Genomic DNA, 70,656 nt, shown 5'->3' with positions numbered 1-70,656 from the left:
TCCAATTATAACACAGATCCCATGGGTAAGATCAGATTTAGGACTTTCCATGTGGTTCCCAGAACTGGACTGCAGCAACAATCAAGTATTGTTGGATACTTTATATTTGTCTGGTACCCTCAAAAGAAGCACCTAGGAGAAACCTGCTTCCTTACATCTATAGCTCAAACTAGGGAGAATGACTTATTTGCAATATTGCCTCTTCCAAACCATGAACATTCTTTATTCCTGAATTTATTTAGGTCTTTTATCAGTTAGGAGTTTCTGTGAGGAGTCAGAAACCAGAACAGTCATTTGAACAGGGAAATTTTAATAGAAAAATGCGTGACCCAGTACAACCAGGAAAAAGGTGGATATCTATTTAAAAGGGTCGAGGATGACTCTAAGGGGTACCAAAAGAGCAAAAGTAGCGACTCCCTCTGGATCGTGGGAGATAGTGGGATAGTGACTAAGTGAAGATACTTGGGAATGTCAAAGGGTCCCCTTCCCCACCACCAAGGCTGAGATTCAGCCCTCCCTGGAGGAGGTGAGGGGGTGTGGCTGCCATGGGAACCTGCAGGAGTGGCCACCTCTGTGTGGAGGAGGAAGTTATCGGAGGGCAGGGGCTGAGCTGCTGACCCAGCAGGATGGGACTTCTGTGATCCATCAGCCAGTCACTCATTCCCAAGCTCAGAGAGAACATTATCAATATTTCACCAGATCTGTTTTCAGGGGCTGTGGGCCACATGTAGGGAAAATCGTGATGCAGCTCTCTGACAAAAACCCAACCCTTTGTTATCGGTGGGATATGATTTATGGTCAGAGGAAAATGCAGTTACCAAAGGAATCTCTGATCCTGTGTTGAAAGGGAAGAATTTTGTTGCTGCCGCCAGCAGCCCTCGCCCCCAAGGCACTGGCGCTTCCAGGTCCCTCCAGCCTCCCCGCAACCGGGTCTAGAACCGGTGCTTCTCCACAACCACAGTGGGGGGTCTGCACATCATGCGTGGATCCAGATGCGGCAAGACGGAGTCTTTTCTGACTCGTTTTCAGAGGGGCAGGGGCAGAGGCTGTTCTGTGTCAAGGCAGAGATGTGGCAGCAGAGAGAGAAACGAGAGTGGGTGAAGGAACAAGGAGACTTGAGACATTGTCCATTTGGCAAGAAAGGGGAGAGTAAAAAGACAATAAGGCCTCAGGGGCTGTAAACTATTTATGATTCTAGATCGATATCAAAAAAGCCCTCTCAGAAACTAGTTTTGAAGAGGAAATTGGTGAACTTAACTGCTTCAGGACAGGATATGGTGGATAAAATAATCTTGTGGCACCTTTTCCAAATGGAGGCAAGTGCCACCGTATTGGATTAAGAAAAGAGATCTGAGGCCAAGGGCACATAAGTGAGCTTGCAGGAAGTTGGAATGGGCTACTTGAGGTTGCCTTGGCACCTCAAACCCCCTGCTCTGCCTCCAATATCTGCTGAACCTTACCCCAGCTCCACACTCAGGCCCTGGCCCCTAGCTACTGGCCTCCATGTTCTCTTCAGAATTGTCCTCCTCCAGCAGCTGGCTGAGGGAAAAGTCTGAGGATGTTGGAGCCAAGATGGCCATGAAGCGTTCCTGGGCAACATCACCTGGTAGCTTGAGGAGACCCCAAACAAGTGTGACACAGGGCCCAGGGGACTGTCACTGGAGAAAGAAGAGGCTTCCCATAAAGTAATAGAGGGGGCTCTTCCTGAGCTAAGAACCCTGCAAGAGATCTTAATTTAATGTTACCTGGACACCATTTTGCAAAGAGGAAGAAGCTTCCTTGAATTCTCTGAAATTCCAAACAGTAGTGTGAGTGTGTGTGTTTTGTCTCTGTGTATGCATGCGTGTATATCTCTGTGAGTGTTTGTGTGTGTGTGTGTGTTCAGATACAGATCCCTTGAGAAAAGGATGAAAAGAGGTCGAGTCGGATTTTTAAGATGAACCTGTATGAGTAGCCAGGGCATCATGGAAAGCTCTATTTTAAAAGAGCTGTTCCTTTAAATTACATGTTTTGGATAACCCTCTTTTTTTTTCTTTTTTTTTTTTTTGTTTGGAAGAAAAACTTTTCTGTTCTTGGAGTTGACATTTTTTCCTAGTGGTCCTTAGGCTAAGGAAACAGCACGGTGCAGTGGCAAGTCAAGGGGCTGGGGGCTTGTTTCTTCTCTATCTTGCCTTTGCCAGGGCTGCCCCTTGCCACCAGCTCTGTCTATACATATAAATGGAAGATGCATATAAATGGAAGTTGCACTGGGCCCTGGCTGGGAGGTGCGTGCAACGCTCCGGGTTCCTTTTCTCTTGGTATGTGGGTGTCTGAGGTTGGGGAACAGGACTGAAACTTGATGGAGTCCTGGGGAACAGGAGTTGGGGAACAGGAGTGGCTAGCAAATGAGAAAGCTGCAGAGAAGGGTAGGGTGTGGCGTCCGGCCCATAGATACACCTTGGGCAGGCGGCATGCTCCTCTCTCCACTGTTGGAAGAGCTGGAAACAGCCTCCTGAATCCTCTAGGAGACCAAGGTGATTTCAGTCGCACATATTTCTATGACACGGATGTCCAAACAGGAAACCAAAGGGAACTGGCTTTTCAGTTCTTGTTTTTTTAAGGCAGTAAGCAGGTGGCTGGGGATGGACAAGACCAACATTACTGCTGTCATTCCAAAGGTCTGCAGCCTAAGAAATCCACCAGGCACTAAGGGAACCCGATAGAAAACGACGTGCACTATTTAGAAAGCGATGTGTCCGCACTGCACATGGACTCTGGGCCTGGGTTTAGAAGTCGACACAGGACCTTAGCTGACACTTCTATACCTGTCAGGAGTTGCTGATGTGAACCAGGTGGCCTGCTGCAAGCAGGATTCGATTACCCAGATGGCAACTGTTTCTTAATTCAAAGCTTTAACGTGGCCTTTTTTTTTTCTATTATGAAAAATGAGAGGGGGAGAAAATACATGGAGTCTGAGCACTTCTGGCTGATGAGATTAGAGGCATGATAGGGCAGTGGATCCCGGGCCTCTGCCACCTCCCTGCAGCTCTGGCCTGCAGCACAGTGCCTGGCGGACCCAGCTGCTTTATTCCAGGAACAGGAGTGATGGTCCCTAAGCGCTGTCTCCTCCTGGGTCTGCTCTCGGGAGGCTGTAAGAACGCTCCCTCCCTCGTTCATGATTGCATTAGCAGATGGTATCTTTTTGGGTTTTGTTCTGTTCTGTTTTGTTTTAAGTAAAAAAGAAAACTCAGACAAGGAAATTGCATTTGGAGACAATGCCTTCTTTTTTCTAAGGAGGAGACTGTGCCGTATTGGTCCCCGCAGTTCAGAATGCGGTTATTCGGGCTTCTTATTCTGACCGTGAAAATGGCCTTGCTGGGCTGGTGCCACCATGCGTTAGTGGGCTCATTTGCCTGGTCCCCACCTGCGGTCCGGGGATAACCAGATCAGACAGGTGGAGAGCTGACTGACCCCCACCCACCCCACCCCTGCGCTCGTCACTCTGCACTCTGCTTACGGCCACGGGCTGGCTGTGCGTCAGCAGACAGGCCTGCTGTTGGGTAAAGGAGGTTGGTGGGGGAAGAGCAAAGCCAGCACCAAGTAGATGCTATGCTCAGAATCTGGGCCCCTCCTCCTCTAGACGCATTTTTGTGGATGCCTTCCACCTTCTTTAGGTCTTGTTTCTCCCAGACTGAGGAGGAATATGAAATCAGGGCAATTCCTGAGCGCTTTGAACAGTTACTATGTGGCAAGCAATGTTTTAATTATTCAAGTGTATCATGTCACTTGATGGTGGTGGCAGCCTGGTGATATAGTTACTGATAAAAAGATTCCAAAGTTTCATGTGAATAAGGAAAATGCTGTTGCTTGAAAGAGGTATCTGATTGGGGTCCTGTTGTCCCTCTCTATCATCATTGCCAAGTCCCCCCCCCCTCCCTCTTCCCCCACCTCCTCCCCAACCTTCTGCTATGTCCACTACCAGACGCTAAATATCAAATGGACAGGGTTTCCCCCAAAATATAAAGAGCTGAGATTTGTTTATACAGGAGCATCTTTTACTTGAACTATGTGGACAATTGAAGCTAAAGTTTTCACTAATTTGGTCTTTTACACTGTTCTCTTTATCCTCTCTTGTCCCAGGCTTTACATGTGGAATTGGGCGCCAGGTGACTTAACTTTTCTTTAGTCTGGGGAATTGCCTCAAGGACCGATCTATGATGGAAATGGAAGCCAACCAAGTCCTCAGCCTATGTGGAGTTTAGGTTTACAAAAACTGTTAGGAAAACAGAGTGAGATGCCCGCACCTTCCCCGCGAACTGAGCTATCTTCCAGGATCAGGTCGTCGTGCGCTAACAGATTGTTAAAATTATGTCCAAATCCCAGTTTTTCATCATATCCAACAATTTTAAAGCCTCTGTTTGGGGGAAGCAGTGGATAATGGGAATGATAATGGGAATGAAGCATGCATGTGTATGCACAAAAAAGGAAGAAAATAAAATTAGTGTGCCATCTCAAAGATATATGGGGAGGTATCGATGCCTTGGGAATCTGAATTCAATAATCTAATCAGAAGAGCTTTGATAAATGGCCTGATTGTGAAGGCTTATCCCAGCACTTTGAGACTGCCAGAGAAATCTTTCCAAAGCACAAAACTGATCATGCCACTTCCCTGCTCCAAACCCGGCACTGTCTACCCATGGCCCACAGGATAAAGTCCAGGCCCTTAGACTGGCATCCAAGTGCTCCCCAATCTGGACCCTGCTCACCTCTTCAGGCTGCTCTCCCCCTGCTCTCTCCCTCACTACCCACGCTCTAGCCATTTTAAACGACTGGCCTCCAACACACAAAGTTGATGTCCCGAAGGGTTTGCCTACGCTGCTGCGTTTGCTTACAATCACCCTCCCACATCCAACCCCTGCACCCCAGCACATACCACTCCGCTTCATCAACTCCTACCCATCTTCAAGAGCCAGCCAGAGAAGCCTTCCACCTCTGCAGACAGACCTGACCACTTCTTCCTTCATGCCCCCATGAGAGCTACGTGATTCCCCTACACAGTTACTGTACCTCTCACCATGGTACTAATATCTCTGCGTGTCTTTCTTTTATGCCAGTTGGTGAACTATTTGAGGGCAGAGAATGTGTCTTGGTCATCTTTAGACGCAAGCACCAGGCACAGTGCTAGGCTCAAAGTAGATGCCCAATAAGGGCTATTCGGGTTGGGTTTTTTTTTTTTTTTTTTTTGGCATGAACTAGCTCTTTCCTCCATTAAACAGTGTAAACAATGTGGCATGCCAGAGGCAGGGGCTGGAGAGGAGTCTTGGTGAGATGGGAGCAAAGACAGGAAACCTTCCTTAGGGGCTTATCTGTAGGAGTCCACACGTGGAGGTCACCCATCAACCAAAATGGCAGCCTCTAGAGTAAAACCTAAGCTCTTAAAAATGAATTGAGCTGGTTACTATTTTTGTACCTGACCTACTTTTTGGTTACTTTCTACTGCTGTAGAAAAACTCTGGGAGTCTTTGTAAATGAACCAAACCACTTTTCGATGGTTTTGTCTTCTTTCCTTTTCACTCTACTGTGAGGAAAATCTGCACGGTCCCTGAAACCCAGCTCTTGTGCCAAAGCATCTATGGAAGAGGGTTGTTCTCCGTAGAACCATCTTCCACAAATGTTTTTCCATGGAAGATTTAAAGGCCAGGAATAGCAAATCGATCCACCCCAATGGTAGCGCTCATTTCCTTAGTGCTCATGACTGTATTCTCCTGAGAACAAGACGGGTCACATAGCAGTTCTCTCCTGCTGCCTCTTCTGGGGCGGGCTTGCCCACACTGGGCTGTGAGCCTGCCGGACTCCACGTCCCTGCTGTCGGACTGCAGATGAGTCTCAGGCAATAGAATATTTTCCGCTCTAGATCCTTTCGCTGTTGCCATTTTTGCTTGCAATGCCCCAGTGGCCTTTGATTTTGTCAGGATATTGTGACATTCGATAGGGTCTGAATTGGAATGAGGGGATAGATGGGTGTGGGGAGTGGATGGAGGAGAAGAGCACATCCCGGCTCCGAATTTCAGGATTCTGTGTCAAAGCCATGGCAAACAGCTAGCATCTGACTTACAAAGACTGCTTCAGAAGAACGACTGATGTAAGGGGCAGTCTTAGGAAAGGGAGGCTGAGGGGGAGACTGAGGAGTTGACGCTGTGCGGTTGATCATAACCCCCGGGACAAGCACCAAGGAAATGCTGACTTTTCTGAATTTCCAGAAGCAAAACTTGAGGGCTTCAAAAATCATTAACAGAAGAAAATCTGTTCAAGAGAGTACTAAAGAGGGGCGCCTGGGTGGCTCAGTTGGTTGGGCGACTGCCTTTGGCTCGGGTCATGCTCCTGGAGTCCCTGGATCGAGCCCCGCATCGGGCTCCCTGCTCGGCGGGGAGCCTGCTTCTCCCTCTGACCCTCCACCCTCTCATGTGCTCTCTGTCTCTCTCATTCTCTCTGTCTCAGATAAATAAATAAAATCTTTAAAAAAAAAAAAAAGAGAGTACTAAAGAGCCTTAAAAGGAAATGAAGAGATGAGCAGAAAACGGAGGCTGGGAGGAAAAGTTGCGGGGGTGGGGGTGGGGTCAGATTTCTTTAACTGACAGATTGCGGATGGTGGTGGTGTGTCCAGAACCGTGCTTTTTTTTTTTTTTTTTTTTTAAGATTTATTTATTTATTTGAGAGAGCGAGAAAGTACATGAGAGGGGGGAGGATTAGAGGGAGAAGCAGGCTCCTCGCCGAGCAGGGAGCCCGATGTGGGACTCGATCCAGGGGCTCCAGGATCATGACCTGAGCCGAAGGCAGTCGCTCAACCAACTGAGCCACCCAGGCGCCCCAGAACCGTGCTTTAAAAGCAGGAGGTAATCTGTCTGCTGCTGGACAGGGGAAAGTGGATTTGCAATGGTGGGATAGACACGGTCTAGGAGGAACTTTGGGACAGTGAGAAGGGTTGGCTTTAGTGCAGTGACCGACAGTGGTAGCTAGGTGGTTTTCTGGGGGACCTAGGACATAGTGAACGATAAAGATACACGCTTACGATTGTGTCCACAACGGCTCTGGCGCAAGCTGGGCCAAAGAACCTTGTCCTTCCAGATCCCTGGCTCATTGATCTCCCCCAATTTTTGCTCCCTATGGAAAATGCTAACTTGGTGTAGGCTCCAACTCATGTTCTAAAGCCCTTAATTGCAATGGTGTGTTTATTCAATTCAGCAAGTGCTTGTTCAAAGCGCTAGCATTCTTGGCTCAAAATACTGACTTGCATCATATTTTTCATACATCTGCTGACGGTTCACAATGGCTGGGCCAAGCCTCCATGGTTCTGTCAAATCCTGCTCGAGGCCATGCACACTTGGCAGCCTTGGGTCTGTGAATGCTGAGTCTGGGCCAATCAGTTTAATGTGTCCTGAGCTAGGAGCTTAAAAAGACCCGATAGGACAAGAGGCAGATAGAATAGAGAGGCAGAACTTGCCCCGCCCTCTCTTGTGGAAGTATTCTTTATTCCCTGCATGGCTCTGGGAGTTTGAAAAGGTACATAAAACTCAGCCGATCTCCTGGGACTCTCCAGCATCAATTGCTCCCTGGGCCTCGGGTTCTTCATTAAAAAATGAGGAGAGTGTTCGATCCCTAAGGTTCCATTCAGAACCCTCTCCCAAGAGGAAGAGGAAAAGGGCCTTTCCCCCTTTAGTCACCTATGTTTTAAGGTACCTCTCTCAAATCTGAGACATCTGTCCCACCATGCCATCCCTTTGTCTTGATTCCAAAGGCCCATCCAGAGCTCCGTATTACAACCAGGCAGGTATTCTTTCCATCACTCTTTCTCATTAGGCATTTGCCACTCTTGCTTCCTTTTTCCTTTCACCTCTTAAAATTAGCCATCAACTCCTGGCAATAACCTTTACTCCTAAAAACACCCCTGCAGACTGCCCAGAAGTGCCTAGACCATAGCACTTGGGGGGTGTTGTTGAGAGAAAGCATCAACTTTAGAGGGGTAATAGTGAAGCCCTTCCTTATATTCTGAAATTTTTTCGTTGAATTATGTTTCTTTCAACAAGACTGCAATGGAAAATGACACACTATCAAATACCCTGAAAATGGATTGGGATTTGCCTCTGGCGGTGGGATGGGGTGGGTCAGAATGGGGTGGGGGGGGGGGTAGAGGGAGTGTGTGTTGATCTACGTAGGGCATTTCTACAAAATAATGGCTCTCTGCCTTAGACGCTGTGCAGCAGACCATAGAAGAGAAGCAATTGATCTTCCCCCACTAGAACTTCCTTGGTGCTACGCTCAGAGACCAAACTTCAGAAGTAGGAGAATGGCTCCCATTCTGCAATTTTGAGCCAGACTCCCCCAGACACTAACTGAATGGCTTTGTGAGAAGGAAGTCCCTGGGGCTCCAGTTTCCCACTCTGTAAAATGCAGCTAAAACCCTTTACCCTCCAGACTTGTGAGGATCCAAGGGGCTTTTATTGGGAAAAGTGCTTTGCAAAGGCAAGGCAACATACAGATTTTAGTTAACATTTCTCATGTTTTTATGCCCTTTTCCCCCATGCTGGAATACAGCTAGAACTTTGAGGTCCTCCTGGAAGGACCTTCAGCAATCTTCCAGCGGCCAAATAAACAGCTCTAGAGACAAAGGGAAATGCGTTGGTCTTTCGAGGTTATATTCTTCAATGAAAAAAAAAAGATAATTTTACTTAGGAAGGGAGAAAAAGGAGATCAGCTGGCAGGAAAAATCTACATTGTTCAGACTTTTCCCTTCTACATTTTGTTGCTGTTCTTGCTGCACTTTTTCCATTCAGACCAGGGCCCAAGGGATGATTAATCTTAAACAACTTAAGAGATGTTTAGCAAGCAAAGGCTTTCTAGGGGTTAGCAGTCATGGAGGCTATAAGGGCTCGTGAATGAACCATTTTCTAGACCCCTGAAGCAGAGCCCTGATAACACTCTGTAACTGTCTTTGGATTAGCAGTATAGGGAACTCTGTTCTGGACTTGAGGGCTCTTTCCCCAGCAGTCTTGAATTTGAATCCAGGTTACAAATTCCTCTGCTTTTCATGGTCTGGAATGATGTCACCAAGCCTGAAGATCGCTAGAAGAGGCGCCAGGCTTTAACAATGCATTCTTGGGCAAGAGGAAGAGACTCCTGTAAGAAACAGTATCTTTTAAGAAGTAATAAAAATTACCCTATTGTTGGAACTGATAATACAGTCGCTAGTTTTTCCTTTTTCCCTTCCTTCCTCCCCTATTTCTTTCAAGCTTCGTATCTTTATTTGTTCATGTTAAATTAATACCTAGGGTTCACAGGGTCAGCTTTAACTTGATTAGGAAGTTAGTATATTCCTTGTTTCTTCTAGGAATTCCCAGAGACGCATACTTTCTCCTGCAAATCTTGTGCTTTCCCAGAGTATATCTGACTTCCTGAAAGTATTGTTAATAATAATACTTTGCTTTCTAAATGCTGGAGGCCTTCAACCACAGCAGCTGCTACTAAGAAGCTCTAATGGGAGGGAAGTCCCACAGCACAGCCAGGCCCGGGCTCTCTGGAGGTTCCTGGGCTTATCATCACACACCAGGCCCAGAGTCCCTCACGGCATCCAAGGCCGCACAAGCAGGGGCGCTGCCCCTGCCGGGTGGGAGGCACGAAGAGCCTCCAGACAGGTCCTCGGACATCTCCCCATCAAGTCAGCCCCTTTTGCTAAAGACAGGCATTCCTTTAGGCTTGTTTCTTCCCTAAAAAGCGACTCCCCAAACCCGGCAAGCGGGTTTCTTTCACACAGTAGCGTGAATAAATTCATTGGAAGCCCTTTGAGTGGTCACTGGGGTCCTGAAGAGAAGTAGGGGGAGGGCGCTTGGGACCTTTTGCAAGGCCAGCCTAGACCCATTCTTCCTGGGGCCGAGCGGGAAGTGGATCACGCGGGTCCCACAGCAGAGGAGGCATCTGGGAGGGCACCGAGAGACTGGGGAGGCCATCTGCAGGTGGGCGCGGGGCTGGGACGGCGCAGGGAGGCGGAGTCCCTCAGGCGGGCGCGGGCTGCAATCACACCCTACCCCCCACCCCCACCCCGGCGCGTCCCTGTCTCAGAGGAGCTCCCCGATAGATACACTGGAAAGGCCCCTCCGCGGTTTCTGCCCCCGGTCGGCGGAGATTCGGGGAGCCCAGTTCCGAATGCGTGCCAGCACCCGCTGCGGACCTCGCGTGTCCTACAAAGCAGGCCGGTCACGCAGGGCGGCGGAGGAGGGGCGCGGGAGCCGCACGGCCGCAGAGTCCCCGCGGCCCACCCAGCCGGCGCGCCCCGTAGTGGCGCGGCCGCGGCCTCCCGGGACTTGGGCACGCGCGCCCCGAGCCGCGGCGCCCTCCTGCCTGGAGCTCCGACTGGCCGCCGCCGGCCAGCCCGGGCCCTGGGGCGGGGCTTGGGGCGGGGGCGGAGCCAGGCCCGCGGCCGGTGTCAGGTTGCTCCGGTAACGGTGACGTGCCGCGGCGTGGGCGGGGCAAGCACGCAGGTTGCATATTTTAGGAAGTGAGGAGGAGGCGCGGGCTTGAGCTGCGGCGGGGTCTGGGGCGCGGAGCAGCGGCGGGAGGAGGCGGACACGTGGCAGCAGCAGCAGCGGTAGCAGCCCAGCGGCGGCATCGGCTCGAGCCGCCGGCCGGTCTCCCTCCCTCCCGCCCCGCGGCAGCCCTAGCTCCCTCCTCTCCGCTCCCCCGGCCGCGCTAGTTCGGCCGGGAGCTGCTCTCCTCTTTCCTGATTCTTGAGCGACAGGACCCGGCGCCGCGCACAGACCTCCGCCACCATGGGGAAAGGGGTGAGTGTGCGGCGAGCCGGCGCGGGGCGCGGGGCGCGGGGCGCCGGGCGGGACGAGGAGGAGGAAGTCGGGAGGGCTTACCGCGGCCAGCGGGAGGCGGCGGAGGAGGAAGCGGCGCGGCGTGGAACGGGCAGGCTGGGCGGCCAGGCTTAAAAGACGACGCACTCTGGAAGTGCAGGGAGCGCAGCAGTGGGGGCCGGGAGGGCGGGCGGCAGCGCGGGGCGGGCCGCGGACCTCCGAGCCCAGCGCGCTGCGGGCCGGGGCTCCTGGAGGCGGCGCTCGGGAGCCGCGGGGCCGGGAGGAGGAGGAGGGCGGACGCCGCGGGGCGGCCCCGGGAAGGAGCGGGCCGCCGCGGCATCCCCGAAGCCGGCTCCCCTCCCCTCCCTCCGCCCGCCCTCACCTCCCATCTCTCGCCTTCCCTTTTCCTTCCGCCCTCCGTGCCCAGAGGAAAGGCGTGCTCCTCCCCTTCCCCTGGGGCGCGCCGCCGGGGCCCCTCCCGGGCTGCCTTGCCACCGCGGCCGGGGTCCCGGCGCCGGCGGGGGCTTCCGACGCGGGGGCGGCCCTGAGGGGGTGAGGCTCCCACTCGCAGGCGCTGGGGCTTAGCCAGTTCCCCGCAGAGGCGGCCGCCCTCCCCTAAAGAGAGAGAGAGAGAGAAAAAAAACAACGGGCTTCCCTTCACTGCGGAGCCGGTCGTGCTGGCTGGTGCCAGAAAGGGTGTGTCTTCACCGCCCTAAGATGGCCTTTAAGGTATACTTTCGAGAGCTTTAATGGGACGCTTTCCCTAAACACTGGATGCGCCCTGGGGCGGCTGGAGTGGTCATTTCCCTGGTGGGGAGGGGTGTTTTTGTTTTTTGTTTTTTTTGAGGGATGAGCCTGGAAGGAGGACCGGCTGGCTCACCAGGGCCTCTGGGTACAATAAACCCGAAAAAGGCCTGCAGGCGGCGGGCAGGACGCGGTGGCAGGAGCGCCGAGCCGCGGGAGAGAGCAGTTTCCGAAGGAATGGGGGGCGGGGTGGTCTCCGGGGTAGGGGAGGAGAGTGCACGGAGCGCTGGGAATGCCCGTAGGCACAGCAGAAGACCGAGTCTCAGACCCCAACGGAGCCAAAGCCAAGTCGAGAAAAGTTTATACGGGATAACCTCCCCCCAAAGTATCAATTCATGGGAGAGAATGACCAGGTCGTGAGAACACGGGGTAGGAGAGCAGCCGCTGAGTTATCTCCGGGGCTTGCACGGTGCGGGCATCTAGTAGGTCTTTGGAGGTTTTCAGGGCTCCGCAGTGTGGCGTGAGTGCTGGGGGAAGAGGCAGGGAGCGTCCTTTGGGGATTCTTAACTTTGGATTTTGAGGGCGGTAATTAGAAAGCCTTGGACCTGGTAGGGAGAGTAGGGAGAAGTGGCATGCACGACTGGTATCTTTTAAAAGCACAGAATGTGGAGGGCTGACCCAGGTTCCAGAGCCGAAGGCAAAGAGCTGAGTATACTCCTCACGATATAAAAGTGGGTTAGTGGCCTGGGCTTGTACCACTATCAAACCCTGGGTCATTCCCATAAAGAAGCCCTTTAAGTGCACCCCTTTGGTTCTCCTCCCTCAAAAGAGAAGAAAGTTGATACCCTGAGCTGGACATTCCTGCTTTTGGGAGGGGGGGTGTAGTGATCGGGAATATGTACCCGAGGCCTAGGAAGGTGAAGTGACTTGTTCAAGGTCAAATGGTTGGTTAGTGACACACCAGCCATGCCTGATTCCTGAACAGCCTGTGGTCTCCCCAGCCTGAACACTCACTCACTTGACATTGCCTTACATGCAGAACTCCAGCATTATTCTTCAGATGAAAGTGGGGTATTTGTGATTTAAAAAAAATCACATTAAAAATTAATGGATCCCAGAGATGTTTGAGTAACTGAGTTCTATCCACGTATCTGTATGTGTCTTTCATAACTGAACCCATGCACAACAGTGGTGAAGATCACACACCTGGGTTGTGAAGGTTCAACCAGGATGTCTTAGGGTTCTTAATAAAAAGCCAGTGGCTGGCAAACACAAAATTGAATTGCAGCTGGTTCACAGGATGATAAGCTGCTTATCTGCTGGGTGGCAGTTAGCGTTTTGGGGGGGGGGGACACTGGTAAATTGAACATTAAGGGGGGAGATGTGTGTTGGTGGTGATTCTCCTGGAGTAAAGTTACCCCTTTTGTCCCCAGTGACTTACTGTGATAGTCCAACGTTCAGAAGGATATTTTATGCTGAAATGTTGGGATTTTTCCACATGGGGATTAAAATGTGGGTGGAGTGGTGACTAAAGCCCTGCTGATAATTGGTTAACCAGGAAGCCTGTGCTCGCAGCTAATTTTTAAGGTCATTGTTAATTTCTTCCCTGCTTCTTCCCACTGCTTGGGGGCCTAGGTTTTGATGATATTTCAGGTGATTTTCTTTCTCCTTAAAAATCTAGTTTCCTAAGCTTTTGGTAAGAAAACGAAAGAACAGCTCCTGCTGAATCATTCCTGGATGAAATAGGATTTTGTCCCTTTTTTTCATATTGGGTGTTGTTGCCAGTGACTTGGCTTACAGCCACAGCCAGGCCGGCCACCCACAACTAGCTCACCAAAGGTACACAAAAAAGCTTGCTCTTTTTCTCAAGTTTACAGGAGCTGGGGGGAGGGGGGAAATGTCACCAGGTCCTTCCGTGCGCTTCCCCATTGTTTGAATATTAACTTAAGTTACCTAGAAAATAAATCCTGGCTTACGGGTGGTGATTTCAAGAGGAGCAGGGGAAGAAGACTCAGGTGAAGGTTGCACAAGGGATACGCATGTCAGCAGAAATCCTGGTCGTTCGGTAACATTATCAGCTGCCCTTTTGGAGCTCAACTTGAAAGTGTGACTAAATCTCCTCTGGCTGCTATAAAACTAGTACTTTAGACTGAAAACATCGGAAGGCAGGGTTCTCAGAGTGGAAAGTTGCCAGGGCCTGGCCAGGAGCGAGTGAAGCTGTTACAGGAGGAACTGTTGACCTGCACTGGGGCCAGACCAGAGGCCCGGGATTGCATCACACCCTTTTTGTCTCTGAAGTGTTCAGTGTGTGAGTGTGACAGTTCCCTTGCTCAGGGTTCTTTCTGTACCCTCTTCTGAGGGTGTATCCTCTTTTGGTAACTTACTGTTTGTTAATTTGTAGTGTTCTCCGCCAGTAAGTTTGTAACACTCTAGTGACTCACCTTTGGGTGGGAGGGTAGGGAAGGCGGGGGAGGTCTGCATCATAAATCTGAGAGGGCTGAGAGGAGGCTAACCCTTGCAACCCTCCCTCCCCCACCCCCACCCCCCAGGGGGATTTTTTAAAAATTTGGTAAATGTTCATCCAGGTGAGCGCTAAAACCGAAAACATACAGCTCTCTGGAAGTGTTACCCCGAAGTTGCATTTAAAAAGAAAAGGTGAACTCAGAATTATAAAGCACAATAGACTTGGTACCCAAACATGCTCCATCCCATCCTTGTTTCCTGATTATTTTAGCAACAAGTTAACAGTTAAATGACTTTCTGTTCAAATCAGGCTGTGTTGTCTTAAAGATATCCAAACTTAAGAATGAGAAAAAGGCTTTAACTATTTGAAGGATTTTGTATGCAACAGTAAGTAAAATTAGTTTGTTCATTTAAAAACAAAAAGGTAAAAAAAAAAAAAAAAAATTGTTTCAAGCCCTGAAGCTTCAGGTTCTCAGCTGGCTCTTAGGTAGACTACGGGCCCCGAGGACCAAATGAAGTCCTCTCTGTTCTGTCCAAAGTGAGTGCGGTGCAAGCAAACACCACAGCTGTGGTCAGGCTGACCAAGGATTTGGTGCTGAGGGAAGATCCGATCTTTATCAACTATAGGTTTCCTGTTCATCAGTTAGTCCTAAGCCCTTCAAAACCAGAGAAGAATTTTTCTTTCACCTGAGAAACATATTAAGGATTGAAAATAATAGGAACTACTATTAATTACCCTCCAAAGGAAAGCCAAGTGGAAGTATCCCCCTTGACATTGCTGACCTCCTAATTTAATGGCATCTTAGAGTTTTCGTCTGCTTTCACTTTTCAAGCAAGGGACTTGACTTTTAAGTCTTTGTACAAGTCTTACCGAAAAAAAAAAAAAAAAAAGGAGTTGGGGGGGTTGCTTTTCAGCGCTGTGTGATGGGAGGGAGTGTGAACATTCGTGCCGCCGTGTCTTCTAGCTGCCCAGGGCTCTCTGCCAGCCAGCAGGCCAGAAGAAGAAACGCGAGTGTCAGATCAGATGGGCTCACGGTAATCAGAGTGGCTGCGTTTGGACAGCATGACGCTGGGCAGAATGTCTCCCCATGCCTGCCAGAGCTGTCCAGTTCTGGGTTGCTCTGAAAATACATGGCCAGTGAGCAATAATGGGAAGTAAAGAGAATTCGAAAGCCCATTGGCTTTTTTCTTTTTCTTTTTTTTTTTTTTACCTTCTCCTTCGTATCTATATTTTTGGAAAAGGAAACGTAACCAAGTCAGGTTTGAACTTTCTCACATTGCTATGAATTGAGTGTATGAGAGGAAGTGTATTCTTTGGCTGGAATCTCAGAGAGACCGTTCTTTGCATATGACTCACCTCATTAGTTGTGCTGAAATCTGTTGTCAGGAATCCACAAGAAGTTCTTCACATTTATTTGACTGATGTTTGGTTAGCAAATTCTATTGGTGAGAATAGAGCCCCCATCCACCCACCTACCCACCCACCCACCCTGCAGTTTTTCTCTCGGGTTTCATTTGCATTCGGAGCCGTGGGAATTGGGATCAGTACACCTCATTCCTTAGTTCCTTTGTGACTCTACAATGAATCGTATCTGAACAGTAATTATCTCTGTATCTGGTTTTATCCAAACTCTACTTAGTAACAACTGTTAGGTATTTTCTGGTAGTGATCCAAAGAGGTGATTCTTGGTGGCTCGTGCTTTGTCTTTGGGGCTTGTACTGTTTGGGGGCCCGATAGTGAAGAGTGTCAGGTGTGGGGACCAGTGGGTCTTGGTGTCAGATTTATCTTTCCAGGCTGTCATCGTGGCCAGGGCCCCCGGGCACTTTGGGCGCTATCCTTTTGTGTTTTTCTTTTATCTTTCACATGATGTTTCCATGGGGCCATATTTGTTTTATTGTTTCAGTTCAAGTGACCTGTGTCTGGGGCCTTGGGCTGCCTTTGTCCTCTTCAGCCTGCCAGCTGGTTTACTTCGTACCCTACGCCTCGGGGTACCAACTGAGGAGCCATGAGAACTGGGAATTTATTCAGTTCCCTTGCAACACTGGTGCCAGTTAGGAATCCTTCGTTTCTCAGACTGAGGACATCTTTTGAGTAGCACTAGCCAGAGGGTGGTCTGGTAAAACCAGAAGAAAAGGGGTGAGGGGGGCAATGGATGGAAGGAGCAGGCAGAAAGTTTTAACTCTTCATAACCCGGGTGCCTAATGATAGGGGTAGCGTTAACCCCAGTGAAAAAACAGGCTTGGGTTTTGTTTTGAATCACTGGAAAAACAAAGAATGTTTTCAAAAGAGGTAGTAAATCTAAAGTATATTGATTGTGTAGACATTCTAGAATTTTTTGTGTACCCTGCAGGTAGGGTGGGCTGGCAGGCTCCTTAAGAATTTCCTTACCAGCAGATTGAGTGGAAGGTTAAGCCTAGTTTGTTTGGGGCTGAGGGAGCCTGCTGGCTAGAGCTGGAGCTGGTCTTTCTGCGCCGCCTCCCCCCGCCTGCTGGCTGGGTGGGCTACAGCCCAAGTATGGAGGTGGTGAGCTGGCCTCACAAAGGGGCCCATCGCTCTGGCTTTGCTACATGACCACCTCCAGCCTGCTGCACGTTCAGGTGAGTGACAAGGAATATGCAGACATGGTGGTCCCGTGGGTCAGCTCCTCTGCAGAAGAAAGCGATTCGTTCCTTAACTGCCCTAAATGCTGCTCCAGGCCGCAGAGTGCTGCGGTATTAAGACAGCGCGTGTCCTCCCTCAACCTCAGCTGTCTTGGGGCCCTCAGATCCCTGGCTAGAAAATTCCTCGCACGTAAACTAAACCACTTAGTCATTTAGGCGCAACTGGAGGCTGTAATGAACTGGGCTTGATCATTTCTGGTATTTTCTGTTAAGTTTTACCTGATGAGATGAATACTCCAGATGGGTTGTTTTTTTAAGGTTGAAAGGAGTTTTCATAGTAAGTGAGGAATGGCAGTAATTTATATGTTAATTAAAACCCAGTTATAGTAATAACCGTGGCGCAGTGCTTTGCAGAGTACCTTTACATACACAGTTGTGTTTGAGAATGATTTAATAATGCGTGATCCCAGGAAGATGGGAAAAGCCCCTCTCCCCCCTTTTTCCCCCCATTTGAAGGAAGGTATAGCCTCCTTCTGGCCCCTCTTGCTAGTCCCAAACCTTTTGCTTGTGTGTGGGTTTTAAGAACGGCGCGGGGTTTTAGGTGTTTTGTTTTCAGACTTGACGGCAGCCCCTTGATGAATCAGACAATCAGAATGCCTTCTTAGACTCTTCCGGTCGTCACACCAAATGCTTTTGCCATCGTAGGGACAGGCAGCCGCGGCTGACTGTTCAGGGTCCCGCAGCCAGCCAGGATGGCTGGGGGCTTACCTGAAGCACATCAGCATTCCCGTCCGAAGGGCATGGACATCAGAGCTTCCCAGTACCCCAGAGGCTTCTTCAGCAGTTCTAGAAGTCTGAACCGTGCCGAGCTCCCCGCTGCCTCTAGGGCCATCTGTTACTGTGGTGGGAATGGGTCCCCCCTTTAGGTGGTTAATTACTGACAGAGAGGAAGGGGCACGGTCCGGGGGTTGGTCCATGTTTTTAAATGAGTGAACCTCATTACTTGTGTTAACCTTGGTTTCTCCTGTCAAGAGTTTTCTCTCCCCATCTCTCTGGGCACCTTTCCCTCTGCCCAGATCCAACGGTGGCAAAACTCCTTACTTAGGGTGTCTTTGAGAGGATGGAATCCCTGGGAAGCACAGGATGAAGTAATGACCCATTTTCAGCTGTGTCACACTGGGCAAGCCCCTGCCCTCCTTGTGACCTCCCACTTCCTAAATTAGCAATGGAAAAAAAAAAAAACACACAAACCAGAACCGAACTTACTTCATCATTTTCACCAGTCAGTGTCCCATTAGTGAAGGGCCTCACGGGAACCTTGAGCTCAGAGACCTCGGGGTGTCCGAGGGGCGCCACTGCAGGGAGCATGGTGAGTGTGGGAGAAGGGATCCAAGTTTTCTAACTGAAGAAGTAGGAATGTGTGCCCAGTGCTCAGAGGAATGGGAAGGTTCCTGTAGTCAATTGGGGAAACCATGTTTCTCTTGTTTTTCCAAATGTTTTAAAAAAAAATAATAAAGAAAATGCTGTCTCACCCATCTTAAAACGGATGATCTGTAGTGCTATTACTACATTATCTTGTATTGTAACTCTCCCTTACTCACTTCTAAGGGAAACCATGTTTCTCTTGTTTTTCCCAAATGTGTGCCCAGTGCCTGTCCCTCCCTACACTCCCTCAACCCCGAACACACACACACACACACACACACACAATTTTTTTCTGCTTCGAATTTTTGATGATCGAGACCTATAGGGACTTAAGGAATATTTAGTTCCTGTCACAGTAAGTGAATATTAAGTCACAGTTTTACTTGTAGGGAAGAAGTGAATTGTAAAAGCCATCTGGTCTTCTGGACAAACATTGCCTTTTGAAAAAATTAAAATCTTGAAGGAGAAAAAATTCCACATGTTAATACTTCCCATGTCTCTTTCACAAATGTCCTCATATAAAACTATGCCTTACGTACCATGAATTGATGAGGAAAGGAGGGTGGGGGCTATAAGGAAATCAAACTCCCAGCCAACTTAACCACTGATAACTGTGAGGCTGGAGGCAAGATACTTTTCTGTAAATGGGGATACAACTTTGGAACCTGTCCAGGGCCTAGCTCTCTTATCATTCTCTCCCCCTTTTTTGGAGTGAAAAATACCGAAAGTCTGAGAATAAAGCATATAGGTGGTGAGGCAGAGATTTTTAAATCTGATTTTCATATCTTTAAATTAAACTTGCATTAATGATACCTTGCTTAAAAGAGAAATTGTGAACTGTATTTTAAAAAAATCAATACAAACTGACCACATAGTCTTCTAGAGATCCCCTAGTCAGTGCCTTTAAAATGATTTTTAAGTGATGTGCTTTCCCATTAAAGATGTGAAAGAAATCCCACTTCAGACTGTGGTTCTTGTCTGGTGGAAGCCCTGTCCTTCCTTTTTGTTTTATTTGTGTGTTTGCTTTCAGTGTGTGATTATTTTCCATTTTAACACTAGCACCAAGGGCTCTATGCAAAGAGGCACTTAGAAATGTGGTTGCTCCACAGTGGAGAGAATTTCAAGAATGTGGACTATCTTTAGACCTGCTTCATTCTTAACAGATAAGATAGAAACAAAAGAACTCCACTCTGTTGGGAGAAGTTAGTCAAGGAACACTGCAGAAGTAACCACAGGAGTTGAACAACATGAATAATATAAATGTCTCTGCTTGTGGGCAACACCAGCTCATTTGGGGCAGGATTTCTCTTTAGAGTCTTAAGAGGGTGTTTTCAAATTCAACTGAATATTGTATTTATTTGCAACCATCTTAGCTGTGACTGAAATACACCCATCTCCTTTTTTTTTTAAATCTGATTTTTAGCACAGTAAAATTTTGATCTGGACACAGGTTCTCAACTGCTTTAATAACCTGGCAGTGTACTTCTGAAAGTTAGAAGTGAGTAAGGGAGAGCTACAATACAAGATAATGTAGTAATAGCACTACAGATCATCCGTTTTAAGAAAAATGCTACTCTCCTTCCCCTGACCCTCTCAGGTGGTAGTGGTTGTGGGAGGCAGTTTGTGGGGCGGTGGGGGTGTCTGGAGTAGAGGCTTCTTCGCCACCGACCAAGCTCTGGAGCACCAAGTTCAGGCTTTGTGTAGATAAGTGCAAGCATTTTCAACAGTGGAGGGGGGTGGGGCATGCGGAACAATCTAAATTTAAACTATAGAATCAACATTTTCTCTAAAAATTGTTCCAGTTTTCAAGAGGTGTAGGTGGATCCTGTGAATTGTGTGATAATGCACATGCTTTTCCTACACTCTGCTTATGTCAAAACATTTCCAGTGACTTTTCCTTTGAGGGGTTTATTTTCAGGCTGTAGACTGGGGAGAGGACTTTTTTTTTGTCTTTTATTTAAATGATTTTAAGTATTCTTAGGCTAGCTGTTTTTATATAAGAAAAGATGAAACAGGTCACTGTTCTTATGTAAGCCCTAAAAATACTTAAATTTGATCCTTAATGGCTTCTTTGCAAAGCTAAGAATTTAAACATAATAATAGAAGTAATTTGCACCTAAGGGTTTTGTGTAATTGGTTCTCCCAGAAAACGCTACATGGAGGTAGGCACAACTATTCTCTCCACGCCAGCGAAGAAGAAGTTGAAGCTTTAAGAGTCCGTGACTTACCCAAGGACACATAGCTGACAAGTGGTAGAGTGCAAGGGGTCTAACTCAGACTTGTCTGGTTCAAAATGCAAAGGCATCCGCGCTCTGCTCTCAGTTACTGATGTAAAGATGATTTCATTCTCTCCGTGGGGAAGATGGAAGGTGGCGGTATAGAGATTTTGACAGCACAACCCTTTCCCTATTCACCCCAAATGGAAGTGACTAGTGGGACCCTTCTGTGGTTGCCGTGACTTCTCCCCTGGTCTCAATGCCTTCGGGTGCACATGGCGTGTCTTGGGCTCATGATAGTTGCAATAGTCGTTGCTTTTGTTTAGTTTGTGGTGTATGCACATGCATTCCCATGCATGTCCACGATTGCTGTCCTGTTGACTATTCGAAATGTTGCCTATCCTAAAAACTGCTAACATCCCCTGCTCCAGAATCTCCTGTGTGTTCATAATACACAACCTCACCTCTCCCACATTCTCCTGTAGGTTGGACGTGATAAATATGAACCTGCAGCCGTTTCAGAGCATGGCGACAAAAAGAAGGCCAAGAAAGAGCGGGATATGGATGAACTGAAGAAAGAAGTTTCTATGGTAGGTATTAGGAGGCAGGTTGCTTTCTGTTCTCCTTATAAGTTAATTGTATCCTATCTGTTGGGTGTTGGAGTCTCCCCTCCCCACCCCCAGTCCTTCAGTCAGAGACCTGCTTTATTTTAAAAGTAAAACAGTCATTGTGGTTGTTTTTACAGACCTTACCAAACCCTAGAGATCAGTCTGGAAAATTTTCATTTTCCAGGCTGTTGGCAGGTTGGGAAAGTTATCCCCTGCCCCACCGCCCGGCATAATAACCAAAGGTCCGTAGAAGGAACTGTGGTTGATATCAGGGGCCTTCACTTTTCTCTGCTTCTGGATTATACCAAATACAAGGGGAGCCTCGAGCCCCTCCAGCTGTGGAGGCTTCCACAGACACGGCCTACCTAGAACCTGCTGGTCATCAGAGAAGGCAAACAAGGTTTTGCTCGAGCTCTGAGCCTGCTGGGCTTTCCTGAAGTCCCGGCAGGCGGCAAGGGGCCTCATCCCACAGCTTTCACCAACCTCCGGGGAGGGACTCTCTCAGCACAGGGCTGGGTGGTTGCTGAGCCAGCTACCGCCTTCTGCACGGAAGGAAAGCCTGTTTGCTGAGCCTAGTTAGTACTAGCGACGAGGGACATTATGCTTTCTCCTCATCTTGTTTCATGGTACAGTGTTTAATTCTTCTCTGTTTGTTTCCCTTAGGATGACCATAAACTTAGCCTTGACGAACTTCATCGCAAATATGGAACAGACTTGAGTCGAGTATGTTGTCATTTCACACCTGTACAGAATCCAAATCCTGTTTCCCTAGGGCATCTCCCCCGTGGCGCAGACCTCAGAGGAAGAGAACGATGACAGGCACCGTCTGAGTAGACGGTGTCGCATGTGAACCTTGGGCTTTTGGGTGCTTCTTTAGTATTTTGTTGGCCCCTGACACTTTGAAAGTAGACGTTATTTTCCCCATTTTATAATAGGTGAGATCCAATAAGGGAAGCACGAGGATTTAAAATGGAATGGCTCCATAGCCATGCTCATTCCCTTACTTTTCGATTATAAATCTTTGTCTTTTATTCTTCTACGTTCATGAAATGGAGTTGAATATTTCAGTGAGTTGAATCTTCAACATTTCAGTTTTTGCACTTTTGCCATCCAGCTCCATTGCTCCAGAACCTTGATTAGTCTAGCATTTATTTGACACTTGTTTTTTTACACCACTTGAAGAAATCTTTCCGTAAAGCATGTGTTGTGTATTCTTGTTACCTGGAGGATTTGGGTATTAAATTTGCCACACGAACAATATAAAAGTAAACCGTCGGGTGAGGGTGCAGTTTGTTACTTCTGTGCAAAAAGTGAAAACTCTGGGGACTGACGTGAGTGCCAGCCAACATGTAGCCATTATTTCAATAAATGCTCAAGAAGTGGTAAGCAGCGTTGCTGGTATGGATGCCCTGGGCTCCGAGGGGAGGCCTGAGTCAGACGGAGCTGACACTCCCCGTTGGGCGGCCTGAGCACATGCTCTCCCTTGTAGTAATACCTAGAAGAGGGTTGTCTTGAGAATGCACGTAGCTCCTGTAAAGCACCGGACTCTCCCTGGCGAGCAGAGAGTCCTCAGATGGTGGGTGTCAGGTACTCTGCCCTGGGGTTACATCAGGAACTTGAGGGGGGTCCAAACCGGGTCCTCATTTCCCCTTCACTGCCTGGCTTTCTTCTCCCTGTTCCTCATACTCCCTAGGTAACTCAAATATTTAAAATAACGTGAATACGAACTACATATTAACGGATACTTTGGGCAAAAATTGGTTTTGTCTCTCCCCCCCGCACCCCCTCGGGTATTTTGATAATATGAAAGTAATCACATTTTTCCCTTGTGATGGGAGCCTTGTATCTACTGTGTGCCATCCATGTATCTTGGTTTTAAGGCCCATTTAGAGAAGCACCAGGCTTTAGTACAGTGGATTTTTTTCCCTAATTCTTTGAAGTTGGCAGGTTCCTGGGGGTGGGCTGGAATGTGCACCTATGGGAACCCTCTCAGCCAGACTGTCCTTTGAGTTACCATCCACAGGATAGACTTGTATACTGAAAACTTGGCTATTAAACCATTCACAGGTTGGATTCCTGCAGAGAAGTTTTTCTTCCTTTTTTGATGTTTATAGAGGGTTTCTTTCTTCTCCTCCCTGACAGATTCAATATGCAAAAGAACTCAAAGCTCTTAATTTGCAAAACTGAATCGATGAGTTAACATTGCTATCTTTTTGGTAAAAATGCAATGTGGCCTGAGTCCCTTACCTAAACTTAGACTGGATTCAGATCTGTCCATGCATCGATTTAAAACGAATTTCAGTCTGGTGTGGGCTCCTCAGAAAGTTTGGGCAGCTATGTGCCCAGACCAGGAGAGGGTCCTCATCAGAACGTGCCAGGTTTTATAGGCTCGCTAGCTTGGGGCATTTTGTTTCCGCCTAAACCCGTTAATGGGGCCTTCCAGCTATCAGGTGGGTATATTCGCTTGTATGTTCTGGGGGCAGTATGTCTTACTTACATTCCTTTGCTTCTCAGGGCTTAACAACTGCTCGAGCTGCTGAGATCCTGGCTCGAGATGGCCCCAATGCTCTCACCCCGCCTCCCACCACTCCCGAATGGGTCAAGTTCTGTCGGCAACTGTTTGGGGGTTTCTCGATGTTACTGTGGATTGGAGCGATTCTTTGTTTCTTAGCTTACGGCATCCAGGCTGCCACGGAAGAGGAACCTCAAAATGATAACGTGAGTTCTGTAGCTCCTAATTTAGATTACTAAGTATGTGTAAGGTATCCCGCTGGTCTTTGCCACCCACTTGTTTTCCACTGGTTACCACTGGTTAGCTGATGGTTTTATTTTTTTTTTTTTTAAGATTTATTCATGAGAGAGAGAGAGGCAGAAGGAGAAGCAGTCTCCCCAAGGAGCAGGGAGCCCAATGTGGGGCTCAATCCCAGGACCCCAGGATCATGACCTGAACCAAAGCCAGACGCTTAACCAAATGAGCCACCCAGGAGCCCTAGTTGATGGTTTTAAACAGGAGGGAAAGGGGCACCTGGGTGGCTCAGTTGGTTGAGCGTCCAGCTCTTGATTTCCGCTCGGGTCATGATCTCAAGGTCTTGAGATCGAGCCCTGCCTTGGGCTCCATGCTCAACCAGGAGTCTGCTTGGGATTCTCTCTCTCCCTCTCTCAAATAAGTCTTTAAAAGTAAACATGAGGGAAAGCAGTGTTAGCAGCTGTTGCCTTCAAGGCCCCATCCATCTTCCTTCTTCGTTTTGGGTTTCTCTCTCCATCTCCCACCTTCTAGATGCTCTTCCAAGCTGGATGTCCACCCAGCATGTCGCGGTGAACAGGCAGCTCTGCAGGTCCTGGCCCGGGGCCGGCCGCCACCCAGACGGCAGAGCACAGCTTCTCATGTTGGCCCATAAGGCACATCCAGAAATGTCTGGTAGCCACTCTTCAGAAGTCACAAGTTGTTTTGAAAATATCTTTGTTTTAATAAAGTGGGAGAAACTGATTGATGTGGAACACTTCCAAAAGTCTATCAAGGTGTAGTGACCAAGTGTCTCTGGGACCCCATTTGTGACCCTCCTGTACACAGTCTCTCGGAAGATAAATACGAAGACGCGAGTTCTGTATTTATTTCTGAAGCCTTGGCCTGTTAAAACTTTGGTTTTTGTTCAGTCAAAAATTAACTGAATGTTCCCAACTCCTTACTGCGAGCCTGCGGCTCTAACTTGTTTGTTCCTTCCAGCTGTATCTTGGGGTGGTACTGTCAGCTGTTGTCATCATAACTGGTTGTTTCTCCTACTATCAAGAAGCTAAAAGTTCCAAGATCATGGAATCCTTCAAAAACATGGTTCCCCAGGTACCTATTGCTTTGCCTTTCTCCATTGAGAGCTCCGGGGATGTGAGCTAGTGTGAAGCTAAGGTTTCCGAGTGGATGGGAACAAGAGGGCCACCTCACAGTAACTCCCAACAAGCTTTTGTTAACTTGTGTAAATAGATTAATAATCTCCTTGTCATGCCCTCGGGTAATTCACATTAGAGATCCCTTTGGAATTTGGTCTTCTCGTTTGAACACTACCCGGTCCTTGTTGGCAGCTGCTTTTCTCTGATTGAATGGTGTATAAACTGTTTTCTGCTCCTCAAGCAAGCCCTTGTGATTCGAAATGGTGAAAAACTGAGCATCAATGCAGAGGAAGTTGTGGTCGGGGATCTGGTGGAAGTGAAAGGAGGAGACCGAATCCCTGCTGACCTCAGGATCATCTCTGCCAATGGCTGCAAGGTGGGTTCAGTGGGTCCCCCCACCCCCACCGCCGGGGCTCAGGTGGAGAGCGCAGGGCGGCCCGGTGTGCGCTCACACAGCCCTTTTGCTTGTCTCATGGACAGGTGGACAACTCCTCACTCACTGGTGAATCAGAGCCCCAGACTAGGTCTCCAGACTTCACAAATGAAAACCCCCTGGAAACGAGGAACATTGCGTTCTTTTCAACCAACTGTGTGGAAGGTAGACCATTTTAACATGCTGTTTATCTTGGGCATTAACAACAACAAAACCAGAGACTTACCATTTCTGTCCTGGTTTTATTGGCTCCTTATCTGCCTACTGTAGTCCAGCACAGCAGCTGCCGTTCACTCGCTGGCAGGAAGGCTCTGGAAGCCTGGGGGCGGGCTGTCGGTCTGTCCTCTCCTCCCACCTCCAGCACACCTCTTCTGTTGGCCGTGCCCACCTGGCCATGGCCTCTGGAGCTGCTGTCCTGCTCCTGGATAGAAAGCCCTTCACCAGAGTCTCCGTGGTGTAAAACCGTGTTTACCCCACCAAAGAGCTGGCCCTTGAAAACGTGTAGTATGGTCTCGTTTTGAGCCATGCCAGGTAACTGCAAAATCTGTGACTTCTCTGATGAGACGTGGTGCGACCCCCCCCTTAAGGTACGGCTCGTGGCATTGTCGTGTACACCGGGGACCGAACGGTGATGGGAAGAATCGCCACGCTTGCTTCTGGGCTGGAAGGAGGCCAGACTCCCATCGCTGCCGAAATTGAGCATTTTATCCATATCATCACGGGTGTGGCCGTGTTCCTGGGGGTGTCCTTCTTCATCCTGTCTCTGATCCTGGAGTACACCTGGCTCGAGGCCGTCATCTTTCTTATCGGCATCATTGTCGCCAACGTGCCGGAAGGCCTGCTGGCCACTGTCACGGTTAGTGACTGGGGGACTGGGGGACGACAGTGCTCGCTCTTAGATCAGCCTGCACGTGTGACTCCGCCCCCCCGCCCACCCTCCCAGCCTCCCACGCCCCCACCCCCCAGCCCCCCAGCGGCCGCCCCGGACTCAGGGTTGATCGCACGCGCTTGTGTGCGGTTTCTGTTCCAAGCCGTGTGGTAGGGTTAGGGAGCGAGGAGGCTTGGCGTGTTTTTTTTTTTTTTACGTGGAAGATAGAAACCCCAAAGCCTAAAGAGGCCTAAATCTTGATCTGATCTTATCACATGCTCCACAGTAGTGTAACAAAGGAGAAGAATTGGAGGGGGGTGCTGAGCAGGAGAACTACAATATGGTAAATCCTGGCTGTTTTCACTTTTCTTAATCTTTTGCTTTATGGGAGGAGGGAAGGCCCTCTGTACATGTTCCCATCAGGGTTCAGACTTCAGAGGATGGCCAGAGAGGTTTAATTTTAGACCAGCATCTTCCACATTAGGATGGAGCTGGAGTCTGTATAGAACCCCATCCTGGCTGAGATTGAAATAATCTGGTTCCCAATGGTTTTTAGGTATGTCTGACCCTTACTGCCAAACGCATGGCAAGGAAAAACTGCTTAGTGAAGAACTTAGAAGCCGTGGAGACCTTGGGGTCCACGTCCACCATCTGCTCGGATAAAACTGGAACTCTGACTCAGAACCGGATGACAGTGGCCCACATGTGGTTCGACAATCAAATCCATGAAGCCGACACAACGGAGAATCAGAGTGGTGAGGCCCGGGCCCACCCTACACTGTAGCCTTACCTGCTCATGGGGCTTCCTTTTTTTTTTTTTTAAAGCTGGTTTTGGTTTTTGTTTTTATCATCTGGTGAGGAGTTAAGGGAATGGGTTTTAGATTTCTCTCGATTTTGCCCTCAGACCTGATTAGTTTCATTAGTCAGGAAATGAGATGTATTGTTTCACTTTTCATGGGACATTAATATAAAGGAAATGCATTATTTTCCTATCTTTTTTTTTCTTGCCTCCGTCAGGTGTCTCATTTGACAAGAGTTCAGCCACCTGGCTCTCTCTGTCCAGAATTGCGGGTCTCTGTAATAGGGCGGTGTTTCAGGCGAACCAGGAAAACCTACCTATCCTTAAGGTATGCTCAGGAGTTCCTGTTAGCTGTTAGGCCGTCATGTGGGGTTCTAAGTACCCCACAAGAACCACCACCCGAGCGTTCTCTTTGAAGACCATGTGCCCTCTGCGTCCTGTTAGGGAACCACTCCCTGTAGGACACCCTCCGTGTGACGTGTTGCCTAGGGATCCCAAAGCACTTAGGGTTACCCTGTGGTCTGCATAGGTTCGAGAAGAGGGACTCTACAGTAAAAACTGACCAGAGGTGGGAAGCAATCTTTACCGTGAGAAACCGAATGCATAAAACCTGCTTTTGCCACTCTGAGTGTATGATAACCCGCTAACCTAGCAGACAGTGAGGGCTGCTTTTGTGACTCGATAATCGTATTTGCATATTAGGATACAGTAGATTCCAGTAAATCCCTTAAGCCATTTATTTTCTTAAAATAGCTCAGCTATTTCTCTTATCTTATTTGTTCTCCGCTTCCTTACTAATGATGCAAAAATAAGCTCAGCCTCATGGAATTCATGTGAAATGTGAAATGACTGAGGTTTCACTGTGCTGCCCGGTGGAGACAGTCTCGGAAAGGTCATAGCCGCACGGGGTTGTTTAGGATGCAGAAGACGTGTGTGAGGAGGCCCTCTGGGCTCGCTTGTTCTCAGCAAGGCTGCTGGGGGTGGTTCTGGGTAGAAACTGGGCCATCAAAGAGAAAGAAGGCTTACTTAGATGGAACTGAGGGGGCTTCTCCTATGAAGATGGGACCCCTGTATCCTTTGAAGGAGGTGTTCTTGGCATTGAATTAATGTTGATTGGAGGAGGATGTTGTTTATCCTGGGATAAAACCTGAGATGCCTGCTTTCATGTATTTCCTTACCTCAAAGTGGAAATCTTCTAGGCTTTCAGCATAGGACTCAATAGGTATCAGATCTTTCCCCATTGAAAAGTACCAGAAAGGGAGCATGGGCTGTATTTCTGAGTATTTCAGGGGGTGGGGCCGTGTCAATGGCATTATTACTGCCCTTCCCCACCCCCCCAAAGGCATGCAGCTCTATTCTGCTTTAATAACTGGTCTTTGTTTAAAATGATCCCACTAATTTCACATTTCTTCCCAAACCTAGCCATCTTTCTTATTAAACAGGGCTACTGGATTTGCGAGCATTAATTTTCTATCTGTCTGTGCAGTCCTAAAGCAGTCAGAGTTCTCAGGTGCTCATATAAAAGTTGGCTACGGCTGAAAATGTTCTTAGTGTGTCCCAGTATATCACACCAAAGAGAAGTATGTGTTACCTCAAGTGTGAGCTTTAACTTAAAACGTTAGCTGATTATATGACTGTTGGAGCTAATAATAGTTTTCAGTTCACATCACTCAGGCCCAGATAATTTTGCACAATTATGTTTAAAGCCCTCTATTTTGCCCTTGACACAGTTTGCCCCCAGTCCTGGGAACCGAGAGATTTTCTTTTAAATTGTAGGTGCTGTAAATATTTGGATTCTTACTTGGTATTTTCAGATTCGTAACCAAAAATACATCCTTGGGAATAATGTTGGCTTTGAGACTTTGCAACAGGGGAAGATTTAAAAAAAGTAGGTTAGAAGAGTGTGTTGTGCTCCTCCCAAGGGTGGGTGACCCCTTCAGGCGCCCCTCTTCTACCAAAAGCTGGAATTAGGGTGGGGAAGGAGGGCAGACAGGAGGAGGCGGCTGGGGTGTGTGTCTGAGCAGAGGGAGGCCAGTCGCTGCACGGTGCTGCTTCCCCTGGCCTGCCCTGTCCTCCACTTCTGACCAGGTCGGAGGACATCCGGGTGACTTTCCTGGTGCTCAGTGGTGCCCGGGGGAAGCGTTTCAGGCTGACCCACAGATGTTGTCTCTGCTTTGCAGCGGGCAGTTGCAGGCGACGCCTCGGAGTCCGCGCTCTTGAAATGTATCGAGGTGTGTTGTGGCTCAGTGAAGGAGATGAGAGAGCGATACGCCAAGATCGTGGAGATCCCCTTCAACTCCACCAACAAGTACCAGGTGGCCTAGTGGTGGCGAGGGGCAGGCAGGGAGGAATGGAAGCCAGAAGGAGAGCTCTTTTCCCATTTGAAATGTTACAAGCTTAAGTGCTTTCAAAAAATGAATTCTCCCAACTTTATGCAAGCTCTTAGATTTTGCCCTGGACTAGGTATAGAAAATCCTAAGTCGTTTGAGTGTTGGGGCCCTCTGGAATTCTTACTTCCGGTTTGGAGTGGGGGTGCGGCGACGGGGCGAGGTGTCCACGCATGTGCCCATCCCTTTGTTCCCAGTTTGCCTTCAGGAAAGGTTTACGTATGAACACGTGCCAGGGATTTAGAACGACATCACTGTGCTGGTTTTTTGGGTAGCATTCAAAGTATGCTGCAAGCCGTGGGACACCAGAGTTCAGAAATAGGAGACCTTGGTGGTTGTCTTGACACATACTAAGTAGTGAGCGAGCTGTGCTCCCCACTCCGACCGCCACACGCAGCCACCGGCGTTCATGTCCACCGTCCTTTACAGCTGTCCATCCACAAGAACCTCAACACGTCTGAGCCCCGACACCTGTTGGTGATGAAGGGTGCCCCAGAAAGGATCTTGGACCGCTGCAGCTCCATCCTCCTGCACGGCAAGGAGCAGCCCCTGGATGAGGAGCTGAAGGATGCCTTTCAGAACGCCTACCTGGAGCTGGGCGGCCTTGGAGAGCGAGTGCTAGGTACGTGGACAGCCAGCAGCACGGCTGTCAGTCTGGTACACATCTGCACAGTGTTCTGACCTCCCTGAAGCCTTTCCAGAGGATTCCTCCTCCTCCTTGATCTGTTCCCCTATTTTGAAAATAGGAAGGGCTGGAGAGATGTTTGGTGTGTTGGGGCCTCTGAGCAACAAAATCCTATTGGTTTGCTTCTGATTCGTACTTAGACCTTTGGTCTCATGCTGGTCAGTTCTGTTTGCCTGGAAAAAAAAAAATAGGGAAGAGCTTTATTATCAAACCTTTGTTGCTAGGACTATGACCTACAAACTTAATGAAATTAAAATTAATTCCCAGAGTAAAACCATTTCCTGACTGGCACAACAGTTGTGAATTTACACCGGAGGTTATGCGTCAGCTCACAAATGACATTGGCAGTAAACTTGCCATCTAGGGAGCTACCTGTCCTTGGTATGTCAGCCAGGGCAGATGAGAAGTACGTGATGCTCACTGTATAACGTAATTGAGAAAGCAGCCTTGGCTCTATTTTGGAGGCGGAAAGATAAAAAGCCATCATTGGTGTAATTCTTCCTGTTCCGCTTAGCTGAGTAACTCAGAACTGATTGCCCGGGCCCATGCTCTGGTTCATACCCGCTCCCTCATCTGATTTGAGGTGACTCTCTCATGTCTCTCTCGACTGAAAAATCAACGGTCAAGTGTCGTTTCCCCATGTCTCCGGGCCCAAAGTAGAAGCATTCTCTCTTCCATGAACCCACAAGCCACCTCCTGCCACTTTAAGGAACATTGTAACCTTCATACCACCTTGCAACAACCCCTGGAATGTCATGATCCTGTAGTAATGATACTATGTGATAAGCGCCTTGGGCAGAACGTGTCTGCTTTGTACTTACCCTCAAAATAGCTTGCAGGCTGGCCCTCACTGGTGGGCAGTCATGTATTTTGGTTAGATGAAGAGTGAGCAGAGATGGGGGCTCAATTTTTCTAAGGAAAGAAGCAGAGACAAATAATTATGTGATTTGCCAACTCTAAGCACCTGAGTGGGCAGGTCGCGAACCCTGAAGCCCCAGTGCTTAGAAGTCCTGTCCTCATTCTGTCTTCTCCATGCTGGACGGGGCGCTTCCTTTAAGGCTTGGTGATGGACTCTTGTCATCTGCATGGTTTTTCTGACCCCATAGCATCCGTACATGTTAAATAAAACCTCATGGTTTTAAAACTAGACCTTGAAACAATATTCCAAACTCAACCTGGAGCCAGAGGGAGGCCGTCTGAATGACCAGTGGCTTCTTTCCTGGGCCACCTCCATCGGTGAGGTCCTCACAGACCACCCCCCACCACCACCCCCCCTCGCAGGTTTCTGCCACCTCTTTCTGCCTGACGAAGAGTTTCCTGAAGGGTTCCAGTTTGACACGGATGAGGTGAATTTCCCTGTTGAAAACCTCTGCTTTGTGGGGCTTATCTCCATGATTGACCCTCCGCGGGCCGCCGTCCCTGATGCCGTGGGCAAGTGTCGCAGCGCTGGTATTAAGGTAGGTGTGCAGTGTGCCTCGGGGCACCCTGCTTAGTCACGTGGCCCCATGGGAGTCACGTGGGGTGCTTAGTCACGTGGCCCCACGGCAGCCACATGGGGCCAGCTCAGTTTTCTCACCAGGAGGATGAGTTTCTTATCTCCAAAGCTTTGGTTACCACCAGAAAAGGCCAAATGGTATTAAGATGTTGGTGTACACAGCAGATGAGAGATTCAAAAGAAAAAACAGATTTGGGGGGAAAGAAATGGAAGCTTAAAAATCACTGAAAAGAGCAAAAAGACTTGGTGTAAGGTTTTACATTTGAAATACATTCTCAGTTGATCTACTTCATGCTAGGAATAGCTGGTCTTCTCTGTTTTCAGTTAACTGGGTTTTTAATGAATGTTTGGTGTCCTCTGTATCTGTCTTTTTAAGTCACGGAACATTTTTCAAGTGCACTGATAACGGGGCGGTTTGTTTAGCCTGCCTTGGTGCTGGCTGTCAGATTTGTTTCCACTCTCTCGTGCTCGTTGGTAATACCACCCCGAAAAGCTTTGTAAAAATGATTCCCCAGACACTTTGACTATATTCTTAAGTGTGGTCTTCTGAATATAATCATCAGGTCAGAAAAGCAGTAACAAGGTTTTGAATTCTTTTTACATATTTATGCTCTCTCCCAAATTGGGCCACTTTGGGGATGCTGACCAGCCGTGTGTGGCACCTTTGCCCTGTAGTCCGATCAGCATCACATTTTTACCTTTTTTTTTTGCCGGTTTTAGTAAATTTGAGTTTTCTTACATGACTGTGTAAAAGGAAAAACAGACGTTACGTATCTTATATGATCATATGCCAAGATAAGATCTGGATGTTGCTTTGTGTTTTCCATAAACAGGTGTATGTTTGTATTTTTGGTTAATGTTTATGAGTTTTAGGTTTGCATTCCCGTCCTTTTGATAGTCCAAGATGAAGCATCCTTAATATTTATTCTTGCCTACTTAGGCAGCTGCATTCAGTATTGCCCTGTTTCTTATTGCAGGTCATCATGGTCACTGGAGACCATCCAATCACAGCCAAAGCCATTGCCAAAGGTGTGGGCATCATCTCAGAAGGCAACGAGACTGTGGAAGACATCGCTGCCCGCCTCAACATCCCAGTGAGCCAGGTGAACCCCAGGTAAGGCAGGAAGCTCAGCCTGGTCTACCTTAAATGTACAAATGGTGGTTGTTGGGAATCATCAGCTTGGTTGCATGATGGTTTGCTTCTAGGCTTGCTCTGAATAGGGAAGGCCCCTACAGTTCCAGAAGGCAATCTGGTCCTTCCAGGAGAGGCTTTCAGTGAGAGCAAGTCATTATAGCTAACACTTAGGTGGTGCTTACATATTCTCAGCACTTAAGCGGTAACCTATGAAGACAGGTGTTAGTCCCACTTTGCAGAGCAGGGAAGCTGAAGCTTCATCATACGGTATACTCTGCACTCGAGCCTCTGATTTCATGGTATTAATCACAGAGCATATGACCTAGCACCAAGTCTGTTTCCAGGGCCACACTTAACTTGTCCAGGTAGTTCAGGCCAGAAAGGAATTTGGGCAGTAAAGTACAGAAGGTAACAGAGACAAAGCAGTATCGTGCTGGTGTGTTGTTAAAGTATGGGGCCCCCTCACCCAGCTTGGGGCTATGAGAGGGTTTGATCTACTGTCTAGAACTTGGTTATACCATTTCAGTGTGTCCTCTGTAAAGATCGGGAAAGGAAGGTGAAGGCAGGCTGCCCCGCAGGTGGTTGTGCGTCTTGAACCAGATCTAATATGTATGAACATGCTTTGTAACCTGTGGACCCCTGCCCAGATAACAGCTCTTACGTGATGGGGAAGATCCCCTCTGGCCGTGGGCTGCTGTACAAAGCGTTCTGCATAGTTGAACATCCCCTCCCCCCTTGGTGAGGAGCATCACGCAGGGGAAGCAATGGGGGATCTTTCTTCCCACCCTGATCCTAGAGATGCCAAGGCCTGCGTGGTACATGGAAGCGACCTGAAGGACATGACCGCTGAGCAGCTGGATGACATTCTGAAGTACCACACGGAGATCGTGTTTGCCAGGACCTCTCCTCAGCAGAAGCTTATCATCGTGGAAGGCTGCCAGAGACAGGTTAGCGGGCAGCCAGGGCTGGCTCTTTCGGGCACTGCTGACCTCTGTGGTCGCAGCTCCAGGGCCGGTACCACAGCCCGACATCTCTTAGACTCACTGCCCGTGTGCTGGTAAAAAGCTCTAGGCATGGCTCCAGAGAAAAGGGGAACCGGATAACGGCTCAGCAGAGCTACACACTGGACCACACGCATCTTCACCGTGGCCCAGAGTCTGAGGCTCCACACTTGGCTTGGAATAGCAGTCCAGGCTCCTCATGTCTACACGGGGGATGTGAGTAGCCAGGAGACTCTCATCCCATACCTCGAAAAGACCTTAAAGGAATCGGTTTTCCAGAGGTACACTCACCGAAGTCCTGGCTTTGAGGAGCTCTTGTTAGTAAGGGGAGGGGATACATTTGTCATCACTCCTCAATCTGTGGTCAGCTTGTGGCTGGGTGGCTTCTTGGCTGAGCCAGTTCTGCGCCCGCTGAGAGTCTAGGAAAGGGGCAGGGTCTGTAGCGAGGAGAGGCAAGTTGAGGCGTGTGCCCCGTGTGCCTCCTGCCCTGGACCGTGTGGCTCTTAACAGACCCACTCCCTTCTTCTGGCAGGGGGCTATCGTAGCTGTAACTGGCGATGGTGTGAACGACTCTCCAGCCTTGAAGAAGGCAGACATTGGGGTTGCTATGGGGATTGCTGGCTCCGACGTGTCTAAGCAAGCTGCAGACATGATTCTTCTGGATGACAACTTTGCGTCAATTGTAACTGGAGTAGAAGAAGGTGAGCGAGCACTATGTTTAAAGTGTTCACCAGAAACTCATCCCGGTACTGCCCATCTCTTTAAGCTCTATAGTAAAAAGCCAAAACAGAACCAACCTCTTGCTTTTCCCAGGTCGTCTGATCTTTGATAACTTGAAGAAATCCATTGCCTACACCCTGACCAGTAACATTCCAGAGATCACCCCCTTCCTGATATTTATTATTGCAAACATTCCACTACCCCTGGGGACTGTCACCATCCTCTGCATTGACCTGGGCACGGACATGGTAAGTAAGTGACTGGCACGGCAGCTTTGGGCCCCCCTCGCTCACCCGCCGCTGCGTCGCCCAGTCAGGCTGGGCGTAAGTGATACTCACCGTGCGTCACGGCCTCAGCTCCCAGGAAGCTGTGTTCCCGGTCCTCCGGGCAGCCGACACCACTTATCAGATAGCAACGTTATTATTATTTTTTTTAAATAGGCCTGGTAACAGCATCTCATGGTATGAAAACCAGTTTTAAAGGGGAGGGGGCAAGGACTTTATAACATGCTGCCAGTTTCTTGGTATCTGACAACTTTTACGCTCTTCTCTCTCGCTTCTCTTCCCCAGGTTCCTGCCATCTCCCTGGCTTACGAGCAAGCTGAGAGCGACATCATGAAGAGACAGCCCAGAAACCCCAAAACGGACAAGCTTGTGAACGAGCGGCTGATCAGCATGGCCTACGGGCAGATTGGTGAGCCACCGAGGCCCCTGGCACTTAGCGGGAAGCATCTGTTTGGTGGGGGAGGGAGGCTCAGCCAGGCTTGGTTTCTCAGGCTTCAGATCTAGCAGGAGGCAGAGCATAGGGTGAGATGCAGGGGAATTTTGTACAAGATTCTCCTGAGCAGAGAAGAAATCTTTTGCTGTCTGCCCAGTTACTTCCTTGTGGAGACTGGAGTTCTTGAGACGGGGCTTGGCTGCCTAAGAATGGGGGCTGCCCCTCGGAACGCCAGGCACAGTTCCTTCAGAGGCAGTGTCCCCTAGGGGATATAGAGTGTCGGGCACTAATTTGGATAGAGTTAGGCTTTGAAGAAACCACATGAGCTTGAAGGTTTGGCTGGCGGGTCACCACCCAGTGATAGCCCTGCACCCTCACTCTCCCCACCCCCAGGGCTTGATTCCCACTCTACCAGTGGAGCTTGACCAGCTAACAGATGGTCTCTAGGTAGTGGGCATTGAAAATGCCCTGGGATCCTAAATGCTCTGCCTAGTGGCCTTCAGGAGAACCCAGTGAGGCCACCAGGAGCAGCCCAGGCCTTTGGATTAATGGGTTGCATCACTGTGAACACTTGGGTAGAATGGAACAGATGAGTACATTGTGGAAATATGGCAGACTGGTTAACAGTTGCTGACAAGGAGCTGGCTAAGGGCCAGGAGGACCTGACTCTTAAGAAGGAGGCTTAGGGCCAGAGCATAGGATGAAATCCTGCCCTGAGGAACTCAGGGTGGTGTGGTGGGATCAGATGCGGGGGGGCGAGGGGAGGGGGTTGGAAGGTGCCACAGTCACTATTTGGAATGTGTGAAAACTGAGATGGGAAAGAAGTCACATTGTAGCAGAGATTAAAAAAAATAGGGAAGCATTTTTCCCCTAAAAAGGCTCTGCCCTGATAGAGACACGTGATCATATGATAGCAGTGGGCATTTCAGAGCAAGGCCTACGTGTCTTCCCCTTTTAAAGAAAGCTCTAAAAAGTGACTCAAAAAAGAGAAGAGGGTGCCGTGTGAGGGCTCTGCCCCTGGGGTCCTCCCATCCTCCCAATCCTCTCTCAGCCAGTGCTGAAGACCGCCCCAGAGGACCCTCCGGGGCCTGCTGTGGCAGTCGGATGAAGGGTGTGCAGAGATGCCCTAGAACCAGGTGAGAACTGTTCATGCACACTTGCAGGTATGATCCAGGCCCTGGGAGGCTTCTTCACATACTTTGTGATTCTGGCTGAGAACGGCTTCCTCCCAACCCACCTGCTGGGCATCCGAGTGGACTGGGATGACCGCTGGATCAACGATGTGGAGGACAGCTACGGGCAGCAGTGGGTGAGCGAGGGCCTGACCAGTGGGGCGCTCCTCAGACCCCTGAGGACGGTGGCTACTCAGCTGCCGGCCACGCAGGCCAAGTGCTGGGCTCATCTGTCTGCCTTCCGTGTTCCAGACCTACGAACAGAGGAAGATCGTGGAGTTCACGTGCCACACAGCCTTCTTTGTCAGCATCGTGGTGGTGCAGTGGGCTGATCTGGTCATCTGTAAGACCAGGAGGAACTCTGTCTTCCAACAGGGGATGAAGTGAGTAGAGGACAGTTGGGGCCCTCAGACCAGGGCTCCTGGTCTCTCAGCTCTTTGCAAAATCCTGGCCCCCGGCACATGGCAGTTTCTGGAATCTCCCCTTTGGCACAGATTTAGGAAGCAAAATGTAATTCTCCAGCATTTGTTTTTTTTTTTTTTTTTCAATCTGCCCTCAAGTTCCTAAGTACAACTAACACTAACACGTAAAGACATTGATCTGCCGTTGAACACATAGCATTAAAAGATAAACTCCTGTTTGTGTTCTTAAGCTTTTTCTCCCCTTGATTTTAGGAACAAGATCTTAATATTTGGCCTCTTTGAAGAGACGGCCCTTGCTGCTTTCCTTTCCTACTGCCCTGGAATGGGTGTTGCCCTGAGGATGTACCCCCTCAAGTAAGTCACTCCTCATCCAGCTCCATAAAGCATGAAATAGAAGTGGACCTTCTCTTGTGACGTGCGCTAGTAGCTATTATTTTTAGGGATTAAGGGTGGCATGTACAAGAATTTCTCTGGTCTGGAAATCAGGAAGGACTGACCAGGGTGCTTAGGATTTGGCTAAGATCAGGCCAGACAGGCTCTGGTACCTTGGGGTGGCTCACCAGCTAACTGTGGTGAGTGTTTGGGTGCCATGTTCGGGTCCCCCATGGCAACAGTCGGTCGTCATTAGTAGCCTGGGGCTTAGGGGACCGGGTTCAAATCTTGATTTACTTACCTAGCCCTCGTGTGTCCCATCACAGGCCCCCACCTCTGTGGGCCTCTGAATCCTCTGCTCCCGAAGGAGGTGGGAGAAGCAGGCTTGAGGTGGGTCATGGGTAGAATAGACCAAAGGAAGCCCACCACTAACTTTGCTCAGAACCAGCGGGCCTTTTTAAACACAGTGAAGGACTTTGTGGTAAACCCTGTATGTGAAAAATGCAGGTTTATCAGAAGTGCAAATTCCAGTAGCCTGACCCCGTCCCTGAAGTAGCCAATCCCTGTGGGCCTCACTGGCATCTTGTTGGGTCTGTACAGACATTCTCTCTGTGGAAGGGTAGCCTGGCATCTAGGGTCTGTCCGCTATTGCCCGAGCTGTCATTTTCAGCTTTCTCTTGTAGCCATCCAAGCTTGTCAGATGAATTCCATACTTTCTCTTCCAGCGTATGTCCTTGGTAAGGCTGCTCCCTCCCACCCCATCAGGCCAGAGAGTCCTTCAGGGCCAATTTCCCCGGAGCTTGCCCTGTGTGATCTCGCCCTCCTGGACATGCGCAGTCACACCCCTTTTTTGCTATTACTTGTCATTTCTGCTCCCCACTAGGTTGTAATCTTTAAGGCATGGGCTATAGGATCTTTTTTGACTTTGTATCCCCGGCACCTTATACAGAGCTGGTGTACACCAGGGGCAAGCCTTGTCCAAGTTGAATTCTATCAGCTTGAGCCAGTTTGTCAAGAGGAGGGTAGGAGAACCCAGCTCTCTAAAAGGCTGAGATGGAGTCACCCTGAAATGGAGTAGTGCCTCAGGCCATGTTTTATTCTGACTGGAGAGCTTGTTCCTGAACAGGTTCTACCCAATTTGGAAGGTGGCTTAGTTACTCTGTGTGGTCGAGTCAAAGGAGGTCCTCTTTTAGCTGTGGAGGAGGACGCCTAGCACCAGGAAGAAGAGGAGAGTGCCAGGCCTCTGTCCTGGGACAGCCTCCCTCACACATTGACCGCAGAAGTTGGTCGTCAGGGAAGCACAGGCTTGCGACGAGGCTGCGCCAGGCGCCTGTCCCCAGGCTGGGGACTGTGGCAGCAGCCCGCCAGGCTCCCAAAGGCCTCTGCTGTCTCTTAGGGCTCGGCTGTTTTCATTCCCCAGCACTGGGATTCAACACACAGCTGACTGTATGCAAGGGATAGAGAGACTGGTTTTGAGCCACACTGGCGGTTCTTGATCAGCAGATGCCAGGACGTAGAACTTGAGAAAGGGAAGAAAGAAAATGTCCCTTTGCTGTGGGATGGTCAACCAAAAAATCTCAACTCCCCCCTGCAAACCAAATTAAAAAAAGCAGACTGAAGGTCGGAAGGGGATTCCTTCAGAAAGTCTGCAGTCTGCCTTCCTCTGCCCCTCTAGGCCCTGGGCATAGGGAGCAGCATTCTGTTCTCAGGACCCTGCTGTGTGGTCCATGCTAAAGGCTCAGTGGTTAGTCATGACCGTATTTGGCTCCTCCTTCCAGGCTCTTCCACTGTCGCTGATGATACAGTTTCTCTTTCCTTTGAATTGTGTTCACGTCTAAATTGGTACCTGCTTCTCTTTTCCAGACCTACCTGGTGGTTCTGTGCCTTCCCCTACTCTCTCCTCATCTTCGTGTACGACGAAGTCCGAAAACTCATCATCAGGCGACGCCCTGGTGGTAAGTACAGACCTTTTAGCTTCAGCAGGGGTGTGGGGGAGGCCATGGTTCTGTGGCTTGTTTCCTCTGATCAGTCTGGTTGGCTAAGGCCCCTGGACTGCCTGCAGCCACCGTCCCATCCCCAGAGGGTTTCAGAACCAATCCTATTTTAGACTCCACTAAAACCCAATATGATACGGTGGAAAGTTGGTCAGAAATCAGAGCCATCTTCCCAGTTAACATGTCCTTTCTAAAAACACTTGAATAAAAACAGTTGAGGTCCAGTACTGAATTTGGGCGACCTCCCCCCGTCCCGGGCTTTGTCACCCCCCCACCCCCCCGGGGTCGCTCCTTGTCACTGTCGTTCCCCCTGTGTACTAGAGCCAGGAGGCCTCACTGCCGTGTGTCTGTCTCTCTTTGCTGCCTCCAGGCTGGGTAGAGAAAGAAACCTACTACTAGACCCCGTGTCCTGCACGCCGTGGAGCATCACGCCACACACTTCGCACCCACCCCCCACCCCCTTTGTGTACTTCAGTCTTGGAATTCGGAACTCTACCCTGGTAGGAAAGCACCGAAGCATGTGGGGGAAGCAAGACGTCCCGGAATGAAGCATGTAGCTATATATGGGGGGGAGGGGGGAGGGCTGCCTGACAAACATCGTCTATGGGAATGACCGCGGGGATGGTTTTTATGTGCCTTTTTGTTTTTGTAAAAAGGAAAACTTGGAAAGACTGAAAGAATACATTTTATATCTGGATTTTTACAAATAAAGATGGCTATTATAATGGAATCGGTCTCGTGCCCTCATCCCTTTTGAGACCCGGATGTGTGAGTGCGGGTCCCAGCGCGCAGCCAGGTACCGGCAGCTGCACAGGCGCCGACCGGGGACTGGCGAGCAGGGCGACCCCCAGGCCCCCGGAACCAGAGCTAACCGGCCGTCTGGCTTCATCGGCTCGCTAGGCGACTGGGAGTCCCAGTGTTCAGAGGAAACTGTGTGCCCAGGCCCTCTGATTCGGAGATGGACTTACCTGACGCATTCTCCCGTGGGCCACCTCGGGGGGGAGCTGTTAACTCCACCTGCCACCGATCCTCTGCTGCTTGGCGGAAAGACACGTCCTGTGAAAGATTAAGTCGCTTGGTGGAGTAACACTCTTGCCAGCCTGGTCCCAGCCCGCAGACCACCTGCCATCTCTCGCGTCCCCACCACGACAGCCTCGAGCGTCGTGAGGCCCGGGTGCGCGTGAGCGGCAGAAACCCACGTATGCACCATCTCGTGGCCGGTGTGGGTCTCACAAAGCGCTTCCCTTTCACAGAGCTTGGTCCTAATGCAGCGGCAAATGGCTCCATTTCAGAAAGTGCTTATGTGCCAGAAGGCACTTAAGAAAAAAAGGTAAGGAGATCTCACTTCAGGGTCAAGTCTGAGAAGGCCTGCTTTCAGAGTGAGCGTGAAACGCCCTGCTCCGGACTGCAGCCTGAGGGCTGTGAACAAGCACGCACCGAGGCTGTCCTTGCTTCCAGCAGCTAACGATCCAGGGTCCTTACTGCTGGCACCAGAGAGCGTGGTCTGTGGGTGATCAGAGAACGAGTTCAAGTACTTTTTCTCCTCTGGAAGTTTAATTCATTGCTCATGCCCCTCGCCTGCCACTCACTTCCAAGCTGTGCAGGCGGGACTGGAAGGGAGACGGGTAATTCCCACATACTGGCTGTCACTGTCCCTACCTCCTCCAGCCGGAGGGCTGGGTGGTCTGCCCTTAGTCTAATCCCGCCATTCTTCCTTTCTCGGGTCTCGGGGCACTTTCCCCCAGGATGAGCTCTGCACCTGTAAGCCAGTCATCTTTAAAGAGAGCCATCTGCTCAGCCCGATATAAGGAAACCAGGAGGAAGCTGAAGAGAAAGTTGTCAGGATTCCTGGACCACGAGACAGGTGGTAACTGGCTGTTGGAGGACATGCGGGGCTTCACTGCTGTCATGGTGGCCTGAGGCCCCTGCCATGTGCTTAAACCCACACAGCCCTGGCAGATTGGCCGCCCCCGCCCCTACTCCCCGCGGGTCTGCTTTCTGGCACCGCCGGAGAACTGACCAGTGAACACACACACCACTATGATGACGGTCAGTGGCCTGACGACGGTCGACACCGGGGGTGACCCCAGGTGGCCTCCAGGCCAGGGCTTCTTACTGCTCTAAGCAGCCCTAGGCTTCGAGATCCCCAGAGGGAGGGTGGAGCAGGACCTGGGGAGGCTCTGAACCTCCCGTCCCCTTCCCACCGGAACACTTCTACCTTCTGACAATCCTCTGAAAAAAGTTTTAGAGCCAAAAGTTTGCTCTAGAGGAAGCAGCTAAGTGATGGGTAAAACTGGTACCCAAACCAGGCCAGATCTAAGCTTTCTAAAGGCAAGACTAAATGACTGGGCTCATTCCTACTTCGCACTCGGATTCTCCCTTAAGCCCTGTCCGTAGTAGCTAAGATAGGCTCCAGAAAAATGACAGAAACAGCTCCTGAATAGTGACCCCAGATACTGTCCACCCCTACAAATCTGCAATGGAGCCATCCCGACCAGCCTTTTCCCTCGACTTGCTCACCTCCTAATCATCCCTCTGCCACCTCCTGGCTCCCATTAAAACCAGTCCACTGAAATTGTCCTGCTTGAGGTCACCACTGACCTGCTTGTTCGATCCAGCAGCCCATCCCAGTCCTTACTTGGCCTCCACAGCACTGATGCTCCCATCACACACTTCCTGAAACCGGACCCCCTATCTTTCCACCACCATCATCATCATCCCTGCCTAATCCTTAGCTTTCAGCCTCCTCTTCACCTGCTCCTTGGCTGTTCATTTCCTCAGGGAGGTCCCCATTCCCTTCCCCTGCCTGCCTCATATTCCTGGGGTTTCATAACATGACATCACCCACATGATGCTTTCCAACCCCTCAGTCTGGTCCTCTCTCCTGAGCCCCCAGACTCTTGAATCCACTTGCCTATTGGACATCTGTATCTGTTCAGAAAGCATTAACACGCTAGTCTTAACCCCAAAGATAAACCCAAGTTTGAGGTCTCTCAAAATGAACCCGCTCTAGGCAATGACATCTACCACCCTGTTGCCCAAATCAGAAAGCCGGAAGTCCCATGAAGTTTCTGTCTCCCTTACTTGCTCTGGCCCCCACCACCATGCCATCAATCACCACTCACTGTCCATTCCAGTGTGGCTGAGAACAGGCTTTGTGTCTTAGGCTAGACATAGTCACTTAACTAACTGGCCATGGGCATAGATTTTTGCTTCTCTGTGCATCCTTTACTCTAGAATAAGGATGACATTTCAGAATTGTTGAAATGACTGCGATTGTATGTAAAGAGACCAGCACGATAAATCCCTTTCTCCCAGCACCGCCTTTCACTCTTGGCCGGTCCCCTTACTCTCAGCCTTCCTCTAACCCAGTGCAGCTCTAAGTGTTGTCTCTGGACCAGAATCACCCAGGAACCTGATGGAAATGCACCTTCTCATACAGACAGACTCCGAAACTGGAGGTGGGATGCAGCAATCTGTTTTAATAAACCCTCTAGATGATTCTGATGCATGCCAAAATCTGAGAACCATGGCTCTGTCCCACTTTCCAAGCTCCACTTGGCTGCCTCTCCCACCATCCATGTCTTCACCCTTGACTCTAGCACATATGCGCACATCTTTGCTCTTCCATTCAGGCTCCTGGGAAGTCCTTCCTGTGCTACACACTGCTGTCCCGCCATCCTGCAAATCCCCTCGGCAACCCCTCTCCCAGCCTCCCGCCACCCCCACCCCCACCCCTCGGGTTGGCCCAACCTCCATTCTGGCAAATCGACTCAATTTTCTGGATACCGCTCAGGCCTAATTCCTTCTTGGGAAAGGCTCAGTGGGCCCTTGTTTTTTGCACACCTAGCACTTATGCCTGTTTTTTTAGTGTGTTCCCTGGTGAACTACAAGTTCATGAGCATGTATTCCAGGCCATACCCTCCCCAACATCTGGCACATTCAGTACTTGTTGAATGAATGAATGCTCATTACCAGACTTTTTCTTTTTCCTATATTTTTAACATCTCGCCCTGACCTTGAATCTCAGTTTCTTAAATCAGGGCTGACACTTCACCCAAGAGGAATCCATGCCCAGGTCTACCAGCAATCTGTGAGTTAGGGCCTCTGCCTAACTTTAAAACTGGAAATTAGAGAGGATTCAGAAGGAGCCATGCATGGAATTAGGATGTCAAGAAGTTCAGTGACCAGTGATGGTAGGAGGCAAAGAGATCTACAAGAGACACCAAGAGGAACACAGGTCCTTGGACATGCCTGGGTCTCAGCTTTTGAATCCCTGTCTTGGGCCTCAAATGATCTCATAAACTCTCCCCAGCTCTCACCCCAACTAGGTTGTTATCTCCTATTAGATAATTGATTAGTACTCCACTCTTTCACAGAACTCACAATGCTGTTATTCAATTATGTAATTATTAATTTCATATCCACTTTCCCCTGCTAACCTGTAAGTTCTGTCAGGTCCAGGAGCCTGTCTTTTCTGTTTTATCATAACCTCATGCTCAGCGCCTTAAAAAGAGAAGTTGGCATTCAGCATTCCCTATTTAAGGAGAAAGGCAGGTTTCAGTTCAAGATGGTGTCACAGGAAGATCCTGAACTCACCTCCTTCCACAGACATATGAAATCTACAGCTGCGTATGGAACAGTTTCCTCTGGAAAAAAACCCTAAAAACTAGATTGATGCCTACACATCAGGCAAACAAGAAAAAACCCACACTGAAGCAGGTATGCGAGGCTGAAACACAATCTTGCCATTAACTCCACCCCTGGCATGAGTGCCCGCAACTGAAGGGAACTCAAAACCCGGAGCTTTTCCCTGAGAAGCAAAGGTCTTGTACTCTACATTGGGCACTCCAGCTTTTAAGACCTCACCTGAGCCACAAGCCCCCAAAACATTCAGCACTGAAAACCAATGGGGTTTCTGTCCATGAGACCCTTAGGGCTATACAGCAAACTGAAAAACTGCTCTTAAAAAGCCTGTGCACAGACTTATTCGACCCAGGGACGAGCACAGAAGCAGCCGATTGAGAAGCACCCGGCCTTTCGGTGCAGGAGGCTTATCTGCTGATCTTAAAGCATCAGCCTGAGGGGCCAATATCTAATTCAGCACACAGTTAAGGCCCTACGATCATCCTTTCCAGAGACCTCAGCAGGCAGGTGCTACCTTCTTGCTTTCCCTCTGTCACACTGCAGAGTGCCAGTATCTCCTGGGGAGGAGTTTGTCCATGTGTCTGGAGCCCCAGCTTTTACGGCTGTCACCCAGGGGATGGCCCTCGATCACCGAGCACTCGGGTGACCAGCAGGGTGGGTATTCCTGGATCCCATGGGACGATAATTCAGGGGATGGTTCTTGGCTGGCTGTCACCACCAGGGCACTGCAGAGACAGCAGACTGAAAGACACACCAAGTCTCTCTGTGACAGACCTACTTCCTTGTTCAGGAGTTTCAGCCTGAGGGGCAGACTTCTGGCTTAGTACATATCTAGGGCCCTACTAAGATGCACTGTGGGAATGGAGGCCGGTAGACACCATCTTTGTACTGTCCCTCTGCCTTGCTCCAGGCTGCCAGTATCTCCCAGAAAGGAACTCATACATTTGTCTGGCACCCTGATGTCTGGGGCTACTATCGAGAGGACACCTCAAGATTACCTGGCTCTGGTGTCCAGGAGGACTTAAGCTTGCAGTCCCACAGAACTGTATGTATTTGCATTCTTTAAAAGTTGCTGCCTAAGGGTCTAGCTTCCAATCAGCCTGAACGTAGGTGCTGATTGAGCTCCTCCCCTTTCGGACACTGGCAGATCTTGGCCCACCCTCAATTACTGCGAGCCACCAAAAATAATGCTGGGACAATCACAAAGGTTTGGGATAACCAAAAGCTCGGGCAGGGTTGAACTCTAAGGTTTATTTCCTCCATGAGGCTGCTCCTTAAAGATGGGAAGAGGGGTTGTTTTATCTAATGCATAGAAACCAACACAGGAAGCCAAGGAAAATGAAGAAAACGGAATATGTTCCAAATGAAAGAACAAGATAAAACCTTGAAAAAGTATTTCATGAAACAGAAAAAAATTATTTATTTGATAAAAAGTTCAAAATAATGGTCAAAAGGGCTCATCAAACTCAGGAAAAGAATGAACACAGTGAGAACTTCACAAAGGAGACAGAAAATATAAGAAAGTACCAAATATAAAAATATAAATCTCACTGGTAAAGGTAAATATATAGTACAATTTAGAATAATCTAATGTAAAGATGGTGGATCAATCAATTTAAAGATAGCATGGAGGTTAAAAGACCAATGGTTAACAGACACACAAGATAAACAGATGTAGAACGTGACATTAAAAACCTAAAACGTGGGGGTGGGGAGGGGAGTAAAAATGTAGAGCCTTCGAATGCATTCAAACTTAAGCTGTTATCAACTTAAAATATACTGTTATAAATACCAATTGTTATATGTAAGCCTCATGGCTGCCACAAAGCAAACTTATAGAAGATACACCAAAGTGGGGAAACGAACCAAGAGAGACTATGCACTCTGAGAAACAAACTGAGGGTTTTAGAGGGGAGGTGGGTGGGGAGAGGGTTAGCCCCGTGATGGGTATTAAGGAGGGCATGTATTGCATGGAGCGCTGGGTGTTATACGCAAACAATGAACCATGGAACACTACATCAAAAACTAATGATGTAGGGGCGCCTGGGTGGCTCAGTTGGTTAAGTGACTGCCTTCGGCTCGGGTCGTGATCCTGGAGTCCCGGGATCGAGTCCCGCGTCGGGCTCCCTGCTCGGCAGGGAGTCTGCTTCTCCCTCTGACCCTCCCCCATCTCATGCTCTCTCTCTCTTTCTCTCTAATAAATAAATAAAATCTTTAAAAAAAAAAAAAACAACTAATGATGTAACGTATGGTGACTACCATAACATAATAAAATTAAATTAAAAAAAAAAAAGATACACCAAGGCAAGAAATCGAAGCATACCACTAAAGAGACTCATCAGATCACAAAAGAAAACAGCAAAAACAAAACAGCCAGAAAACAATTAACAAAATGGCAGTAAGTATATACCACCAATAATTACTTTAAATGTAAATGGACTAGCCTCTCCAATTGGAAGACAGAGTGGCTGAAACAATTAAAAAAAAAAAAAAAGACCCATCTATTGCTGCCTACAAGAGACTCATTTCAAACAAAAGGACACAGATAGACCGAAAGTGAAAGGATGGGAAGATATCTGATATTCCATGCAAATGGAAACCAAAAGAAAGCTGGTGTGCTATATTCATAGCTGACTTTGAAACAAAGACTGTAGTAAGAGACAAAGAAGGGCATTATATAATGGTAAGGGGTCAATCCAACAAGATGACTTAACAGTTGTAAATATTTATGCACCCAGTGTTGGAGCACCTTAAATATATAAAGCAAATACTAACAGACCTAAAGGGAGACACAGACAGTCATTTAGTAACAGTATAGGGAAATTCAATAAGGAAACATCAGCCCTATATGGCACATTATGTATCTGTTAAATTCATATGATCTAGACAATATACCATCCAAAAGCAGCAGAATACATATTCTTCTCAAGTGCACATGGAACATTCTCCAGGACAGATCATATGTTAGGCCACAAAACAAGTCTTAATAAATTAAAGATTGAAGTCACATCAAGCATCTTTTCTGACCAAAATGGTATGAAACTAGAAATTAAGTAGAAGAAGAAAGCGGGAAATATCACAAATATGTGGAGATTAAACAACATGCTACTTAAAACATCAAAAAAAGATATCAGGAGAAATCAAAAAGTACCTTGCACTTATCACAATGAGCACTGAGTAATGTACAGAATGGCTGAATCACTATATTGTACATCTGAAACTAATAAAGCACTGTATGTCAACTATAGTGGAATTAAGATTAAAAACTTAATAAATGAAAAAAGCTACCTTGAGACAAATAAGAATGGAAATACAACATACCAAAACTTATGTTGCATAAGCAGTTCTAAGAAGGAAGTTCATAGCAATAAATACCTACCTCAAGAAACAAACAAAAAATTTCAAACAACCTAACTTTACACTAACTCCAGGGACAAAATTCAAAGTTAGTAGAAGGAAGGAAATGACAAAGATCAGAACAGAAATAAAAAAGACAATATAAAAGATCAATGAAACCAACAGCTGGTTCTTTGAAACGATAAACAAAATTGACAAAACTTTACCTATACTCACCAAGAAGAGAGAGAGAGAGGTCTCAAATAAAATCTGAAATGAAAGAAGGGACATTACAACTGATACCACAGAAATAGATGAGATCCTAAGAGATTACTATGAACAATTATATGCCAATAAATTTGACAATGTAGAAGAAATGGATAAATTCCTAGAAACATACAAACTACCAAGATTGAATCATGAAGAAATAGAAAAGTGGAACAGACCAATTATTAGTAAGGAGATTGAATCAGTTATCAAAAATCTCCCAAATAACAAAGTCCAGGACCCGATGGCTTCACTGATGAACTCTATCAAACACTGAAAGAAGAATTAACATTAATCCTTCTTACACTTTTCCAAAAAATAGAAAGGGAGGGAACACTTCCAAATGTATTTTATGAGGCCAGCAATACCCTGATAACTAAACCAGACAGGGATGCCACAAGAAAGATTTACAAGTCAATATTCCTGATTAACATAGATGTAAAAATCCTCAACAAAATATTAGCAAACAATAAATTAATATATATTACATACATTAAATATGATATATTACATTAAATACATTAAAGGATCAAACACCATGATCAAATGGGATTTATTCCAGGGATACAAAGCTGGTTTAACACCTACTGATCAGTCAACACATACACCACATTAACAAAATAAAAGATAAAAATCATATGACCATCTCAATAGATGCAGAAAGGCATTTGACAAAATTCAACACCCATTTATGATTAAAAAAAAAAAAAACTCTCAACAAAGTGGATACAGAGATAACGTACCTCACCATAATAAAGGCCATATATGACAAGCCCACAGCGAACATCACACTCAGTGGTGAAAAGCTGAAAGTTTCTGCTCTAAGATCAGGAACAAGATAAGGATTCCCACTCTCACCATTTTTATTCAACATAGTATTGGAAGTCCTGGCCAGAGCAATTAGGTAAGAAAAAGAAACAAGACTGGTTCCGGTCCAAGATGGTGACATAGAAGACCCAGAAGTCACCCCCTCCACAGACACACCATATCTACACCTACTTACAGAGCAAATCCCCCTGAAGAAGAACTGAGGGATGACCAAGCAGCTTCTGCACAACAATAGAAAGACCATATAGAGAATGGCAAGAGAGATGGAGACATGGTAACAAAAGGAACTTCTAGCCCCAGCACCATGAATTATAGTAGGAGGGATAACACTGAGGGACCATGAGCAGATTTGTCTACTTTGGGGCACAGAAAAAAGCCATTGTTTAAAAGTGCAACTAGAATATAAAGAAACTAGCCGAGAACCCCACAAAATGGCAGGGCTGCTGCTGGAACTCTCTCTGGGTCAGAGGGGCTAGCAAACACCACAGGGTATATTCCCCTTTCACCTTGATAACATGGAAAGGAGCAGGATCCGGGCATCTTAGCTGGCCTGCCACTTATTTTATTTTATTTTTTTTAAGATTTTATTTATTTGACAGAGAGAAAAAGAACAAGAGAGCACAAGCAGGGGGAGCAGCAGAGGCAGAGGGAGAAGCAGGCTTCCCGCTGAGCAGGGAGCCTGATGTGGGGCTCGATCCCAGGACCCTGAGTCCATGACTTGAGCCGAAGGCAGATGCCTAACGACTGAGCCACCCAGGCACCCCAGGCTTGCCACTTTAGTGAGCCCCAGCCCCCAGCCCACACAAGCCCCAGGTGTCCCACCAAGGTGTTCCCAGTGCAGCACACACCAGGATATCCCTGGTCAGTGCTCACTACAGCCCCAGCTGTCTCCTCCAGGTGACACAGGCACAAAGCACCCTGGAACACTCTAAGCCTGCACCACTTCAGCTCCAGATGACTCGCCAGAGCACCCCCAGCACAGAGTGCCTCAATAAATCTTGGCTCCCACCTGCCTCACATCCAACTGTCCTACCAGTGTGCCCCTGTGTGGAGTGCCCTAGGGCCCCCTAGCTTGCACTCACTTCAGCTCCAGCTATTCTACCAGGGTGCCCTCTGCACAGAGAGCCCTGAAACTTCCCTGGCCCACGCCTACTTCAGCTCTAGCCATCCCACCAGGGCAACTCCAGCATGGAGTGCCCAGGACCCTCAGCCCATGCCAGCCACATCTCCAACCAGCCGCCCAGCCGAAGTCACCAGGCACACCCAGTTTATACAGGGGATGACCACACACAGGAGCATTACCTCAAATTTAGAAGAAGTAGCTGTTCCACCTAACTCATAGAAACAAACACAGAAAATCAAGCAAAATGAGGAGACAGAGGACTATGCTCCAAATGAAAGAACAAGACAAAACCTCAGAAAAAGAACTAAATGAAACGGAGATAACCAATCTATCTCATAAAGTTCAAAGTAATAGTCATAAAGATGCTCACCAGACTGGAGAAAAGAGTGGATGAACTCAGAACATCAAGAAAGAGATAAAGAATATAAAAAAGAACCAAACAGAGTTGAAGAATACAACAACTGAAATGAAAAATACTTTAGAAGGAAGCAATGGTAGATTATACGATGCAAGCCCTGGGGCTAGAATGTACAGCATGGTGACTATAGTTAATAATACTGTATTGCGTAGAAATGGAAGGAAAACTTCCAAACTCATTTTATGAGGTCAGCATTACCTTGACCCCAAAACCAGACAAAGACCCCATCAAAAAGGAGAATTACAGACCAATATCCCTGATGAACATGGATGCAAAAATTCTCACCAAAATACTAGCCAATAGGATCCAACAGTACATTAAAAGGATTATTCACCACTACCAAGTGGGATTTATCCCTGGGCTGCAAGGTTGGTTCAACATCTGCAAATCAATCAACGTGATATAATACATTAACAAAAGAAAGAACAAGAATCATATGATCCTCTCAATAGATGCAGAAAAAGCATTTGACAAAGTACAGCATCCTTTCTTGATCAAAACTCTTCAGAGTATAGGCATAGAGGGTACATACCTCAATATCATAAAAGCCATCTATGAAAAACCTACAGCGAATATCATTCTCAATGGGGAAAAACTGAGAGCTTTCCCCCTAAGGTCAGGAACGCGGCAGGGATGTCCACTATCACCACTGCTATTCAACATAGTATTGGAAGTCCTAGCCACAGCAATCAGACAACAAAAAGAAATAAAAGGCATCCAAATCGGCAAAGAAGAAGTCAAACTCTCACTCTTTGCAGATGATATGATACTTTATGTGGAAAACCCCAAAGACTCCACCCCAAAACTGCTAGGACTCATACAGGAATTCAGTAAAGTGGCAGGATATAAAATCAATGCACAGAAGTCAGTGGCATTCCTATACACCAACAACAAGACAGAAGAAAGAGAAATTAAGGAGTCGATCCCATTTACAATTGCACCCAAAACCATAAGATACCTAGGAATAAATCTAATCAAAGAGGCAAAGGATCTGTACTCAGAAAACTATAAAATACTCATGAAAGAAATTGAGGAAGACACAAAGAAATGGGAAAACGTTCCATGCTCATGGATTGGAAGAACAAATACTGTGAAGATGTCAACGCTACCTAGAGCAATCTACACATTCAAAGCAATCCCCATCAAAATACCATCCACCTTTTTCAAAGAAATGGAACAAATAATCCTAAAATTTGTATGGAACCAGAAAAGATCCCGAATAGCCAGAGGAATGTTGAAAAAGAAAAGCAAAGCTGGCAGCATCACAATTCCGGACTTCAAGCTCTATTACAAAGCTGTCATCATCAAGACAGTATGGTACTGGCACAAAAACAGACACATAGATCAGTGGAACAGAATAGAGAGCCCAGAAATGGACCCTCAACTCTATGCTCAACTAATCTTCCACAAAGCAGGAAAGAATGTCCAATGGAAAAAAGACAGTCTCTTCAACAAATGGTATTGGGAAAATTGGATAGCCACATGCAGAAGAATGAAACTGGACCATTTCCTTACACCACACACAAAAATAGACTCCAAATGGTTGAAAGGCCACAATGTGAGACAGGAGTCCATCAAAATCCTAAAGGAGAACACAGGCAGCAACCTCTTCGACCTCAGCCGAAGCAACTTCTTCCTAGAAACATCACCAAAGGCAAGGGAAGCAAGGGCAAAAATGAACTATTGGGACTTCATCAAGATAAAAAGCTTTTGCAAAGCAAAGGAAACAGTCAACAAAACCAAAAGACAACCGACAGAATGGGAGAAGATATTTGCAAATGACATATCAGATAAAGGGCTAGTATCCAAAATCTATAAAGAACTCATCAAACTCAACACCCAAAGAACAAAGAATCCAATCAAGAAATGGGCAGAAGACATGAACAGACATTTTTCCAAAGAAGACATCCAAATGGCCAACAGACACATGAAAAAGTGCTCAATATCGCTCGGCATCAGGGAAATCCAAATCAAAACCTCAATGAGATACCACCTCACACCAGTCAGAATGGCTAAAATTAACAAGTCAGGAAATGACAGATGTTGGTGGGGATGCAGAGAAAGGGGAATCCTCCTACACTGTTGGTGGGAATGCAAGCTGGTGCAGCCACTCTGGAAAACAGTATGGAGATTCCTCAAAAAGTTGAAAATAGAGCTACCCTATGATCCAGCAATTGCACTACTGGGTATTTACCCCAAAGATACAAAAGTAGGGATCCGAAAGGGTACATGCACCCCGATGTTTATAGCAGCAATGTCCACAATAGCCAAACTGTGGAAAGAGCCAAGATATCCATCAACAGATGAATGGATAAAGAAGATGTGGAATATATATACAATGGAATATTATGCAGCCATCAAAAGGAATGAGATCTTGCCATTTGCAACGACGTGGATGGAACTGGAGGGTATTATGCTGAGCGAAATAAGTCAAACAGAGAAAGACATGTATCATATGACCTCACTGATATGAGGAATTCTTAATCTCAGGAAACAAACTGAGGGTTGCTGGAGTGGGGGGTGGGGTGGGAGGGTTGGGGTGACTGGGTGATAGACACTGGGGAGGGTATGTGCTCTGGTAAGCGCTGTGAATTGTGCAAGACTGTTGAATCTCAGATCTGTACCTCTGAGACAAATAATGCAATATATCTTAAGGAAAAAAAAAAGAAGCTAGCAGGAGGGGAAGAATGAAGGGGGGGGAAATCGGAGGGGGAGACGAACCATGAGAGACGATGGACTCTGAAAAACAAACTGAGGGTTCTAGAGGGGATGGGGGTGGGAGGATGGGTTAGCCTGGTGATGGGTATTGAGGAGGGCACGTTCTGCATGGAGCACTGGGTGTTATGCACAATGAATCATGGAACACTACATCTAAAACTAATGATGTAATATATGGGGATTAACATAACAATAAAAAAATTAAAAAAAAAATAATACTGTATTGCGTATTTGAAAGAGGATCAGAGAATAAATCTTAAAAGTTCTCATCAGAAAAAGATATGTAACTATGTATGGTGACAGAGGTCAACTAGACTTCTTGTGATCATTTTGAAATATATACAAATGCTGTACACTTTAAACTAGTATGGATTTCAATTATACCTCAATAAAAAATGACAATAAAATCATTTGACGTATGAAAACATAAAGAGAAGGGAAACGAGGCACAGGGACTTGTCCACAACCTCACGTGGCTTCCGAAGGCAAGGCTCTGCTGGTGGGCTCTGGTTTCCTGCCCTCCTGGAGGCCGACCCGCTGTGTGCAGAGCTTCAGAGGCTTGTAGGGTGGAGAGCCTCCTGGCTGGGCTCAGGCTTGCTTGTTTCATGCACGGGGTTCCATTTCCACTCCCCGTGCCCCTCACCCTGTGTGCCTAGAGAGCAGTGGTCTCAGCAGTGGTTGGGGAAGCCCGCTTTCTCAGTTTAATAGGAAGGCAATCTGGGCAAGGCATTTACGTTCTCCGAGCCTCTCTGTCTACAAGACGGAGGAGACGGCTATACCTCCCTTACGGGGTGCTGTGAAGAATAAGGTGAAGCAAAATGTGGAAAGGACTTGGCACAGCACCAGCTCTTCATAAGGCTTCATTAACGGGTGACCTACTTCCTACCCCCGTCCCTATGCACACCCCACCGCAGCTATGCTCCAAGCGTCCCCGAAGATAAACCTAGGGGAGGCTGCTCGGTGTTCCCCAGTCACAGAAACAGCGACTTATGCCACGCGATGTCCTAAACCACAACCATTTACAAACGAGAAAAGTGAGCCTCAGACAAGTGGGGTGACTTGCCTGAAGTCACACAGCTAGTAAGTGCCAGCAGTGGGTGAGTCTGCCTCAGACCCAGACAGTTGAGCTCAGAGTCCAGGCTCCTAAGACTTTGCAGCTGGTACTTGTAAGCAAGTGCTAGGCAAGCATCGGCATTAGTGGAAGGCTGGTGCTGGGGCCGAGGACCAGAGAAGGGCAGCGGTTTTATGAAAAAGAACAGGGAAGGGTAGAGTTGGTGTTAAAACATAAGATCACAGAAGTTTCTTGGAAATTAAGCACATGCCATTGAACAGTTACTCAAAGGGATTTGCCCCCGGGCACTGCTGGGTGACCGAGCTGCAGCTTGCATAACTGGGAAGTGTGAGGGCAGGCGGTTCTCATCCCAGGCCAGCTCTGCGGTGGCAGATCTGCTTCCCAGGCAGTGGCAGGGCTGTGAACTGGAGGGTGGCAAGTCCCTTACCTCCTGCAGCCTCGGCGTTAATGCTGGCTCTTCAGTGGCCAGTGGTTCCAAAGCTGTCCTTCCTGGCCCTGCCTTCTATAGGGAGCAAGGATGCCCTCCCTTCCCGCAGGCAGCACTGCCTTGGTGTAATCTGTGCGTTGGAAAGCAGAACTATTTAAAGAAGTAGTTCAGTAACGTAAAGAATCTTCCTGTAGTATAGATCATTGCTCCATTTAAAACCGGTTGCAAGGTCTTAAAGTTTTCCTAAAATGACAGACATCGGGGGACGTTCATGCCAACTAAACATCGTCCCAGAAACATAGTTTCATCCTTTGCTACAATGAGAGCCTGCTGTGTGTGGGTTCCTCCTCTTCCCAAAGAACAGAGAGCAGAACCCTGAAAGCCAGCTAGCCCTTCGCCAGCACACTCAGCTCTTCACGCGTGCGCTGGGAGAGAAGCCCAGGGTCTTTGCAGGTCATTTGCCCCAGTGCCCTGAGCTCTGGTGCCAACGGGACAGTACCTTCTAAGGGAAAGGGAACAGACATTTGTGGATCCTGTACTATGTGCCTACAGCACTGTCTTTGCAGCTTAATGCTTATTTCATTTAGTCCTACGAAGTAGATAGAGGTAGAAATTATTCCCACTTTACAGAGGGGAAACTGAGACTCAGAGAGGTTAGTAACTTGTAAAAGGTGGTGGAGGAAGGGTTTGAGCACAGATCCGTAAGCCTTGGTTTTTCCACCACATCAAGCTGCCTCCCTCTAGGGACTCAAACATACCCTATGTTGCCACTGGTAGTTTTTCATCTCAACATACCCTCAAGCCAGGAGCTCCCCCCCACACACAGACTCACCGATATTTGTGGGTCCACACACACGGGCATCCCTTTGGGTACAACTGTTCCAAAGCAGCAGTTAGAGGACGGTATGGCAGCAACTCGCTAGTTGTTCAACACAGACTGTGCCCCCTTTCCACCGAGTGCCCAGTAAGACCACATTTCCTGGCCTCCCCTGTGAGATGCAGCCATGCAAAGAGATGTGAGCTGACTGCTACACGGATCACCTCCCGGCCTGGCCCATAAGCCATTCCCCAAAAGTTCTCATTCTCTTTCTATATCCATCTGCTGAATGAAAAAAGACATAGTAAGGCCTTTAAAGCAGACAAGTAAGGCCCTCATCCTTGGCTGCACACTGAAATCACCCAGAAACCTTCCTATCTATCTCCACGCCTGGGCTGCCTCCCAGACCAATTAGATAGGGATGTCAGGACGTGGAACCCTGCTAAAGCTCTCCAGATGATTCCAATGTGGTTCTCAACACGTGTGCCCTGTCCAGCAGCATCACTTGGGGAGTTGTAAGAAAATGCCCATTCCCAGGCCCCCCAGCTGCTGAATCAGGGCCCTGGGGTATTGTCTCTCCAGCTCTCTAGCTGAGAGCCGCTGCTCTGAAGGAAGGTAAGCTGCAAGACAGAAGGAGCTTGGGTCCCGAGCTGCCTGGAAGAGGGCCACATAGGAGAGCTGTATCAGAATTACCCATGTTGGGAGAGTGAGGAATAAACTTCTGTTAAGCCATTGGCTCAGTAGGTGTTTATGTGGCTGAAGAGAGAATATGGAAGATCAGAAGGTGGGTCTAAGCAGTGGTGTGTGAGAGCTAGCTCCTACCAGCTCGTCTGATTGTTCAATTTTCAGGTCCTCTGCAAGCCAGCCAAAGTCGCACAGATAGCTTGAAATTGGCCAAGGTTGGAATATGTACAACACAGAAGTTATCAAACACTGAAACCAGGCTTGCTTTCCCAGAGCTGGTTGTTAAACACTAACCAGGACCAAGTATCAGAGAGTGGGAAGGCAGCATGGTACAATGGTCCTGGACTGTGATGAACCATCAGAGATGATGCCTCCAACACATGGAACTCCCTAGGCCCTGCCAGCATTCAGGCTTCTCCTGACAATGCCCTGTCTTTGCCAAGTCCTTGTATTCAGCGATTCTGGAAGCTGAGGGAGGACTGGAGGAAGCAAAAGGGGTGAATGGTCAAAACTATCTTGCAGGTAAAGAGCAATTTACAGGCTTAAAGCAGGGTTTCTCATTGGCACTGTTGACGTTTGGGGCTGGATAATTCTTTGTTTGGCGGGGGGGAAGGGCTGTCCTGTCCATTGTAGCATGTTTAGCAGCACCCTTTGCCTCTACCCATTAGGTGCCGTTAATTACCCCTTCTCTCTCCGGACGTTGCCAAATGACCATTGGTGCCAAACCCACCCCCCGGTGATAACCACTGACTAAGAACAATTAGAAGGAAGACACACCGTCAGGGAGGGCTGGATCTCAGCCTCCAGTTTCAGCCCTGCACAATTTAGAAAAAGTGCTCTTGGATTCAATCACATGCTGCCTCCTGCAGCGGTCTGTAGCAAACTCTCCTCCTATGCTCCACGTCTCCCTGATCACACCATTTCCTTCTCAACCATGCCTTTGACACCAGGGCCTGTACCACCACCTTCGGCTCTTGGTTTGGGAGTACCTGCTGGGGCTCTCGAAGCGCTTCAGGCTAAGTTAGCTCCTCCTCTCAACATCAGGCACTGCGATCCCTCCCTCGGGAGAGTAGAGTACAGTGATGGAGAATACCAGTTCTCATGGCAGAAGGTCTGACTGGACCCTGGCTTTGCCCTGCTTTAGCTGCGTGACTCTGAGCACGTTTCTTAACCTCTCTGAGCCTCCATTTCCTTGTTGATCACAGAGGGAAAGTACGATTTCCGACCTCGCAGAGTTGTGAGAATAAAATGAGATCACGCCCAGCAAGCCTTGGCTCTTGTTAAACTGATTTTACAGAGCGCAGCCTACGTGGTAGAGCCTGTGCCACATCCTGGGGGTGGACCATTGAGTAGAACACAAGTCCCAGGCCCTGTTACACACACCTGCTGGGGAAGATGGCGTAGTTCTGCTGCAGAGTCGATGCCAGAATAGGAGAGTCCCAGTGCGGCAGACACCCACAGGAGGAGCCTAACCAAGCTTTGGGGGTTAGGAGGAGGCTCCTGGAGAAAATAAAGGTGGGCATTGAGCAGATCTCACTGGCCTACAAATGCTGTGTCCTTCCCTGTCCCACACCATGTCCTTCCCCAGCCCATGCTCCAAGGGAGGCAGACAGCCATCCTGAGTCTTCTCAGCCTTTCCGACGGAACACCAAAGATTTTCTCTATTTTCTTTTCCCTTTTATTTGCCATAACCACCTTCCATTGCATTCTTCTGCACTACGGGTACTGTTTTAAGGTGCAGCTTTTTATTTGAATGTGTTCTTGCAACACACGCACTGCCCTTAGAGTGTTGTCTTAAGCTTTTGTCATGAAAAATCTCTGAGGTAGACAAAAGTAGAGACAATACAGCAAAGCTCTATGTAGCCATCACCAGGCCTGAACAACTACCAACATTCATCAGTTTTGTTTCCTCTAATCTCCCTTCCCCAGGCTCACTTTTTTCTTTCAGGAGTATTTTAACACAAATTCCAGACATCATGTCATTTCACCCAGAAATACTCCAGTACATGTCTCCAACAACAAAAAATGACCTTTAAAAAATTCATAACCAAGTAGATTCTTTTTTTAAAAAAAACCACTTCGTGTTTAAGATCCATCCATGTTGCCATGGGTACTTCTAATCTATCATCCCAAGTGATGCATAGGGACTTGTTCGTGTACCCACCACATCTGACCTTTTCTTTCTCAGTGATGGACAGCAGAATTGTGGACAAGTCCCCTCTACCACAGATGAAGCGTCAGGGAACATCGTCATTTCCCTGGGAGCAGAATCGCTGGTCATGTAGCATACACATTTACATCACTTGACAAGAAGACCAGACTGCCTTCCAGAATGGCTGCATCTGTCCACACTCCCAACAACTGGAATTGTGGGTTGCCAACAACTGGAATTACCCAGCTTTCTAACTGTTAATCTAATGGGTGTACCACCTCATTTAAATACATATTTCTTTGGTGATTAATAATGACTGGGTATCTTGTCACGTTTGTTAGCTTTTAGGGTTAACTCTTCTATGAAAATTGCCTATCTTTTGCCTATTTTTCTCCTGGGATTGCTCTCTTTTTCCTGACTTGGAGGAATTTCTTGTGTATTCTAGCCATCAGTCACGTGTCAGTTTTAGTGAAAGCATCTTCTCCCATTCTGCCTTCTAGTGCATGGTCAGAACCCTCTTTCTGATCAGATATGCCCCCTTCCCTCCCAGTTTCAGATCCAGGGGGCATCCTGCTCAGGCTTATCTATTCATGGGAGTCTTACCCTCCTTGCCGGTGATGGGTCTAAGCCCAGAGTTGTGACTGATTCTCCACTGACAGAGAGAAGGCAGCCAAAGGGCTTCCAGGAAGGATGTCCTCACTCTTCAGAGACACAAGGACAGCCAGACATGGAGCTTCTGCGACCATCTTGCTACCAGCCTGAGGCTAAAACCCACCATGAAGGCTTGGCATCCTTGGTCACATGGTGGAGCCTGTATCAATGACCCTGGGGCCTGCTCCATCTCTAAACTTCCTTTTAAGTGATGTAATAAACACCCTTCTTGTCTCAACTAGATTGAGCAAGAGTTTCTGATGTTGTAGTAAGAAGGATATGGACAGAGATAGCTTCTAAACCAGAGGCTTTCCTTTTTTTTTTTTTACTACCATCCACCAGTAAGAATTAATTTCATATATATAACTGAAATAACACAGACCTTTATTATGTCTGATGTGCTTGGATAGCCTACTCTATTGTTCTTTTTTTTTTAAATGCAGGGTGTGAGCCACTACGTTGATGACACAAGCTACTAATGGTCATGACCCAGAGTCTGAAAAATGCTGCTCTAGGTCTCAGCCCTCAGAACTGAAGCCTGAAAGAAAAATAAGCTCTAGTCAAGCAAGACAGGGGGAAGGGAGGGTGGTGAGGAGAGTTCTCTACAAGGGAAGGGGCCAATCAGATACCTCCCTCCCCCAAAGATGACCACAGAATGAGCCTCTGATAAGCTCTTGCTGACTGGCTGTCCCTTCCCACAGCTCTCCTCTCCCAACCATGCCTTTCTGGAGCCATATTCTGTGAACAGATGAGGCTAGAGCTCTTATCTCACCTCTGCCTGGCCCTCAAGATGCTCGGGCCCCAAAGCCTGCTAATTAGAGATGGCTGGGAGGATTACCAGGGCCCTGGTCTGGCAGCTGTGCCCAGTTCTAAATTCAATAGCCAGTGGCCCACAGAGTAAGGGCTCACCTTGATAAACCCCCAAGACAAAGCAGGGAGACAGACAGGGCTTGTTCTCAACAGAGCGCTCACTCTCTGAATACAGTTTTTGTTTGAGCCCCGAGGCTGGGAACATTCCATGGCCTGGCGAACTCCCTGTCTTCTCAAGGTCAGTCCTTCCTCAGCATTCCTCTTTGGAAACATCTCCCACGGCTGGCCCTGCTCCTGCCCCCTGGCTTTGGGGGCAGTTATATAACTCTTAGGAAGACCTAGAAACGCAAGCATATGGTGTCCTCGATTCCCGGCACTAACAGGCAGCTTCACATTTTTCGCTGGTGCTGAGAGACTGGCTTCACACACAGGCAAGCACACACGTACACATCCCTGACTCATAACCACAGTTTGGCTGCAAAATTTTTATTAATTAAATCCAACATCTGAAGCCACATAAAGGTGAAAGCATAGGACGTTTTGTCCCAAGAACTTGTGGGGAAGGGCAAGTGCATTCCTTAGAACAGGTGGATGGAAAGGCCTCTGAGGCAGGACCCAAGGAGGCCCTATCATCATGCAACCGCCACTGCAGAGCCAAGGTCCTTGCACCCCTGGATTTCGCTCTGAGGGTCTGGCCTGGCAGCAAGTGGCTTGCAGCTGAATTCCCTAAGTCAAGTCTGCTAAGCCCAGCGCTGAACTCACAAATTCAGCCCACATTTATTATGTGCTTGCAATGAATAAAAGGTTAGTGAAGGAAGCCTGGTTGGGAGTGGGGAGGGGAGGAGAACCTAGAAAACGTGCTCTGAAAAATGCTTCATTACAGGCCCTGAAAATTAAGATTCAGAAAGCATTTTATTTAAAGCAGAAAATACGGGTGGATATCTAGAGCAGTGGAGCTGCTAAGAGCACACGGTTTAGAGTCAAGATCAGCCCAGATTCACATTCTGGCTCTGCTACTTTCTAGCTGTGACCTTCAACATGCCTCTCAAACTTTTGAGTCTTGGCTTTCCAAAATGTAAAGTGGACAGAACGCTGTGAGGTTGGCTGCCCGGATTAAGTGAGATTACAGAGCATTTAGTACAATGGGTGTAAAGAGAAAAGGCTAAACGCAGCTGGTACAATTCACTTTCAGTGCAAGCTGAAACACACCTTCATTTGAACGACGGAATAAAGCCATGTCAACTGGCTTTTCTGTAGCGCTGTAGAGGGTCTGGTTAACCGGAGAGCGGGGGGCGCACGGACCTAGGCAGGCCCCTGACCTGGCCATTTTGCAAGAAGCTACCTCGGAGCGCCTCACTCACCTGGAGGTTGCAGGGCCTTCACCTGCTGGCTGTTAGGGTTACTGCTAGGAGTGTGTGCTGCACTCGCTTTGCTCGGTCGGGACGAGCCGTACTTGTGCTCGTGGCCTCAGAGCCCGGGTGTGGGATCATGCAAATGCCTTCTCCCTGCCCACCTGCCCTCGGAAGCAGCAGGCGCTAAGGGGGTGTGTTTCCGACGGCGCAGCTGCTCGAGCGTCGTAGTTGAGAAGGCATGGCTACCGCTTCCCAAGTCCTAGTTAAGTGCAGGTTCTTTGGGGTTACTTTCTCACTTAATTCCCACCATACAGCTAAGAAGGCCTCCTCGGGCTGGCTGCCCACGCCGGGACTGCGCACCGTGATAAGCACTCTATCACTGCACACGGACACCTCATTCAGGCCTCCCGCGCCCCCTGGGGCAGGAGCCCGTCTTACAGGTGAGGCTCTCGGGACGCTCGCGAGCGTCTCGCGTTGATGCCACCGCGCAGCTCGCGCCGCGCACGAGAACGCGCGGCTTCGGCTCCGCGCTACGGCGGCCGCCGAGGGTCCTGCCGCAGAGCCAGGCGCTTCGCGGCGGGTCCTCGGGCTGCTGCGGCGGCGGGAAGCCCAGCCAGGCCTTCAGATCAATGCAAGCCTCCGGATTCAGGGAAAGCCAGGGATCTTCCGGGTGGAGGGAGCAGTCTCTGCTCCGGGCACTCGGGTCCGCCACCAGGCCGTGGTCTCCGGTCCTAAAGCTAAAGAGTCTCGGGCCGGGCCCGGTAGTCTTGCTGGGATCGCGCAGGTGCCGAGAGTTCAGGCCACCTGCATGCACGGTGCTTAATAAAACCCCAGCGCCTTCCCGAAGTATTACAGAGCCGCCACACGTTTTGAAAATCCTGAGGATGATAAAATGATTTTAAGAACTCCTCTAGTTTCACCACCAAGCAAATCACTGTTGCTATTTGCATATATTTGGTTTCATTCCTTTTGTATGTATACGGCTTTATTTTTACAGAGCTGTGATAAAATGCACATACAAATGTGAATGCAGGGTCATTTTCACTTTTATAACACAAATATGTCCTTCATGTCATTACAGACTCCCTATCATTTCTAATGACAGGCTATTTTTTCATTGGGTATATATGCTAGTATTTACCAGAGCATTTTCAAATGTTCAACATTCAAGTGGTTCCTGGGAAATTGAATGAAAGGAAACTTCATTAAAGTGGAGTGGGGAGGGGCCCCCCTGGGTTGCTCAGTCCGTTAAGCGTGTGCCTTTGGCTCAGGTCATGATCCCAGGGTGCTGGGATTGGGCTACTCACTGTCCTGCTCAGCCGGGACCCTGCTTCTCTCTCTGCCCGCCACTCCCCCTTCTAGCTTCCCCTTCTGCCCTCCCCACTCCACTTTATTATTATTTTTTAAGATTTTTATTTATTTGTCAGTGAGAGAGAACACAGCGGGGAGAGCTGGGACCATTCAGGTCAATTACAGGAAGACTTGTCAATTATAAACTCCCACAGAAGAATCCTCTGCAGTAAAGAGTCATCAATTACAGGTTCCAACAGGGAAAGGTGTAGGTTGCATCTCCCACAAGAGTTGGACTACCCTGAAACTCAGCCAATGAGACACTGTCATCGCCCTGGACTTGGGCTTTCCTCCAGTGGGCTTTCCTTCAAAACAACCCCTCCCAACCTCCTCCTTCTTCTCCATAAAATAATTGTTCTTTTGCTTTGTTGGGCTTGCCTATGGTTTTGTCACAGCATGCATGTCCTGAATTGCAATTCTCTCTTATTCCTGAACAAGTCCATTTTTGCTGGTAAAATAACTGACTTTTAAAGTTAACATTCCCAAAGTTGCCTCATTATAAATTATTCCAGATATACATTCTTGTGTACAAAGTCCTCTCAGTATTTAGACCAGTTTCTTTAGGTTAAATGCACAGGAGTAGAATTACTAGGTCAAAGGGTATGAACGTTTGTAAAGGCTCTCAGTATTATTGCCAAATGGCTTTACATGGGAGCCTTTGGCACTTGGAATGCTACCACTTACATTCCAGGATTTTCTTTCAGGAAAACTTCTAAAATGTACTTCCATTGAGATGTCGTTACCCTTTCTGAGAGCATCTACACTTAACCCAGCACCAGAGCTTGAAATCAAAAGGCCTCATGGTGGGCCTTCAGGCATCCAAAGCAAGTTTGGCAAATTCTTTGGGGGTAGGAGAGTTTTTCTGGTGACCTTGAGTGGGTGACCTCCTATCCCGCCTATGCCTAAGGTTAATCTTGACTCCCAGCCACTGCAGAGAGTTCCAATGGAGGCCAAGTGTCACAAGGCCTATAGGAGAGACAGTTCACTCTAGGAGAAGTGAAATAATTCAAAAATCCACACACTATCAATAACCATATCCCTCCTCTTACAGATGACAAGGTAACAAAGAGTAATAACCTGCGATCCTGGGATAATGCTCCCAAACAGCCACCATGTGCACCAGCTGCCAAGGCACATTAATATCGCTGAGTTGACTCTGCTGTCAGTGTGTGGGTTTCTGGAGTGAGAAATCAAGCCAAAGCCCAGGCCAGCTTCTTGTTTACTCTGTATAAATCTACTCACTGTCCAGAATCTTCAGACCAATTATCGCCACCACTTGTTCTATCTGTCATTTCCAGCAGAGCTGGAGGTGACTAGCAGACAAGCTGGCCCTCGGTGGGCAGGGAGCCTAAGGTTCTTGCAGGGATAAGGGTGCAGAAAGGCAATTGAGAAACATCCCTTCTGAATCGACTCTGTGCCTGGCTGGGCAAATCCCTACATCTCTTCCTACATACACTCTCCCTATTCCGGGACCCTCCCCTACACCCAAGCTTTGGAGAGTCTCTTCCAGTTCACTGATAACCATCCCACACTAGAGTCCTCAGTCCAATTGTAGGGGGCATTGTCATGCACCACCCCAATTCCCCTCCAGAAGTAATGGACTTCTTCCCAGCTGCTGCGGATAGCCCTAGGCTATCAGTCCCTCTGGGTATTGAGAGGCCTCACCAAGGTCACAACCCCTTTTCCGGGGCATCCAATGACTGGTCAGCATCAGTATAAAAGCTGGTCACCCCAGTTTCAAAGCTCCCTAGAAGATTAGCTGAGGCCTTTGTTGAGACTGCTTTGCAAACCAACTTCTCTCTCTGCCCAAAACATCTTTCTCACTTCCCTTCCCTTCCAAAGGTGTTGATCCCAAAAGCACTCCGGAATAAATGACCTGCATAGAAATCTCTGTCATCTGGGGGAATCCAACCTGTGACCTCAATCCCATGTGAAATACTCGCTTGCTACTCTCTAGGTCCCTTGTGTAATAAACATTATCAAGCAATAATAGGGGATAAGCCATAACTCAAAATAGGCGGATTTATGGCTCTGTGGTTACTTTTGTATCACTTCTCTTTTCTGATTCTCACAAGACCTGTCCCACTATCACACCTATGTCCAGGTGTCATAGACAGAATAATGGCCCCCAAGGAGGTCTATATCCTAATACCTGGAAACCGTGATTATATAATTACAGGGCAAAGAGGAATTAAGGTTTTTATTCAGATGATCGAAAAATAGGAAGATTATACTGGATTATCCTAATGGAATCAATGTCATCACAAGGATCCTTAAAAGTGGAAGGAAGAGACAGAGGAAGAGAATCAGAGTGGTGTGACTATGGAAGAGGACCAGAGAAATGTAATGTGAAAGGTACTCATTTCTCCCACTGTTGACTTTGGAAATGAAGAAAGGGGCTACAAGCCAAGGAATACAGGTGGCCCCCAGAAACTGGAAAAGGTAAGGAAACAGTTCTCCCCTACAGTGTCCAGAAAGAGATATAGTCCTACCAACACCTTAATTTTAACCCAGAAAGACCCATGTCAGATTTCTAGCCTACAAAACTGTAAAATAATACATTTATATAGTCTTAAGCCATTCAGTTTATAGTAATATAGTCAACAGCAGCCATTAAGGAAACTCATATACTAGGCAACTCCCTTCCTTAATGATCGCAAAGGGTCACTTACAAGGGAGGGAGATCTCGATAGGAATAATGAAGAGGAAACCACTGGTCGAACTTCTCACACAAATTACCCTTGGTTCTAGGTATAGACTGAGTGTGTCCCCCTAAAATTCTTATGTTAAAAGTCTAACTCCCAGTGTGACGGTGTTAGGAGTTGGGGTCTTTGGGAGATAATTTGGCCATCGGGGTGGAGACCTCATGAATAAGATTAGTGTCCTTTAAAAAGGGACTCTAGAGAGCTCTCTCACCCTCTTTGTGCCATGTGAGGATAGAAGTTGGTCTGTGACCTGGAACGGGATCCTCACCGGAACCCAACCATGCCGGCACCTCGATCTAGGTGGATTCATTCTCCAGAAATGTAGAAATAAATTTCTGTTCTTTATAAGCCACCCAGTTTTTTGGTACTTGGTTACAGCAGCCTGAATGGACTGAGACAGCTCTCTTGTCTTGATGCTGTTATCTAAGGACAAATATTCTAGTATTTCTCCATAACCTACATTTTGGAGTGGGGACATAATAAATCTGAGGATTTTAGCTGTAGAAGAGGGTGTAGGGTTTGTCTCTGGCAATGACTTTCAAGCTTTCTTTTAGCGGAGAAGCTTTTTCTTTTTTTAATAGGAAATCACAGGCATCTAATAGCCAAGGCAGGTTAAAGTAGAGCTGTTCAGATTGAAGCCCAAGGGCTGTGTATCCCTCATCTGAGGGGCTCCAGCACTGAGGATAAGGTTTGAAAATCATGGGCCTAGATCACTAGGCTCCTGGGCTGGAAAGCAGCAGAGCAAAAACTAGAACTCAGGTCTCCAGCCTCAGCCAGAGGCCTAAGCAGAGAGAGAGATGGACTGTGGACTCTTCTCAGAACACTCCATGGGGACAGGCTTTCTCTGCCTTCTCTGATCAATGAGATTTATACAGCATTATAGAACATCTGTAGATTTCCTGCAACAGGCAGATCTACTCCTTTATTTACATGCTTTTATGTTTATGTCTTATTTTGTTGTTCTCTACTGGGTCTTCCCACCCAAAGTCACTCCATAGATGGATAGGCAGCTTACTACATGGTGAGATATGTGCGGCAAAAAAAATCACCCCCTGACTCTAACCTCTTGCCCCACCAACCTGCCAGGATGCCTGACACTCCCTCACTGGAGTCACTAAGGCATCACCTTTGATTTGAAGGCTCCCTTCAAAATTCAAATGTCACATTTCATTGATTCCAGGGGTCACACAGTCTCATGTTTAAACATGCTTTATTTTTCTTATTTTTAAGTAGGCTCCATGCCCAACATGGGGCTTGAAATTACAATGCTGAGATGAAGAGTCACATACTCCCCCGACTAAGCCAGCCAGGCACCCCATTAAACATCTTTAAAATCAGAATGTAACTTTAAATCTCTGTGTTTTTGTAATTATGATAGTTTTTTTTTTAATGCTATGCCAACTAATGGAACATCTTGCAATCCATGACATCTTCGATCTGAGGAAACATGATAGGTGATTTGGGAAGATGAGAAATAAATAAGCCCATAAGCACCCTTGAAGGCTGGAGCAGAGGTTAGAGTCCACAAAGAATGGATAACCTCACAGAGAAACTCAGGTAAGAGAGAGAAAAGCAAGGGATGCCTGGGTGGGCTCTGTCAGTTAAGCATCCAACTCCTGATTTCAGCTCAGGTCATGATCTCAGGGTCATGAGATCCAGCCCTGCATTGGGCTCTGTACTCAGTGCAGAGTCTGCTGAGATTCTCTCTCTCTCCCTCTGCCCCTCCCCTGCTCTCTCTCTCTCTCTCTCAAATAAATAAATAAATAAAATCTTAAAAAGAGAGTGGAAAAAAAAAAGCAGGCAAGACTGTAAATAGGATTATGTGTGCACATGTGTGTGCAAAATAGAGTCTCTACTCCAAAGTAGAAGATGAGGGATCTGAGAAACCAAGAACAATGGACATGGGAGGGGTTCTCTAGGGCTACATAAAGTTTATATCCTGTCATAAGAAATTAGGTACATTAAGATCCTCATTTGTTCTTGGAAGAAATGAGATTCTAGAGCTTATGTTACCATAACATTCCCAATTTCTGACTCTGTAATTAATCAAGTAAGTATAAAATATATAGTTTCAGGCATAAATGTTACTTCTTCATCACACAAATGGATGTACTTATCATTTCTGTGTACTGACTAAAGACTAGATGACAGCTAATGTCAACCATCCAGAGTAACAATTAGTCAACTGGATTTCTGTTTGCTCTTCCATTTCATTAAGTTAAATGAACTGTTAATTCATTTAACCAGACTCCTCTGTCTTAATCAAAAGTAAAAGCCCCAACACAGTTGTCAATGCCAGGATGACATTTAAGATTTAAAAAACAAAAATATCCTTTGAAATACCACATACTTTCATTAACCAATAATTATGATTAAGACAGGAGTTTGTTATTTAAACAATTTTGTTCTGGAACAGAAGGAGAAACCAAAATTGCAGTTCAGGGAGTTATTTCGTCTTTCCTGCTGCAAAAATTAGCTATCACTTGGTGTCCAGCCAAAGCCATGAAGTCCCACTTTGCTTGTCTTTCATTATAAATTTGGAGATGGGCTGCTCTGGAAAATAAACTGGCACCAACTCATAATAAAATTCTGTGCAAAAGGGCAATAGACCTTTAAAAATCACACAGACGAAAACAACAGTTTTCTACTAAAAGATTCATCGTGGTACCCTCTGCAATTCACCAGTATGGAAGCAAATGGTTGGGATATTTTTGTGTTTGGCAGAAAAGCATGAAGGTCTAAAGAAGAAATATCACTGATGGCTTAACTTAACAGAACATAATGAACTGAAAATCTCCTAGCTTCAGCAACTCCCTCTCCAGTCCTTCCAGCACTCTCGGTGGTGTGCAAACCTGTTCCCAGCGTGCTCTGCAGAAGCTGTTGTCATTTAGCAATGTACGAACGATCTGAGGGAAGGTACAGAGAGATACACAGTCCCAGAGTGACCAGTGAATGTATCCCTAAGTGAACAAATGGGTGGAGGAAGCTGAAAATTCTGTAAACAGTTCCCATCTGTGAAATCAATTTCCCGAGTTTCAGACTGGTTAATGGCGAATTCCTGTATGCTGAGTTTCTGCAGAATGTAGCACCCAGTTAGAAAAATGCCATACCATAATTCAGCAGACGTAGCCTGAGGGCATGCTACGTGTAAGGCATGGCATTAGGCATCAGGGAGCATAAAAATGGCATCAAATAAAATCCCAGTCCTCAAGGAGATCACCATCCAGAAATGTCCACAATGGGCAGATTTGGTAGTACTATCACCAGCCACAAAGGATAACAAAGTGGGGTGGGGGTCACAGAGGAGGGGGTGATGCATTCTGATGCTGGATGGTGAGGGGAAAGCAGATGGTATGGGAACACATCGAAGGTGGAGGGAAGTGCATTTGGTCTAGATCCTGAAGATACCAAAGATGAAGTGGGATTTTAACAGGGAACGATGGAGAAGAGGCACCAGGGCAGAGGAAACAGTGTGAACTGATGGATGAAGATCAGAAAATATGGGGGTGTTTGGAAGAAGGGGGAGTTGCTTGAAATTATAGCGCTGGCAAAAGGGAGACTGGGGCTGAATTGCAATGGGCAGCCCAGTGTTATCTTGTAGGACTGAGGACACTGGGTAGCAGTGGAACAAAGAGATATCTTATCAGGCCATACCATCTGTTTTTGCCACTAGTCCCATACTTCAAGGGCCCTGCAGAGGGAGAAGCGAATGCCTATTGTAGCCTGGCTTTCTAAACTAGAGGAATCACCGCCTTGCGCATGGTCTAACCTCATGTTTCAGCCTTGGTCTGCAAAAATTAAGGCTTTGTTGTAGTCTACCAGTCACCACAATGAGGCTGCTTGGAGTCAGGCCACTCTGGGCCACCACACAATGAGGGCAGAGCCCCGCCAACTGAGTGATGCTCCTACCCACCCCAACCTGAAGCTGGATTCTCAGAGGTAGAACCCCATTCACCCCTGCATTATAATTAAGTTTAGAACATTTTTACCACTCCTAAAGGAAATCCTGCTTCCCTTAGCCATCATCCCTCAGCCCTTCTTACAATCTCATCAACACTAGGCAACCACTAACCTGCTTTCTATCTGGAAATCTATAGAGATTTGCCTATTCTAGGCAACTCATGAAAAGTGGAATCTTGAGAACTTCTGGGTGTAGTTTCTTTCACTTAGTATGTTTTCTAAGTTCATCCATGCTATAGCATCATCAGTTCTCTATTTCTTTTTTTTTTTTTTAGGTAATCTCTACACCCAGCGTGGGGCTCAAACTCATGACCTCAAGATCGAGAGTCCCATGCTCTTATCAACTGAGCCAGCCAGCCAGGCACCCCTCTATTCCTTTTTTTTATCGCCAAATAATATTCTGTTATAGATGTAGCACATTTTATTTATCCATTCATCAGTTGATGGACATTTGGGTTGTTAGCACTTTTTGGCTATTGTGAATAACGCTCTAAGAACACTCAAGTATCAGCTTTTTTGTGGACATATGTTTTCAGTGCTCTTGGGTAGATACCAAGGAGCAGAACTGTTGTTTCTTATTCATCTCCCTTTCTTCTAGAAACTAACATGAATAAATCTCTATTGAATGAATGAATAAAAGCATCTCATTTTCTTAGAAGATTTTTTTGGATTCCTAAAAAATAGATGGACATTAACAACTACTATTGGCAGTTAAACCTTGTGCCTGGGTGGCTCAGTTGGTTAAGTGTCTGCCTTCAGCTCGGGTCATGATCCCAGGGTCCTGGGATCGGGTCCCATGTCGGGCTCCCTGCTCAGTGGGGAGTCCTCTTCTCCCTCTGCCCCTCCCCCCTGCTCCTGCTCCTCTCTCTCTCTTATGTGTTCTCTCTCTCTCTCTCAAATAAATAAAATCTTTAAAAAAAAAACCCAAAAAACCTTGTCACGGTTTTCTTCTTGGCTTATTTAGATTGAGGTAAGCCTGGGGTCCATCGGCTCACCTGCTGCCCCAACCCCCTCATGAGAAGCTGAGGAAACTGGGGTGATGGTGTGACTGTGCACTTCCTCCAGTCACCCAGGAAACAGAAGCTTGTCCTGACTCAGCAGATTCTCAGTGCAGTGAAGGTGTCACAATCTGGCAGACTTAGTCCAAGAGATGGAGCTGCCAGGAGCCCCACTATCCAAGTGGGGGCTTCACAGGGACTGCATTACACTGACCCACAAATCTAAGGGATGCTCAGGAATACAATGGTATGGATGTGTGTGTAAGGGGGTGGTGGCCAGAGTGCATGCATCCTCATGTGCCCTTAGTACTCCAGTGAGTATGCTGTCCATACCCAAGGATATTATCAATAATATCTTCCATAACAGGTTTCCTGAAACCTTTACAATGCAGCCTCCAATTTAGAAATCAGCAGAGACTGCACCATGAAGTCACAGTCATCTGATACCCACACCCACAAGCCTAGTCTTACTCAGAGCCCCTGTGGCTTGTCTCACAGCTAGCCAATATTTCATGCCTATATAGTATTTGAGCATTTTGTTATTAAAAGTAGCACATGTGCAATGTAGAAAAATTTTTAAAAATCATACAGAAAGAAGTAAAAACCATCCATAACCCACACCCTGAAGTAACTCCTAGAAAATGCTGGTGCAGATTCTGTTATTTTTTTATTTATGTTTCTTTTTTTCAAAATTGTCATCATAATGCATGTGCTATTTTACAACCTGCTTAACATATGAATATGTCATAATTAATTTAATTTTTTTGCATTAATTGTTTTTGCAATTTCAATGGCTGTATCATATTCTATCACATGGACTTAATGTGTTTTACTTAAATACTTAATGTATTTACTTGCCAATTGTCCCTTCCCGCTGACTATTTTCAATTTCCAAACTCATAAATCATGTCATGATAATCTTTTTTTTATTATTTTATGTTAATCACCATACATTAATGTCATGATAATCTTGTACAGCAATATTTTTGAAGCCTTCTGAATATTTTCTTAGGACACATTTTTAAAAATGAGATCATAGGATCAAAAATGATGAACATTTTAAAGCTTCTTCTTAAACTTAGTGCCTAATTGCCCCTCCAAAGGGTTGTAGCAACTTACATCCTACTGGAATTGCCAACAATTTGTAATAGCCTTACTGCTGACTGGAAGTTTCAAAATACAAAGAGAAGGGGCACCTGGGTGGCTCAGTCGGTAAATGTCTGACTCTTGATTTCAACTCAGGTCATGACCTCAGGGTCCTGGGACTGAGCCCAGCATCAGGCTCCACACTCAGCATGGAGTCTGCTTGGGATTCTCTCTCCCTCTCCCTTTGCCCCTCCCCTTACTCGTGCGTGCACACACTCTCTCTCTCT

At 47.7% G+C, this 70,656-nt stretch overlaps 1 protein-coding gene and 2 long non-coding RNA genes across 10 annotated transcripts; 1 reads left to right on the top strand and 2 right to left on the bottom strand.

Annotated features, from left to right (window-relative positions):
* The first annotated feature begins 10,521 nt into the window (after positions 1–10,521).
* ATP1A1 (ATPase Na+/K+ transporting subunit alpha 1) lies at positions 10,522–39,698 on the top strand. Of its 2 annotated transcripts, none has more exons than XM_034990214.1 (23): positions 10,522–10,811; positions 20,764–20,868; positions 21,550–21,609; positions 23,401–23,604; positions 24,611–24,724; positions 25,010–25,144; positions 25,249–25,366; positions 25,789–26,057; positions 26,626–26,824; positions 27,087–27,196; positions 29,049–29,183; positions 29,685–29,877; positions 31,222–31,397; positions 32,413–32,549; positions 33,367–33,517; positions 34,104–34,272; positions 34,385–34,539; positions 34,861–34,984; positions 36,172–36,317; positions 36,433–36,563; positions 36,855–36,956; positions 38,838–38,929; positions 39,339–39,698. In XM_034990214.1, the coding sequence occupies exons 1-23, from the start codon at positions 10,800–10,802 to the stop codon at positions 39,365–39,367; spliced, it is 3,066 nt and encodes a 1,021-aa protein (XP_034846105.1). In that variant the 5' UTR covers positions 10,522–10,799; the 3' UTR covers positions 39,368–39,698. The 2 variants fall into 2 exon arrangements, with proteins under 2 accessions (XP_034846105.1, XP_034846106.1); XM_034990215.1 differs by lacking the exon at positions 10,522–10,811 and adding an exon at positions 11,373–11,558.
* LOC118000482 lies at positions 29,871–60,748 on the bottom strand. Of its 7 annotated transcripts, XR_004676476.1 has the most exons (9): positions 60,280–60,748; positions 54,637–56,805; positions 53,805–53,934; positions 39,937–40,024; positions 38,844–38,923; positions 37,276–37,462; positions 36,246–36,434; positions 30,762–30,852; positions 29,871–30,113 (listed from the first exon to the last, which is right to left on the bottom strand). It is a non-coding gene; the product is annotated as an uncharacterized LOC118000482 (long non-coding RNA). The 7 variants fall into 7 exon arrangements; XR_004676480.1 differs by lacking the exon at positions 53,805–53,934 and having other exon boundaries at positions 56,689–56,805; XR_004676479.1 differs by lacking the exon at positions 54,637–56,805.
* On the bottom strand, positions 40,366–53,771 carry LOC118000483. The gene is made up of 3 exons (XR_004676482.1): positions 52,773–53,771; positions 43,411–43,474; positions 40,366–40,472 (listed from the first exon to the last, which is right to left on the bottom strand). It is a non-coding gene; the product is annotated as an uncharacterized LOC118000483 (long non-coding RNA).
* Positions 60,749–70,656: the final 9,908 nt, after the last annotated feature.

The sequence above is a fragment of the Mirounga leonina genome, unplaced genomic scaffold, assembly GCF_011800145.1.
Source record: "Mirounga leonina isolate KUSES-001 unplaced genomic scaffold, KU_Mleo_1.0 Mir_507, whole genome shotgun sequence".
NCBI classification, from domain to species: domain Eukaryota; kingdom Metazoa; phylum Chordata; class Mammalia; order Carnivora; family Phocidae; genus Mirounga; species Mirounga leonina.
The sequence above is the reverse complement of the archived record's forward strand: the minus strand, read 5'-3'. Positions and strand labels throughout refer to the sequence as shown.

Bases quoted from the DNA above. Each gene is read 5' to 3' on its own strand.
- ATP1A1 (XM_034990214.1), top strand. The intron at 20,869-21,549 runs GTAGGTATTAGG...TGTTTCCCTTAG, and splicing joins TGAAGAAAGAAGTTTCTATG to GATGACCATAAACTTAGCCT. The intron at 26,058-26,625 runs GTTAGTGACTGG...AATGGTTTTTAG, and splicing joins GCCTGCTGGCCACTGTCACG to GTATGTCTGACCCTTACTGC.